The following is a 72,089-nucleotide window of genomic DNA, read 5'->3' as shown; positions in this document are numbered from 1 at the left end:
CCCCTAATATTGGACAAATCAACTCTGGGGAAAAGGATTCTCACTGTCAACTCTATCTCAATTGAACAGACTTCTATCAAGCGTCCCCTCCTCTCCCACTGCACCGCAGTGGAAGCCTGTCCTTCAGCTTATATCCTCTAATCCAGGCAGCATCCTGGTCGCCCTCTTCTGCACCCTTTCCAAAGCCTCCTCATTCTTCTCACGTGGCAACCAGAATTGAACACAATACTCTAACAGAGAAACAACACTATCTACTCGCCAGGCCTTGGGACCTCTCCTGTGGCAAAGGAGACTGCCAAGACCATGATCAAGACCCCGGAAATCTCTTGTCTCACTGAATAACCTGAGGTAGATATCATCAGGACCTGGGGATTTATTCTCCTTTACGCTCTTCAGGTGACCCAGCACTACTTCTTTCTTGATCTCTAAATGCTGCAGCATATTATCATGCTCAACACAATTCTCACTATTCCCCACACCCTTCTTCTGGGTGAATACTGATACAAAATACTCATTTAGGATCTCACCCACATCCTCTGCCTCCAAGCACACGTTGCCTCCTTTATCCTTTCGTTGTCATTGGTTACATCTTCTCCCAAGTTATCCTCTTATTTTTAATGTATGTATAGAATGCCTTGGGATTTTCCTAACTCTAATTGCCAAGGTCATTTCATTGCCCTTTCTTGCTCTCCTAATTTCCTGTTTGAGTTTTTGTCCTCTTTTCTTTATATTCCTCACAGACCCTGTTCAATTTTAGCTTCTTAAACATTATATATGCTTTTGTTTTCCCTTTTGACGAAATTCACAATCTCCCTGACATGCACAGCCCCCCTTACCTTGGCATCCTTATCATTCCTCTTTTCTGGAACATGCTGGCCTCAATATAGAACTTCTGGGAATTTCACTCCAAACATTGCTCCAATTGGAAAAACATCCATTGGCCATTGGTTTCTCTTTCCAAACACTCAAGTCAATTATGTCTCCAAGTTGCTACTGCTGCTTGTACTATGACCTGTAACCTTTCTCATTAATCTTATGGAAACGCATGTGTATCACATCAGTAACGCTGCCCACGTCTACTTTTTCCGTTAATTAATAAACTTGCAGCAAGTTATCAGTGCACAATTTCCCATTGACTTTTCCTAATCACCTCATCTTTTCCACGTGACCACGATCTTTATCGTAAATAAAGGTTCGCAAGACCTCTCCCATCACCAGAGTTTACCTGACAGGGATGTAACTGCCAGGAATGACTTTACATCCCTCTTTAAAACAAGCCTACAAAGTCAATCCTTCAGTCTCTGAAAACTCCTACCAGTCCCAGGAAGACGGCAATGTCAAACCTCCAGTCTCTGACACCTCCTCCCAGTCCAGCGAGACTGTAATGTCAATCCTCCAGTCTCTGACACCTCCTCCCAGTCCAGCGAGACTGTAATGTCAATCCTCCAGTCTTCTGACACCTCCTCCCAGTCCAGGGGAGACTGTTATATCAATCCTCCAGTATCCCAACATCACCTCCAAGTCTAAGGCATATTGTAATGTCAATCCTCCAGTCTCCCAACACCTCCTCTCAGTCCAGGGGAGAGTGAAATGTCAATCCTCCTGTCCTCTGACACCTCTTCCCATCCGGGTGAGACTGTACTGTCAATTCTCAAGTCTCCTGACACCTCCTCCCAGTCTTGGCAGGACTGTAATGTTAATTTTCCAGTCTCCTGATACCTCCTCCCAGTCCAGGGTAAACTGTTATGTCAATCCTCCATTTTCCCGACACCACCTTCCAGTTCAAGGGAGATTATAATGCCAATTCTTCAGTCTCCTGACACCTCCTCTCAGTCCGGGTGAGACTGTAATGTCAATCCTCCAGTCTATGACACCTCCTCCCAGTCCGGGTGAGACTGTAATGCCAATCCTCCAGCATCCTGACACCTCCTCCCAGTCTGGGTGAGACTGTAATATCAATCTTCCAGTCCACTGACAGCTCCTCCCAGTCCGGGTGAGACTGTAATGTCAATCCTCCAGTCTCTTGATACCTCCTCCCAGTACAGGGGAGACTGTAATGTCAATCCTCCAGACTCTTACACATTCTTGCAATCCAGGGGAGACTGTAATGCCAATCCTCCAGTCTCTGACACCTTATCCCAGTCCAAGGGGAGACTGTAATGTTTGGGCCGGTGGCCCCACAGTTTCTCCTCTCACCTCACTCGGAATCCTCGAATGTGTCTCATTCTGTATTGGTTTCCTGCTAACGCCAGGTGCCATACCGTTTGTATGGGGACATTCACAGACAAGGTTTGGAGGGATATAGGCCAAACACCGCCAAATGGTCCTGGTTCAGTTTCGGAAATCCGGTCAGTCCGAATGGGGTCAGGTCAAAGACCCTGTTTCCATGCTGAGTGATTCATCTCTTATTCTGTTTGATTCCACTCACTCCGTCCTTCCCCGGATCAAAGATATGTGACTTCCTCCTCAGTATACCTGCACGTTAACAGTTTGTTGAATCACACAGAAACTGTTTTCTCAGCCTGCCTGGAAGGATTTTAATAGACCCTCTCTCTGTGTCCCAGCAGAAATTTCCACAGATATAGCACCATGGCCCCGACTCACGGTGACTGATTTAAGCGATGATACAATTACGACCGTCCTGCCCCCTCCTGCGCGAGCTCACTCTGAGGCGATTAAATGGCCGCGTCTCGAGGCTCCACGTTAGCACTCAAGGAGGGCCTCAGCTCTACACCCAGCCCCCGATTGGAAAAGAAAAATAAAAGGAAAAGATGAGCCTACCATGGGGATTTTTATCAAATGTTGGCTAAAATCCATAAACATCATATTCACTGGTCAATCGTTATCAAAGTGTTTTGTCATACCCTCAAAATTCCATAAGTGTCGAATTGTAGGATTGCTAAGAAGGTGTTGGTGTTTTGGCTTTCATTTGCAAAGGCATTGAGTTTAAGAGCTGCGAGGTTATGCTGCAGCTCTGTATAGTCCCGGTTAGACCACTCTTGGAATACTGTATTCAGTTTTGGTTGTGACATTATCGAAAGTTTTGGAAGCTTCATAGAGGGTGTACAGGAGATTTACCAGAATGGTCCCTGGACTGGAGTGCATGGCTTATGAAGGAAGGTTGTGGGAGCTTTTCTCATTGGCGAAAAAGTGTGAAAGTCCCTTGATAGAAGTGTACAATTTAAGAGGCAAATTCAGTGAGTAGTCAGACATTTTGCAGGGCAAAAATGGTTATCAGGAGAGGGTATAATTTTTAAGGTGATTGGAAAAAGGTTGGGGGTGGTGTCACAGGGCTGTTCTTTACACAGAAAGTGGGTGCTGGAATGTACTGTCAGTGGTGGTAGTAGAGTTAGACACATTAGGGACATTTAAGTAACTTGTGAATAGCCACATGGATGATAGGTGTGAAGAATGAAGTGTATAGGTTAGTTTGATCTTGGAATCGATTAAAAGATTGTCGCAACAGTGATGGTTGAAGGGCTGTACTATGCTGTACTGTTGCATGTTCTGTCTCTGTTTTCTGAAAGAAATAGGGTGGTTGTGGTAGGGGATGTCAACTTTTGAAATGTAGACTGGGACTGCAATGATGTTAAAGGTTTAGACGGAGATGAATTTGTTAAGGATGTGCAAGATCTTTTAAAAAATTCAGCTGTATGTGGATGCACTTACTACAGCAGGTCAGGTTTTGCACCGTCTCTTGGGAAAGAAGGCATGGCAAGTGACAGATGTGTCAGTGGGTGAGCATTTTGGTTCCAGTAACCATGATTCTACTCCTATTAAGATAGTGATGGGAATGGATAGATTGGATTTAAAAGTTCCAGTTTCAAATTGTCGGAAGGCCCATTATGATAGTATTCGGCAAGAATAAGCAAAGTTTGATTTGGGGGAGATGTTTGCATGTGAAAGGATGGCGAGAAAATGGGAAGCCTTCCAAAATGAGATAATGAGTGCAGAGGCAATATGTTCATGTTAGGGTGAAAGGCAAGTCTGGTAGGTGGAGGGAATGCTGAATAACTAGAGAAATTGCGGTTTTTGTTCAGAAGAAAGAAGCATTTGTCATGTGCAGACAACAGAGATTGAGTGAATCCTGAGAAGAGTATACTTAAGAAGAAAATAAGGAGGGTTAAAAGGGATCAGGAGATAGCTTGGACAGATAGTGTTGAGGGGAATCCCAAGGTATTTATAAATACATTAAGGACAAAAAAAATAACTCGGGAGAGAAAGGGTTGCTTTTCTGATCTGTGAGGGGAAGTATGTGTGGAATTGCAGGAGATGAGTGGGATACGAAATGAATATTTGTATCAGTGTTTACTGTGGAGATGGACATGGAGGATGTAGAACTTTGGGAAATAGATAGTGACATCTTGAATAACCTCCATATTACAGCGGAGGAGGTGCTGGATATCTTTACACACATGAAGGTGGATAAACCCCCTGCACCTGATCAACTGTTCATCCTGGAAGTCTTTGGGAAGCTAGGAAAGTGACTGGTGGCGCCCTTGCTAAGACAGTTGGATCATCAACAGTCACAGATGAGGTAATGGAAGACTGGAGGTTGACTATCGTGCTGCGCCATGTAAGGAAAAACAAGGAAAATACAGATCAGTGAGCCTGACATCAGTGGTGCATAAGTTGCTGGAGGAGATCTGGGGAACTAGACTTACATGTGTTTGCAAAGGCAAGGACTGATTAGGGGTAGTCAACGTGGCTTTGAGCATGGGAAATCATATCTCCTGAACTTGACTGAGTTTTCTTTGAAGAATTCCTGAAGAGCATTGAGGGTGGAGCATTAGACGTGATCTATATGGACATCAGTAAGACATTTGATAAAGTTCCTCATGGAAGACTGGTTAGCACATTTCAATCACCTAGAGTACAGAGAAAACGAGTCATTTGGATAACAAAACTGGCTTGAATGTAGAAGATAGAACGAGGGAGTGTAGGGTTGGTATTCAGTCAGGAGGCCTACGACCAGTGGCGTTCCATAAGGATCAGTGCTGAGTCCACTGCTTTACGTTATTTATACAAACGATATAGTTAGTTTGCAGATGTCTTGAAAAATGGAGACGTAGTGGATAGAAAAGAACGTTCCATCTGAGTACAATGGGACCTTGATCAAAATGCCCAATGAGCTGAGGAATTGCAGATGGATTTTATTTTAGATCAATGTGCATTGCTGCATTTTGAAAATGACAAAGAAAATGACCAGGAAAGGCGAGAGAGCGAGAGATCTTTGTGGCATTTGGTCAAATATACCTGAGTCAACGCCTGGGACAGAAGTCAATGGGAATCAACGAATACATTCTCCACTGGTTAGAGTTATCTATACCATAAAGGGAACTGTTTCTAGTGATCACAACTCTCTCATCTCAGTAGTACGAGTTTTCCATGGGGGTTCCTCACATCATCTCCAACATCTCACCACGACCAATACTCGGTTTGGTCAATCATCTTCTATTTGCTATGAGACCTGAAGTGTGGGTGTACCCAATCGGTTGCTTCACATGCAACATCGCTTTCAGCAAATCAGACACCGGAGTAATCCATGACAACATTCAAAGAAGATCAGGCTGGAGATGAAAAGTGGCAAGGTGTATAAAAGATATAACCCTGCCTGACAGTGAGCATCCCCAGTAAGGAAGAATCCAAAATGATCCCACTTGCTATTCAGATACATTCCCGTTAATCCACTGCTATTAATTTCAAAGAAGCAAGACTTGACCAAAAACGGAATTGGACAACTTTCATTACTACTATGAGGAGTAGAGCTTGTGAGGAAGTTCTTTGATTTATCTTGCATTTTAGACTTTGCATTCTGATTGCATATATAATATTAAACTATTTATTTTAACAATGTGCTGTCTGTACCATAACAACAACATATTTCTGATGAGCCTGATGCCAGTGATAAGTACGTTATTGGAGGGTATGTTGAGGATCAGGATTTACCTGCACTTTGAAAAGCAAGGACTGATTAGGGATAGTTAACATGGCTTTTCGTGTGGGAAATCATCTCAAATTAACCTGATTGAGGTTTCTGAAGAGGTGACAATGAGGATTGATGAAGGCAGAACAGCAGACGTTGTCTACATGTACATCAGCAAGGTGGGAGACAATGTTCCATATGGGGTGTTGGAGTTTGAGGGGTGCACTGAGAAACGTTTATAAAATCACGATGGACATTTTCCCCCAGGGTAGGGGAGTACAAAAGAAGAGGCCACAAGTTTAATTTGAGAGAGGATAGATTTAAAAGGGACCTGAGGGGCAACTTTTTTTCATGCAGAGGATGGTGTGTGAATGGAATAAGTTGCCAGAGGAGGTGGTGGAGTAGGTTACAATTACAACATTTGAAAAACATCTGGATGGGTATATGAATAGGAAGGATTCAGAGGGATAAGGGCCAAATGCTGGCAAGTGGGACTCGGTTTATCGAAGTTATCTGATGGATGCCAGCCACTTAAACAAAGAGTCTATTTCTGTGCTGTACAACTCCATGACTCTGTGAATCTTGGTTTGCAATTCTAAGGTAGCAAATTGCAATATGAATATTTGGAGACAAAGCCAAATCATTTGTGGCTGATTCACTTGATCGAACTTCAGGTCCACCATGGTTCTGTCCATTTCAATTGGCGGGGTTGGCAGAGTCGAATGGTTTTGGAGATCAGAGTTCACAGAATACAAGACTGATGGATTTGGCTAAGGAATTCCTTTCAGAAAAGTCACCTAACATTTCAAGACAGTGATAGTACTCGATCAGAATTAGAACCCGTTTCAATTGGTTGTGGTGATTTGCCTTGTGGAGAGGCAGGAATTGTTAGCATTATTAACAGTGCAGTTTGTTTAGACAGAGAATGGAACAGCACAAACTCCAGGCAATTGCATATACCAAGGGATTTCATGGAGGGTGGACGGGGGTAGGGGTTAATTGGTTTTAACGAAGTGTCACATTTCATCAAGGTATGTAGGCAATCCCTACCATCTTCATTGAATGCCTACTACAAGGAACAATAGAACAGTGAGCCTGACTTTGGTGGTGGGGAAGTTGTTGGAGGGAATCCTGAGGGACAGAGTGTACATGTATATGCAAAGGCAAGGACTGATTAGGGATAGTCAACATGGCTTTGTGCGTGGGAAATCATGTCTCAGAAACTTGGTTGAGTTTTTTTGAAGAAGTAACAAAGAAGATTGATGAGGACAGAGCAGTAGATGTGATTTATATGGACTTCAGTAAGGGGTTCGACAAGATTCCCCATGGGAGACTGATTACAAAGGTTAAGTCTCATGGAATACAGGAAGAAGTCGCCATTTGGATACAGAACTAGCTCAAAGGTAGAAGACAGACGGTGGTGGTGGAGGTTTGGTTTTCAGACTGGAGGCCTGTGAACAGTGGGGTGACACAGGGATCGGTGCTGGGCCCTGTACTTTTTGTCATTTACATAAATGATTTGGATGCGAGCATAAGAGGTACAGTTAGTAAGTTTGCCGATGACACCAACATGGAGGTGTTGTGGACAGCGAAGAGGGTTACCTCGGATTGCGACAGATCTGGACCAGATGGACCAATGGGCTGAGAAGTGGCAGATGGAGTTTAATTCAGATAAATGAGAGGTGCTGCATTATGGGAAAGCAAATATTAGCAGGACTTGTACACTTCATGGTAACGTCCTAGGAAGTGTTGCTGAACAAAGAGACCTTGGAGTGCATGTTCATAGCTCCTTGAAAGTGGAGTCGCAGGTAGATAGGATAGTAAAGAAGGCGTTTGGTATGCTTTCATTTATTGGTCAGAAATTGAGTACAGGAGTGTGGAGGTCATGTTGCGGCTGTACAGGACAATGATTAGTCCACTGTTGGAATATTGCGTGCAATTCGGATCTCCTTCCTATCAGAAAGATGTTGTGAAACTTGAAAGGGTTCAGAAAAGATTCACAAGGATGTTGCTGGAGTTGGAAGTTCTGATTGTTGTGGTTCTGTTCGCCGAGCTGGGAGTTTTTGTTGCAAACGTTTCGTCTCCTTTCTAGGTGCTATCCTCAGTGCTTAGGAGCCTCCTGTGAAGCGCTTCTGTGCTGATTCCTCCGGCATTTATAGCGGTTTGAATCTGCCGCTTGCGGTTTTCAGTTGCTGTCCGCTGCAGTGACCGGTATATAGGGTCTAGGTCGATGTGTCTCACAGATCTTCTCACAAACTTTGGAGGATCTGAGCTACAGGGAGAGGCTGAAAAGTCTGGGGCTATTTTCCCTAGAGTGTAGCAGGCTGAGGGGTGACCTTATAGAGGTTTACAAAATTATGAGGGGCATGGATAGGATAAATATACAAAGTCTTTTCCCTCGAGTCGGGAGTCCAGAACTCGAGGGCATAGGTTTAGGGTGAGAGGGAAAATGTATAAAAAAGACCTAAGGGGCAAATTTTTCATGCAGAGGGTGGTACGTGTAGTGAATGAGCTGCCAGAGAATGTGGTGGAGGCTGGTATAATTGCAACATTTAAGACGCATTTGGATGGGTATATGAATAGGAAGGGTTTCGAGGGTGCTTGCAGGTGGGACTAGGTGGGTTGGGATGTCTGGTCTGCATGGACGGGTTGGATAGAAGGGTCTGTTTCCATGCTGTACACCTCTATGACTATTGGCTTTGCACTGCCTGAGGGGAATTGGAGCCAGATTCAATCATGGCTTTCAGGAGAGAGTCGAATCTGCAGAGATTTGCAGGGCATGCATTGGCAAAAGCATGGCAAGAGGGACTAGAGAAGTAGCCTGTGCTGACATACAGTTGATGCAGACAAAAAGATGCTGCACTGCGTCCCTCTGTGCTGCACCATTCTCTGTGCACACGTCTGTCCCAGTGGGTTGCTGCAATCTCATTCACACTCTGTCAGAGACACGACCGGCTTGTTAGTGGCGTACACTCAGCCCCAGCGCATCTGATTGGTATATTACTGGTCATCGACATTCAATATCAAACATGGTCACAAAAAAAAAGTCATGAAGCCACCTGGATAAACGGATCGTTTACTCTGGTTACAAAATCTGGAAACGAATAGGCAGCAATGTAACTGTCAGCGGTGAGCTATAAGTCTTTGGTCACAGTCAGGCTGATAGGAAATATAGGAATTGGAATGGGTGCTGAGGTAGTCTTGAAAAATGTGTTGCTTGAATTGCGCAGCAGATCAGGTAGCATCCAAGCAGCAGGAGAATCGACGTTTCGGGCATAATCCCTTCTTCAGGGCGCGAAATGTCGATTCTCCTGCTCCTTGGATGCTGCATGACCTGTTGCACTTTTCCAGCAAGACATTTTTCAGCTGTGATCTCCAGCATCTGCAGTCCTTGGAAGCTGCATGACCTGTTGCGCTTTTACAGCAACAAATTTTTCTTCTGAGGTTTTAGCGCAGGAGACAAGTATCACTTCTTGGCTTTTTGACTGATGTAATGGAGAAGAAAGGGGCTCGGAGCCCAGGCCCAGGCATACGCAACACAGTCAAGGGTGACTATGAAGAAGGTGGAGGAGCATACGCCAGTCGATCGGACGTTAAGAAGATCTTGCTGGAGTACTGTGGGTTTAATCAGCGGAAGTTTGCTTTCTGCAGGACTTTCTTGCAGCATGCTATTTCAACATGACTTTCAGGAGCGTGAAGAATTGCGAGCAGCTCCGGAAGGTCTTCAAAGAGAAGGAAGGGGAAGCTGTGTTCTCCATGTTCTCGGCAGTCCCGATGTGTGTACTTCCTGCGCAGAGGAGTCCGTTCGTTACAATCCATATGTACCACCCCTACGTCCTAGCAGCGGATGTCCTGACTTCCTGAGAAGACACGTCAACGTCATGGGACAAAGTACCGATGTAGTCGATGCTTTCGGGATCTGGACCAGCAAACGACAGGTCAGGGAAACGCTGAGGGTCGATGCCAGTGGAAACATTCTCCACCCACCCTCCAGCTTTGCCATCGGTGGTAGCAGAGGTTACCTGAAATAGGCAGGACAGCCGAAAGTGTGCCAAACCTGCAGGAGGTCAGGCCACGTGGTGGCGGATTGTAAGGTGACCATTTGTCGAAACTGCAAGCAGGAAGGCCACCCGACCAAGAAATGTAAAGAATCCAAGAACTGTAATCTGTACGGAGAGGTGGGCCACATGTACAAAGCCTGCCAAAGTCGAGAGGCAGCCATCTATGCACAGGTGGCTGGAGGGATCAAAGGAGGCAGAGGATTGGATTACTGTCAAAAGCAGGAAGAGGAAATCTGGCCAGGCCCCCAAAGCCACCCAGCAAAGGAGTCAAACCACACCTACACGACGAGGATACAGGCAGCTCTTCCAATGGTGAGGACAGGCGTAAGGAGGGTCTTCACCAGTGGAAGAGACAGAGTGTCGCTGGGAAAAAAGGAGGGCAGCATCGCCTAAACAGGAAAAGACTAGCCATCTGAGGGGACTGTTTAAGATCTCCTGTCACCCAGTGAGAACCACGAGGTACCCACCGCCCCACAGCTCCAGGTGCCTGGGAGCAGCGGTCCTGTGACAGCCCCGCTGTCGGGCAGAGATCTGGACTGTCCGGAACCTGGGCCCGACCCGAAGACACCAGAGCGAGGAAATGGCCCCAGCGTGGAGCTGGACAGCTACCTCAGGCCTGGGAGGGTTACGCAGTTTGCCATCACCACGAGAATGCATTCAGATACCCCAGAGAGGCAAGACCAGCAGCAAATGGATACTGTTAACCTCGTAAACTTTTAAAATGGGGATAAGAATTGCCAGCATCAATGTGTTTAGCATCAAATCGACTATGCAATGTGTTTCTACGATGGCCTACATGGCCAACGTTAAAGCTTATGTCCTGTTTCTGCAGGAGTGTGGCATACCACACCTCAGCAGCTACAGGAGATGGTCGAACCTATGGGCTAATGGGTCGTCAGTTTGGTCGGGGTGGGCAACGATAGCCCCGCCTCCGGCCTGGGTATCCTGTTGCGAGGAGGCAACTTCACCATCTCCGAGGTTAAGGAGCTGCTGCGCGGGCGCCTCCTCGTCACCGACGTCATGTACAGAAATGCTCCCCTAAGATTGATTATGTGTACGCCCCAGTGGGTAAGAGTGAAAGGTTGGCCATCCTGCAGCGGCTTACACTGTTGCTGGCTACGTCCAGCCCGGTCAATCTGGCCGGTGTCATCAAATGTATCATTGAGGCAGAAGGACAATCCCGCTGGGGTGACAGTAAACTGGACGCCACATCATGAGCCCTGATTGACCCGGTAAAAGATGCCAAGCTGCGCGACATCTTCAGCAGCCCTGCAGACCGAGCGCAGTGGAGTTACACCTAGTCACGGGCTGACGGATCTATCCGCTCAAGGATAGTTTACCTGTTTGTGTCCTGAACACTATTGGTCAGGTCCACCGACGTCAAGCCGGTGTTCTTCTCTGACCACTGCCTCCTGTGGCCGACTGTCACCTACAGGGCGAGCAGCGGGCGGGTAATGGAACGTGGAAGCTGAACACAAAGCTGTTGAATCCGGGAAACGTTGAGGAGCTCAAGGGGGACTACGCAGGTTGGAGAACCGTGAAGCCTCTCTTTGAGTCCCCAGGAGACTGGTGGAAAAGAGTAAAAGGGATCATCGAGAGGTTCTTCATCCGCAAAGTTGTTCAGGAGGCGAGAGAGAGGCGGGGAAACCTGTCCCAGCTCCAGCAAAGTATGCAGAACCTGCTCCTGCTGCAGATGATGAGGGTCGTCGGGTGGTTTAGTCTATCCTTCTAACCCGGACATACCCTCTCTGAACAGAGAAGCAGATTTATAATTTCAAGGTCAACTGACTGTTAGTTACTTTGAACTCAAAATTTTAATCCAATGTGTGTGTCTTCAGATGCCACACCACTCCTTGCAGCATCTACAATATTTTATCTTCCTTTGTGATTTGGAGTCGAGTCCTATTGCTCCCGTTCAATTACTTTTTATATTTACTGCCATCTTATCTCACTTCAAAAATACATTGATGCAATTTCGTTGAGCTGTTGGCTCAGTGGTTAGGACTGCAGCCTTCACAGCACCAGGAACCCGGGTTCGATTCCAGCCTCTGGTAACTGTCTGTGTGGAGTTTGCACATTCTCCCCGTATCTGCGTGGGTTTCCTGTCACACTCCATACATGTGCAGGTCCAGTGAATTGGCCATGCTAAATTGCCTGTAGAGTTATGTGCATTAGTTAGGTGGAATGGGTCACTCTTCATAGGGTCGGTGTGAAGTAGTAGGGCGGAAGAGCCTGTTTCCACACTGTAGGGAGTTTAATCTAATCTAAAGTGCTTGCTGTGTATATCCCCACCTGCCTGATCTGTTGAGTATTCTCAACCATGTCCTTCCGAGAATTGAACCTTTATGTATCGGCAATGTCTCACAACGTCAGTCTATGGGAAGATTTTCAGAGTCAGCTGAAGATTTCTCCAGTATCAACCAGTAATCTGTGGAAAGGTGATGTGCTCTCTGAATTGAATCCTCTGGTCTAAGTTCATTGGGAGAGATTTCACATAAATTCTGGTGGATCAATGCTAGTATTGATTCAATTCAGATTCTGTCATTGATCAGTGTTTTTTTTACGCATGACCTCCATCAATGTATCAGGATCTCAGCATTATTGGTGTTTGTGGGTCAGCATTGAGTCCAAGGTCATGAGCATTCGCTGCATAAAATTTCTTCCTCGCATTCTCCCTGTGGAACATCGCCAAACAAATCTAACTCTCCTCTATTCATTTCATGCTCAGCTAATGGAAACAGCTTCACTTTATTTAACTTGTGTTCAGCAATCATAAACTACTGCTCCCACTCTGTCATATCCCGCCTCAATACCAATTTCTACACAGTAACCTCATGACTGAACTCTATCATTCTCCAAACCATCCTGGTCAATCTCCTGGGTCCCCTGTTATGAACCCTGCCATCTTTCCCAGTGTGTGTGGCGGATTTCTAGATTTCACAGACCCAGATCCTCTGTGTTCCTGTGGGTGATGTAATCACAAAGTGACAATGACACGGTTACATCACGCCATCCTGGGCATTCCCTCAGATTTAAGGGTTTTCTCAGGCACCAGAGTTCGGATAGCTTTCCAGTTGCAGCTTCCATCTGAAACGTCTCAGAATTTGTTTAAAAGATGAAATTATTTCACAAGATTTTGAGCTTTAATCTCCAAGGGCTCTTTTTGTGCTGTAATCTATTCCAAATGTAATGTTCCATGTCTCTGGGACGGCGGTGGCTCCTTACTATTGATTTGAATCTATGTTCATCCATTGCTCTGCCTCCCCACTACAGTTCCTCATCACCACATTGGCATTGCCTCCCTTCCGCTGTCTTTAATAGCGAGAGTATTTTAACTTCTGTTTATGCCAACGGTGTTCCTCTCCCTCTTGTGTTTAAAGTGATACATGCCGCCCTCTGCTGGATAACACCCTCGAATTCACAAGCAGAAGATTTTAGAGCGGAAAAAAACAAAGCATGTGAATCTCTCACATTGCACATTGGTTTCATTCTTCAAAGAATGCCGTTGGAAACACAGAGTAGTTTTGGCTGATGCTTTGCGAAGTTGTCCCAAGATATGAGAAGGACGAGATTGACATGCCCAGTGCTGATCTCTTCAACTTTCAATCCTTCCTCATTTGGAATTTGTGAAAGTACATCAGGAAACATTGTAAGCTGCAAAATTTACCCTCTCTCCTCGTGAAATGATTCACTCACAAGTGCCTGGATACGACTGCAGTGCAAACATTCAATTTTATATGTATAATATTAGGAATGCTGCTCAAAGACAAATAATCTCCTCATTGAAGATGGAGTACAATATTTCTCCACATGAGGGTGTTCCACGCTGAAGAATCTCATTCCATTTGCCATCCCACTTACACCAGCCTTGTGAGTGTGCGCGTCTGTGTGTGTATTATAGGGATGTCAGTTTCGATATTGCTCTAAGCTGCTGTCCTCTCTCTCAGTCTCTGATTGAGTCCTTAAGAGCTTTCACCCTCTGACAACCCCTCCTTAATGGCATCGTGTGGCCAGCAGAGTGTGGCATTGTAACACTTTTCACAGTAGGGATTTTTGTTTCCGTTTTTTGTCTCTTCACTCCAAGAAATGATATTTCTATTTTGCGAATGTATTGGAGGAACAGTCCATTGGAATTAGGAAGGTTAATGCTGGAAAATAGCAAGCCCTTCCATTTGTTGCAAACTATATTTATTTGTGACACAAGGAAATCAAACAACTAGGTATTTTAGGGTCTTCCTGAACTTCGTTCTGAATCCAGGCAATGTTGTTGCAGAAATGAATGTTTCGTGGCTGAGTTCTGATAATATCATGTCATTACCTGTCACAATTTCTCACATTGTAACAGTTCAAAGTTAGCTGTTTATGCCATTGGTATGGCATTTGTTGAATTGTACTGAGTAGTGAGACCATGTATTTAATAGTGGAACATTTTCTGATTAGCTATTCTGTTCAGTTTCATCGGAACCCTCTGAACGATTTGATTTCTATGGAGACTTACAGTGAGTTCCAATCTGATAGGAATTACCGGGTAGGGAATTCCATTTCCCTTGACAATTCCTTTGAATTGTGCTATAATAGGGAATCTGCAATTTCCCTCCTCCGTGTACTGGGACAGAATCTCTCTGCCAGGTTTGTGAGGGAAAATGCCCCACTTGCCTGGATGGGGGCAGCTCCAAAAACACTCAAGAAGCTCAAAAACATCCAGGACAAAGTGGCCACTTGATTGGCACCACATCTCCAAATACTCACTGCTCCCCCATCTTCATTCAGTAGCAGCAGCGTGTGCTATTTACAAGATGCGCTGCATAAATTCAGCAAAGATTCTCAGATCGCACCTTCCAAACCCACGGCCATTTCCATTCAGAAAGACAAGGGCAACTGATTCTTGGAACACCACAATCTGCTAACTTCCCTTCAAAGACTCTCACCATCCTGACATGTAAATATATCACAATTCCTTTTGTGTCACTGGTCAAAATCCTGGAATTCCCTCCCTCAGGGCATTGTGAGTCTGCAGTGGTTCAAGAAGGCAGCTCAAACCACCTGCTCAAGGGACAACTAGGGTCGGGCAATAAATGCTGACACAGCAAGTGATGGCCCACATCCCACGAGCGAATGAAAACAACATCATGGTCTGGAAACAACACGACTATCCGTACCGGTTTTCCTTGAGGAGTTTTATTTTCTCATAACACAAGGAATCCATGTAACCAAGTACTTTAAAAGACGCGAGTAATTGTTGGGGTGGATTCCTTGAATCACATAATATAAAGAAACTGACAACATTGATTAATCACATGATGATGAAGCTCCCAGAGACGGTGAATAGCAAAGTCACGGATATTCTTATGCTCTCCATGTCTGGGTCTCTGTGATTCTCTCCTTTGTTCTCACCCTTCAACCTCTTCCGGACTCGACTTGTCACTAAAATGTGTCTGATTGTCAGAGCATTGAGAGACAGAATCAAAGGAAATGGCAGTAAAGGGGTCAAAACTGTATCAAGCCAATCTAATGCCACCCAACGAGCCTCAATAAAGTAGCTTGACTTTGTTACACAGTAGAACGGCAATTGTTGATTATCCTTTGAGTTTCAAATTGAAAACAGAAGGGAATATTTTTCAAACAGAGCAGGGTGCAGGTTGTTGCTAGAACCACAGTCGCAGTTTTCTCAATGCAATATTGAGTTTCAGTTTCTGACAACAAATGGTCACAAATCAGTGAAAGGAGAAAGTGACGGTGAACCAGACAGAGCAGTCCCTGGATGTAGGATGCCAGGACCCCAAGAACATTACACACAGCAGTGTTATCTAGCTAACTCTGTGGGAAATAATAACGGCGAAATCTACTCAGCATAATATCAGTGATAATAACCATCAGATCAGCAGTTGCCAAAACCACCAGGTAACGAGTAGTGCAAGGGGAAACACCACACTTTCCCTGGGAAAGGGTATGAATTGCAGCAGATTTAAACACGTTCAACAGTCCTAAAGCCTTTCCAGGAATGCCAATAAGTGCAAGGATGGCGTAGAACACCTTCAAGTGTTGAATTGATCGATACATTTTTCTGTGCAAAATGATGTGTCCCTTCAGGCAGCGGACAAGCTCCTTGTTTGAAATTCTGAGCTAATGCATACCCAGAGACGCTGCCTTATACTATGTGGAAGCTCCTTGTGGAGATCGAGGTGACTGCATTTCTCAGCTTTGTTGCTGTTTTTCAAATTTCTGTCAATGAAAAAAAAAATTACAATAAGAGGTTTGATCTCAATAATGAAGAATGTTGCTGCTCAGTACATCGTTACACAGTGACAAAAGCAGAATCTGGAATTTGCCAGTAATAACACTCTCCACTCAAACACCATGGGCCCCATCATCACAGATTATTTAGTTTAGTGTTGTATGAGGACAATTTATTCCAGGGTGAAAATATGTCTCAGATCTGTCCGTCTGCCCTCTTGGGTAGGTGTCCCCATCTTGCAACATGCTGATTAAAATGTGAACCTTCTCACACACTGAATGTGTGCATTGCTGCATTCATTCCCTGTCCCCAATTATCCATGATCCGGAGTCACATGAACAACAAAGTCATATAGTCATAGAGATATACAGTACGGAAACAGAGTCTTCTGTTCAACTCATCCATGCCAACCAGATATCCTGAATTAATCTCATCCCATTGCCAGGTTGTGAACATTACAGCGCAGTACAGGCCCTTCGGCCCTCGATGTTGCGCCGACCTGTCATACGAATCTGAAGGCCATCTAACCTACAATGTTCCAAGTACGTCAATATGCTTGTCCAGTGACGACTTAAATGTACTTAAAGTTGGCGAATTTACTACCGTTTCAGGCAAATCATCATTCTCTGAGTAAGGAAATTACGTCTGACATCTGTCCTCTATCACCCCTCAATTTAAAGCTATGCCCCCTCGTGTTCGCCGTCACCATTCTTGGATAAATGCTCTCCCTGTCAACCCTATCTAACACTCTAATTATCTTATATGTCTCCAGTAAGTCACCTCTCAACATTCTTCTCCACCGAAAACAGCCTCAAGTTCCTCAGCCTTTTGTATATCTCTCTAAATCCTTCCTATTCATATATCCATCCAAATGCCTTTTAAATGTTGTAATTGTACTAACCTCTATCACTTCCGCTGGCAGCTCATTCCATGTACGCACCACCCTCTGCATGCAAATGTTGCCCCTTAGGTGTCTTTATATATTCTTGTCTCACCCTAAACCTATGCTCTCTAGTTTTGGTCTCCCGATTCAAGGGAAGTCTTTGTCTACTAACCATCTGCGTGCCCCTCAGGATTTTATAAATTCTATAAGGTCACCCTTTAGCCTCTGATGCTCTAGGGAAAGCAGCCCCAGCCTGTTCAACCAATTCCTATTTCTCAAATCTTCCAAACCTGACAACATGCTTGTAATTCATTTCTGAACCCTTTCAAATGTCTAAATATCCTTCCTGTAGCAGGGAGATCTGTACAGAATACAGTATTTCAAAAGTGGACGAACCAAAGTCCTGTACAACCACAATATTACATCTCATTCCTATACTCAGTCCTCTGACCAATAGAGGAAAACAAATGTTCCTTCATATCCTATCTACCTGTGACTCCACTCTGAATGAGCTATGATCCTGCACGCGAAGGGTGGAGACCATCCTACCTTCCCTGAGGAAATGGGACACAGTGAACAAGATGAGCGTACGGATGGAGGTTCGCTTGCTGAGGTAGAAGGTTCATTTTCAGTCATTTAGTAACCGTACAAGGTAATGTCTTCTGTGAGCCTCCGGACAAAGCACTGCTGATGATTCCAGCTTTTTATTTATGTTTGGATTTCTTTCGGTTGGTGATGTCATTTCCTTTGGTGATGTAATTGCCTATGGTGATGTCATTTCCTGTACTTTTTCTCAGTGTTGGTGGATCAGGACCAAGTCAATGTGTTCGGTTGGAATGCCATGTTTCCATGAATTGTCAAATGTGTCTCTGTTTGGCTTGTCCTAGGATGGATGTGTTATCCCAGTCGAAGAGGTGCCTTTCCTTATTTGTATGTAAGAATACTACTGAGAGGATCATGTCATTTTGTGGCTTGTTGATGTTCTTGTAACCTGGTGGTTAGTTTTCTGCCTGTTTGTCCAATGTAGTTTTTGTTACAGTCGTTGCACGGTATTTTGTAAATGACATTAGTTTCACTTGTTGTCTGTATAGGATCTTTAAATTTCATGAGCTAGTGTTTTAGTGTGTTGGTGGGTTTGTGGGCTACCATAAAAATGACATCACCAACCCAAAGAAACTCAAACATATAAATACGAAGCAGGAATCATCAGCAGTGCTTCATCTGGAAGCTCATGGAAGACATTACCTAGTATGGGGACAAGATGACTGAAAATAAGCCTTCTAGCTAAGCGAGCAAACTTACATCCAGAACGTCAACCTGAGCCAAATCTTCCCAAAACTCGCTAATATGGGCTTATGGAGACATGGATGAGCATTTCAATTCTAAATAGGAATGGAATATATCTTTCCGTACGTGCCACGGTGGAATTGAACCCACACCTACAGAACATTAATATCGAGATCACAGTGATAATACTACTTTGCCACTGTCTGTACAGCTTACAACTGTGTAATGTAACAATAAACCAGTTCATCGTCTCGCACTACTTCACCACCATAAACAGATTCACTGCATTTAATCAAAGTCAAGTTCATGCCATCATTTAAATGATTAAAGACACATCGCATGATGTAAATTCTCAAACTAATGCAGTTAATGGGAAGGACAGATCTATTTTACAAACATACCCTTACACTCATCCCAACAATAAAAATCATAACCTTCCTATCAGACTAACGCGCATCCATCATCAAAACAGTACCTTCACATAAAGCAGATTCTCCATACAATGTAGACACTCGAACTATCATTGTTCATCCCGATATATCATAGACCTCCTTATTATTCTCACTGTCCATCTAGAATGACCACTGCACTTGGGAATAGTCCTTCTGAAAATGTTTATCAATGAGCTTTCAGTTGTAATCGTACATTAACATATTAATCATAAAAGATCGTTGAAGAATAGAGTTGGGACCACAACGAAAAAGCCGGTGAGCTGCTCACTGAAGCTGAGGATACGGCAGAGGCATTGAATGAATGTTCACTTCTGTCATTGCTGAGTTAGTGTTGACTTCTGAGCAGTACAGTGAACAGTAATGAAGAGGTGCTTGAATGGGAGGCAGTACTCCAGGTGGAGAAATCTCTGAGTCCCGATGTGACCCACCCACCCCCTTGCTGAGGGAGGTAAGGGAGACATTTGCAGACAGTTGATGTCAGACACTTTCCAGGTTTCTCTGAACACAGGATTCATCCTGGGGTCTGGAAGATTGCAAATGTGAAACTATTGTTCAAGAAAGGGGAAATGGATAACCTAATAAACTTCAGACCTTTTGGATTGACATCAATAGAACTCAGATTTCTCCAGTTTCCTCATTACCCCTCCCCCCACCTTGTCTCAGTCGATTCCCTTGAACTCAGCACCGCCCTCCTAACCTGCAATCCTCTTCCTGATATCTCCACCCCCACCCCACTCCGGCCTATCACCCTCATCTTGACCTCCTTCCATCTATCACATCTCCATCGCCCCTCCCCCAAGTCCCTCCTCCCTACCTTTTATCTTAGCCTGCCTGGCACCCTCTCCTCATTCCTGATGAAGGGCTCTGGCCCGAAACGTGGAATTTCCTGTTCCTTGGATGCTGCCTAACCTGCTGTGCTTTAACCAGCAACACATTTTCAGTTCTGATCTCCAGCATCTGCAGACCTCACTTTTTAATCAATAGTAAGAAATCTGGTGGAGACCATAATACAAGATGAGTTAATTATGCAACTTGGAAAAAAACCCCGAAAATACTAGACAGTAAAATTTGCTGATGTAGGGCTTATGCCCGAAATGTCGACTCTCCTGCTTCTCGGATGGCGCTTTTTCAGTGCCACACTTTTCGATTCTGACTCTCCAACATCTGCAGTCCTCAATTTCTACAAGGACAGGTTATGTTTGACAATTTTAATTGTGCTGTTTGACGTGGTGGGACACATGCCGTGGATGGGAGTTTCTGTTTCCTTCATTCATTAACGGGATAAATTCCAAATTTAGTATTCAAAACAAAGGCGATGATCATTTTGTGCAAATCTGTATAAAGCCATAGGATTTAGTTGCCATTACAGAAACGTGGTTGCAGTTTGCTGATGACTGGGAATTAATATCCATGTCTAGCAGATAATTCAGAAACATAGGCAGAAAGGTGTATGAATGTGGGGGTCATGCTGTTAATTAAGGGTTATGTTAGGGTGATCAGGAAAGATCTAAGAAGCAAAATGTTGAATCCATTTTGGTGGAGACCAAGAATAGTAATTAGACTCTTAATTTTGGACGACACAAATTTCATTTTAAAGAGAAACTAATCTTTATTTCTGGATAGCCAGGGAGAGATTCTGGGTGACACCAAAGGTGTCTCATAGCCTTCTTGTAGTGGCATCCTCTCGATGAATCTCTGAAGATTCCAAGCAAGCAGTACACTTTCTATCTCATTTGCGTGGGACTGATACATATTTCTTACCATCACATGATTAATCACTATTACATTATCAAACCTGGAATTTCTCCAGCTTCCAGTGACTCGGGATTGCTATCTTCCTGTGAAAACGAGTGAATTGTTCACATGAGCCTGTGACTGGATTATTCACGTTATCTTGTGTTAATAGGAAAGCAAGTAAGTAATAGGATCCTGAATTGTCGTCATTGTTGGTATTTACATTCTCTTGTTAATCGGTAAAGAAGTGTATTGATAGGATAGGAGGCAGTCAATAAGGTCGACTGTCGGGGCAGACAGTCTTATACAAAGAAACAAATAGCTTCGCCCGTGGCCTGGGAGCAAATCACATGTATGGCTCCAGACAATTCTTACAATTCTAATATAACCAGACATCCACTGTCAAAGGAAAGGGACAGAGACATCCATTCGGGTAATCCACTACAGTCGGGAGATTTTAACTGCTGAGTTCCCAATACTCTAAAACATGATGTTAAGCCATTATCATAGGAGTTTTGGACTGTTGAATTCTCAAAACTTTGTTATTCAGGGGAAGAAGTGACTGGTGGGAGGAGTCTCCAGGCCACACAATAATAATGCCGCCATGGCACAGGGGATCAATCAAGGAATATCTGACGCATGCCAGAATGAAAGTGCAGTGAGGACATTGATTGGCTAGATCAAGGCAGGAGGGGCAGACTTGAAGAGGAGTTCACAGAATTAATTCATGATAAGTTGCTTGAACAGCATGCTACCGAAACTACAAGGAAGATTGTAATCTTAGATGTGTTCCTGTGTAAGGAGACAGATCAAGTTAACGCAGTTAAAGATCCTCTCAGAAAGAGTGATCACGCTATGATCGAATATCGGATACAAATGGAGAGTGGTGTAGTATCATCTAAAACCAGGGTGTTATGCTTAAACAAGGGAGTCTATAATGGGTTGCAGAAAGAGTTGACTAAATTAGACAAGGAACAGTTGAGGAACAGTGGGGGACCTTCAAAGAGATTTTTCACATTGCTCATTGAAATTGCATTCCTGTCAAAAACAACGAGAGCAAGGGTAGGAAGAGTCAGCCTTGGATAACCAAGGAAATAAAGGAAGGCATCCAAATAGAAGCTCAGGCTTACAAAGTATCCACGGGCAGTGGGAATAAGAAGATTGGGTAAACATTGAAAAGCAACAAAGAAACACAAAGTATGCAATAAAGAAAGGAATGATTGATTATGAACTGAAACTAGTACAGAATATAAAAACATTTAAGACAAGTTTTTATAAATATCTAACACGGAAAAAGGTGGCTAAAGTGCCCATAGTTGTCTTGCAGAATGAGAAAGAGGAATTAATATTAGGTCGTGATGAAACAGCCGAGGCCTTGCAATTTATTTTGTGTCAGTCGTCACACTGGAAGATGTGTCTGACATTGCAAAGAATGATGTTAAGGATGTGATGGGAAGTGAGGAGCTCAATTCAATTATTATCACTAAAGGGGTAGTGTTGAACTATGGTGAGGATCTAAAGTAGATAACTGCCCTGGTCGTGTTGGAATGCATCCTAGGGAGCATAGACAAATGGTGCAAGTGATAGTAGATGTGTAATTTACCAAATTCTATGGACTCCGGGCATAGAATATCACACCACTGTTTAATAGTGCAGGCAATTGACCAGTTAGTTTAACATCTGCCATCAGGAAAATGCTGGAGGCGATCATTAAAAATGGGAACAGTGTGATTCCATCAGGCAGGTGCAACATTTATTCAGGAAGGTAAGGTCGTGTTTAACAGATCTACTGGAGTTCTTTGGTGATGTATCTTGCGTGGTGGATCGAGGGGAACATGTGGATACTGTATACGTGGATTTACAGAAGACTGTCAATAAGCAGCCGCATAAAAGAGTCTTCCAAGCGATAAGAATTGCACGGATTTGTGGGGAATACGGTCGTATGGACTGGTTAACCAATAGGCAGCAGTAAGTTGGGATGAATGGGTGTTTCTGTGTTTGGAGATCACTGGTGGGTGGGATGGCACAGGGCTCTGTGTTGGGACTACAACTGTTCGTGATGTATATAAATGATTTGGAAGAGGAGACCGAGGGTAACATATCTATGTTGCTGATGACAGTAAATTGAGTGGAAAAGAAAACTGGAAGATGTGGAGGGTCCGCAGAGAGAGATTTCAATCGGTTAAGTGAGTGAGCAAGAATCTGTCAGATGGAGTACAATGTTGGTAAATGTGAGGTTATCCACTTTGAAAGTGAAGTTGGTAGGTCAGAATATTATTTAAATATTTAAAGTTTGCAGCATTTTGTTGTGTAGAGGAACTTAGGAATGTTTGTACATGAATTGCTAAAACTTGATCTGCAGGTACCACAGGCAATCAGGAAGGCATATGGAATATTGGATTTCATTGGTGGTGGGACTGAAATTAAGAGCAGGGAGATTCTGCTGCAATTGTCCAAAGTGTTGGTGAGACCACACCTGGAGTATTGTGTGCAGTTCTAGTCCCTTGCTAGAGGAAAAATATCCTGGCTTTGGATACGGTGCTGCGGAGGTTTGCCTTGTTTACTCTGAAGATGAGGGGGTTACCCTATGAAGAGAGGTGGAGCCGTCTGGGACTGTACTCACTAGAATTTAGAAGATTGAGGGGGGTCTAATAGAAATGTGACATTATGAAAAGGATAGATACGATGGAGGCAGGCAAGCTGTTTCCACTGGTGGGTGAGACTAGGACGAGGGGTCAGAGACTCAGGATTACAGGAGGGCGAGTTATATACATTTAGGACAGAGATAATTAGGAATTGCTTTTCCCAGAGAGGAGTAAATCTATGGAATTCTCTGCCCATGGAAGCGGTAGAAGTAGCTTCATTAAATCTATTCAAGACACAGCTGCATAAGGTTTTGCCCGGTCAGGGAATTAAGGGTTATAGGGATAATACAGGTAAGAGGAGCTAAGACAATGGATAGATCAGCCATAATCTTAATGCGCTTCACAGGAGACTCCAAAGCACTGAAGATGTCACTCAGACAAGGGACGATATGTCTGGAAGTCAACTTCCCCGCTCAGTGAACATACCCACAACCAGGGTAGTTCAGACTTAACCACATTGCTGTGGGTCTGAGTTACACGGCCAGAGCAGGTAAGGATGGCAGCTTAATTCCCTAAAGGACATTGGTGAAAATGTTTTCTCTACCTCATCAAACCTCTTTCACAATATGAGGAGACAGTGATTAGATTAGATTCCCTCCAGTATGGAAACTGGCTCTTCGGCTCAACAAGTCCACACTGACCCACCGAAGACTAACCCACCCAGACCCTATATTTACCCCTGACTAATGCATCATACACTATGGGCAATTTGGCATGACCGATTCACTTAACCTGCACAACTGTTGGATAGTGGGAGAAAACGGGAGCACCCAGAGGAAATCCATGCAGACGCAGCGAGAATGTGCAAACTCCATACAGACAGTCGCCTGAGGCTGCAATCGATCCTGCGTCCGTTGTGCTGTGAGACAGCAGTACCAACCACTGAGCCACCGTGCCGCCTATGATGGAAAATGGCAGTTACATTAATTTTACATCAGTCTTTATTGTGGTTATTTCCCCTAGCAATTAATTCATGGTCATTATTAGTTTCTAAATTTCAAACATTTTATTGAATTCAATTCCACTGTCTACCATGGCAGGATTCAAACCTAGGTCCTCAAAACATTCTCTAGGTCTCCAGATTAACCGTCCAGTGATAATACCATTATGCTATTGCCTCTTCTGGCGTACAGCTGTGGGTGTTGTATTTTTCACAATAAAGACTGATGGGAAATAACTAAATAACTGCCATTTTCCATCACTGTCTCCACAGATCGTGCAAAAAGTTTGACAAGGTAGAAGTAATGCTTTCCTTAGAGGGACAATCTGGAATGAGAGGTTAGATTTCTAGGATGAGTGGGTGGCAGATTTAAACAAAAGATGAGGAGTAATTACTTCCCAATGGATCATAAATCTGTGTAATTCACTTCTCCAGAGTGTGCAGGATGTCGGGACACTGAATAAATTCAATCATAGACTCACCGAAGTCTCCAGCACAGAAACAGACCCTATGGTCCATCTTGTTCATACTTACCAGATATCTTACATAAATCTAGTCCCATTTGACAGCATGTGATCCATAGCCCTCTATACCTTTCCTTTTGATGTATACTTCCAGATGCATTTTAATTGGTGTAATGATATCATTCTCTACCACATCATCTGGCAACTCATTCCATACATGCATCACCCTCTGCGTCCCTCTGGACCCCGCAAGTCCTTTTTTATATCTTTCTCCTCTCACCTTAAACCCATGCCCCCTAAGTTTGGACTCCCTCACCCCAGAGAAAATGCCTTGCTAATTAGACTATCCATTTCCCCGTTCCTGGGAAAATTTAAATTTTCATAATATCTTTGCTGTAGAAGACCTGACTCTTTTTCTCTTCCACCCTCCAGCCAGGTTGAATATTCTGGTGCATCTTTTTAGCCTCCACTGGGCCCTCTTTTACCAATTTAGCAAAGTCTTCCCAGCAACACTGTGACTTCATATTGCTATTTTATTGCAGTGAAAACACTGGATCTTTTAAACTTCTCTTTCCCTTTCATGGGTTTCCTTGTTTACCTTGCAGTAAGCTATCTTTATTATGTTCACTAAGATCGTCTTTTCCCTTCCCATCTGAAGATTTCTCTTTTCCCCAATTTCTTTTCATCGTGAATTGAAATCATGTTGGAAGTCACACTTTGATTTATGAACCAACTCATAATCATCAGCCATTGATGCTAACCTTACCGTTTTAAGTCTCTGCTCTTCCACATGTGCTCTCACTATGTCGTAGTGAATTTTTGAATTCATCCAAACAATCAACTCTCTATTAGTGTTATATATTAGATCTATCTTTAATACCCATCTCCATCTATCAAAATGACTTTGGTTGAACCTTTCAAGTTCAATGCATACTTGACCAGGGTTCCTCCTGAGATTCCTGAAACATCGTCCGGCAGCTTCTTTGAGAGAGTGAGGACTGCAGATGTTGGAGATCAGAGCAGAGAATGTGGTGCTGAAAACGCAAAGTAGGTCAGGCAGCATCCAAGGAGCAGGAGAATCAATGTTTCAGGCATAAGCCCTTCATCAGAATTGAGGCTCTTAGGCCTGGGGGGCTGGGAGATAATTCGCAGGAGAATGGGGCTGGGGAGAAGGCAGCTGAGAACGTGGTAGGTAAATGAACGTGGAAGTGGAACTGATAAGATGGAGGTGGGTCTGGAACAGATAGTTGAGAAGAAACATGGACACAGTTAGGACCTGTCAAGGGGCTGGTGCTGAGTTGGAGGCATGGGACTGGGATAGGGTGTGAGAGGGAAAGTGAGAAAACTGGTCAAATCTACATAAATCCCCGTGGTTGTTGGCTCCCAAGGTGGAAGATGAGGTTTTCTTCCTCCAGGCGTTTGGTGATACGGGTTTGGCAATGCAGAAGTCCCAGAACCTGCATGTCCTTGGTAGAATGGGAGGAGGGGCTTGGTTCATATGCATGCCCCAGAGAAGTTCTCTGAAACAATCCACAAGTTTGCCAGAGGTGTTCTCTGAAACGATCTGCAAGTTTGTCAGAGATGTACTTTTACACACATCATCTACTCTATATCCACACCCACCATGAACAGTATCCATTGCACCCCTGATGTGGTCTCCTCTACATCGGAGAGACAGAATGCCAACTTGTCGATTGTTTCAGAGAACTTGGAGCAAAAGACACGAACACCTGCCACTCACTGCCTTTGAATGCAACAAGCCTAAACACCAACTAGAAATATCCAATGATCTCGACAAGAGGTACCAATCTGTTATGGATCAGACCAAACCCCCTGCAAATAACTGAAGAAGGTAGCCTAGACCTTAACGTTTTTCTCATATTTAAGTCAGTTGTGAAGTGGGTGTTCCCGGTCTGATACAGCTGGTCAAACCACCCGGCTTTAAGCAAAACACAATATATTTAAACCCTACAGTTGAAACTTGAACAAAGGAAAGCAGAATTTAGAATAACTTAACTATTGAAAAAGGTAACTAACCTGATCCATAACAGATTAACTATTCCAATCCATTAACATCCCATAAATACACTGCTTGCCAAAAAAGGGTAATTCAAACACAGATACTTACAGGCAGGAGGGAATAACATCCAGACAGAGATTTCAGAGAGAATCAGTCAGGAAGCGTTTACCGAAGCTTGCAAACTTTCTGGTACTCAGACCATCCTCTAACTGCTGCAGTTATAAAAGACGGGAACCCCTGACTGAGAGAATTAGCTACTCCGGTTCCATTGTTCAACTGATTTAGCTTTTACCACCCTCAACTCTTCAGCACATCTGCCTTTACAACTTCTCTTAACAAAGACCCAGCAGGAAATAACCTTTTCAATGTGACAGCATGTGTGGAGAAAGTGAGAACAGAAGATGCTGGGGATCAGAATCAAAGAGTATGGTGCTGGAAAAGCACAGTTGGTCAAGCAGGAATTTACTAGCAATAGCACTGTCCTGGGTGCAAGAGATTCCTTGTTTTGGGCAAAAGCCCCTCATGAGGAATATGGTGACGAAGAGCTTATGCTTGAAATGTCGACTCTTCTGCTCCTCGAGTGCTGCCTGACTGGCTGTTCTTTACCAGCACCACCCCCTTTGACTCGTGTGTGTGTGTGTGTATATGTGTGTGTGTGTGTGTGTGTATATGTGTGTGTGTGTGTGTGTGTGTGTGTGTGTGTGTGTGTGTGTGTGTGTGTGTGTGTGTGTGTGTGTGTGTGTGTGAGAGAGAGAGAGAGAGAGAGAGAGAAAGAGAGATATTAGGGTCAAGTACTTGTTTACTCCAATGCATATTAAATATTTCATATATTTTTCTGGATCCTTGTACACTTATCACGGAAAAGTGACGGTATGACCAAGTTTGAAAAAAAAGCTTTTAACAAATCTTCCCTCACCTGTGCTGACAGAATTCCAGATCCATAACTGAAGCTTTCTTTGTTTGTGCCCCCAGGTTAACATTGTAGCATGTAGTCTGCATTGTCCCTCCTCAGTCTATCCTTGTTTCCTATCACACTGTATCTCATCTGCAGAAGGCTGTGATGTGATCACGTACAAACTGCGAGGTGCAAAGCTGGGACAATAGAATCTGAAGGTGTCAGTCAGTCAGCCATTGCAGGTTTGTACACAGCAGTCGTTTTATGATCGCACAGCACTGACATAGACTTCATAAACAGGAAAAGGCAAGAAAGAGTGGGGATATATAGTGGCAATAAGATCAGAGAGATCAGCCATGTATAGGGTTGTACAGTGTCAGTAAGAGTGAGGTCAGTGATGTCTCCATTGTTGGAAACCCATCTTATTCAATGTGTCCCCTTCACTCAGGAGAGGCAGTACGTTCTTCTCCCTTGGTCCTTCACGTGACCCCGGATCTTAGGAATTGGGAAATCGGAAATCACTGCTGACCTCAGCAGCAATACTCATATACAGTGTGAGAGAAGAATCACATTTCAATCAGGGAGTGAAATGTCCTTGTCCAAAGAGGGTATCTGGCAGCCTAGAGTGCAGAAGGAAAGCTCTGGGACATATTTTCATATTCAGAGTAAATTGCCTTAATGCTGCATCGGTTGGAATAATTTGTGATCTCAGAATGGGGGTCATGGCTCTTGAGTGGACAGTGCTATTGCTAGTAAATTCCAGAATATTCTTTTGTTATTGTGTTACATGGTATGAGTAGCAGCACTCTTTCATAATCAGGATTAAACGTCTTATTTTAATTACTTTGTTAATTGACAGAAATTTGAAAAGTAGCAACAAAGCTGAGCAATGCTGTCACCTCGATTTCCCCAATGAGCTTTCACACATATAAGGCAGCGTCTCTAGGAATGCGTCAACTCAGAGTCTCAAACGAGGAGATCGTCAGCTGCCTGAAGGGATAGATCAACTCGCATGGAAAAATGCATCGACCAATTCAACACGTGGAGAAGGCGTTCTACACCATCCTTGCTTTGATTGGCATTCCTGGTATGGCAATATGAGCATTAAACTTGTTTTAATCTGCTGCAGATATGCTGTCTGGTTTTATCTTTTGAACAATAATGTCTACAGCTCACTGACTGGTCAGCCTTATCCAGGCACTGGAAGAGTGATCGTAATTCACCAAGCAGCATTCTCGGTACAATTCTCCACTGACAGAGACTCCCAAACTTACCGCTCCTGCAGTATTCCTTGATCTCAGTGTTCAGTCATCTGTTCTGCTTTCATACGGTGTGAGGGTATGAAGAGAGATCAGGCTAGTTAGTTCAGAAGGAGAATCACTGGGCTTGACATACTGATCCTGCTTTCTCTCGCACAGATGTTGCCAGTCCGGCTGAGCGACTGCTGTTTTTGGTGTGCAAGTGAATTCTGATGTGGTGAGAGATTTCAACGTTAAGGGATGATCTGAGTGAAGTCCGACAAGATATTAACAGGAAAAAAGAAACTATTTCCGTTGGTTGGTTATTCAAGAATGAGGGAGCATAACCTGAGGATTAGTGCTAGAGTATTCAGCAGAGATGCTTAGAAGCATTTCTACATGCAAAGGGTAGGTGATTTTTGGAAATTTCTTATACAAATTGCAGTGGGTATTGGATCAGTTTCTCGGTTTAAATGAAATAGTTTTTTTGTTAAGCAAAGTATTTGAAGAAAATGGGCCCTGTTTTGATTTCTAAAACTTCATCTAACCACCAACCCTTCTGCAAACTCTCTTCTTCTCATCGTCTCTGTTCAGGCAATTTAAATCTTGACAGCTTGCTCGCCCAACCCCATCCCTGTATGTCAGGACGTTTGTCATGTACACACGTCCAACTTTCCAGTGCAAATATCACAGCGGACCTAACATTCACACGTTGTCACGACTGAGATGTTGCATGCTCTGTTCTGCTGCACTTGTGTAAGACACATGGAGTAATCTTGTTTGAAATCTTACTCAGGTTCTGATTACTTTTTTTCTGGTCCTGTTGTGGCTCTGATGCTTAGAACAGGGGATGACCAAATCCAAAGAGGAGAGGAGAGGTTGATTTATTGACAGTACAATCAGCAGTCCTATGACTGAGTTGGGAGTGAGTTTTTTTTAAATGGAACACTATGGCCTGCCAGAGTTGGAGCTGAGAACATTAATAATCTATTGCAGTCACTCAAGTAATTACATTGCAACAACAAAAAAAGTCACAGATTCCTCCTGATCTCCTAGAGAGATGGTAAGCTCAGTCCCTGTCCAAACTCCATACTCTCTGGAATGATTAGGCTAGAGGAAAATCTGTGGTGGATGTGAAAGTCTCAGAATTTATGATCAGTAATTCACTGCGTCTTTTCCAATTTGTTCCCCACAGTTAATTTTCTGGCGATCGGAATTCTTTCATGTGGGAAATGTGGTGTGACACCTTGCACTACTCGCTACCTGGTGGTTATGGCAGCTGCTGATCTTATGGTGATTATCACTGATGTTATACTGAGAAGGTTTCCATATTATTATTATCCATTGTGTTTCCTGGACACCACTCCTGTGTGCAGTGTTATTGGAGTCCTTTATCGTGCAGCCACTGACTGTTCTGTCTGGTTCACCGTCACTTTCTCCTTTGACCGGTTTATGACCATTTGTTGTCAAAAGCTGAGAACAAAATATTGCACTGAGAAAACTGCGACTGTGGTCCTAGCAACAACCTGCACCCTGTTCTGTTTGAAAACCATCCCTTTCTATTTTCAATATGAACCTCGGAGGATAATCAACAATGTGCCATTCTACTGTAAAACAAAATCAAGCTACTTTACTGAGACTTGGTGGGTGGTATTAGATTGGCTTGATACAGTTTTGACCCCTTTACTGCCATTCGTTTTGATTCTGCTGCTCAATGCTCTGACAGTCAGACACATTTTAGTGACCAGTCGAGTCCGGAAGAGGCTGAAGGGTGAGAGCAAAGGAGAGAATCACAGAGACCCAGAGATGGAGAGCAGAAGGAACGCTGTGATTTTACTCATCACCATCTCTGGGAGCTTCATCCTCTTGTGGTTAATCAATATTATAAATTTCTTTTATTATGTGATTCAAACAATAGATCCTAATGATTTCCCGCCTTTTCTGTACAACTTCAGAAGAGTTGGTTTCATGTTGCGGAACCTAAGTTGTTGCACAAACACATTTATTTATGCAGCAACATTGTCCCGGTTCCGTGCAAGGATCAGTTATGCAATAAAATACCTGGTGACATATTTGTTTTGCTTTATGAATAAATGAAACTCCTCAGAGGAGGCCAGGGGACATATAAATTTATTAGGGATATCTTGACTGTGAGGTTTCGACATCAAGCCAAATCAACTCCAAATCCACTCGTACCCAATCTCCAACATATGCAAACAAGGTGTTTATTTCAGATCTCTTCAAGTCCGGAAGGTCAACCTCTCTTTCACCCTGCAAGAGCTGCAATTTGGTAAATAGGGGGCGCCGGCGGCACATAAAGGACCATAGCCAACCATTGAGCCACGGTAACACTCGTTTGGGAAGCAACGACAGGAACATTCTCCTTGGGTACAGCAGGCGAGGAAGAACATTCATTTTAATCAGGGCAATTCGGCCGAACCATGATATCTGTAAACCCTCCCACCGCTAATTATCCTGCTTTATCCTCTCCAATAGTTGTACATGGTTAGCTTCATACAGCTGGTGGAAGGTGGGGGTAATAAAGATTACCAAATACCAAAAACATTTTGATGACGATCTAAACGGGAACTGCATTCCATCCTTCAGATCAGGAACCTTCACTAATCACCCCGCCCGCATGGCTTCTGATTTTGTAAAGTTGATCCTGTACTCTGGAAAACTGCCAAATAAATTAATTGTTTGAATTAATCGAGGAACGGACTACTCTGGATTGGCCATGAAAAAATGGATATCATCAGCATGTAGAGTGATCTTATGGTCCCCTGTTCCTACCCCTGGAGCCACTACTTCAGAATCGCAGTGAAAGAGCTCTCCCAATAAGAAAGTTATCTGGCTGAGTGCCATTTGAAATGGCTGCTGCCTTAAGATCGTTATACAATACTGCCATCCATCTGACAAAACATCACCCCAGATCAAAGCACTCCCGGACCCCAATCAGTTACGGCCATTCTATCCAGTTATATCCGTTTTCGGCACCCAAGGAGACCATCAAACCCGGGATCAATCTTTGCTAGCATACCTGAACTATATTCAATACCCTCCTGCTGTTGTTGGAGGAGTTTCATCCCTTGATAAACCCCTGTTCTTCTTCTATAATATGGGACAGGACCTTTTCCAATCTCCGGATCCATCTTGGATGAAATTTTAAAAATCTACATTCCACATTGAAATGGGTCTGTATGAAGCACATTCTTTGGGCTCTTTCACTTTCTTTAAAATGAGGGAGATATTAGCCTCCCTAAGAGAGGACGGCAGATAATCCTGTGTATAAGAATAGCATTCCACTCCCAGAAGTGTCTCCACAAACACATTTGTGAATTCCTTATAGAATTCACTTGGGAATCTATCTGGTCCCTGTGCTTTGCCTCCCAAACTATTGCCGGATTACTGACCGTACCCGAATTGATGTCCCTGATGCGTTATTGCTTCCTGCATTTCCTGTACTGTCATAGGCGCATTCAACAAGGAAACCTGTTCTGCGTTTATACTGGGGATGTTCATCGTCTCAAAAGCGGACTGCATTCTCTCTGCAACGCGTTCACCTACCTCCGACCAATATACCTCTGTGAAGTATTCCCTAAATCTAACATTGACCTTCAACTCACGGGTAACCGTGCCAGCCTTCTCTCTAACAGAAATAATGCATTCGGAAGCATTTGTCTTGTTAGCCAGATATCCCAGATATCTACCTTGATTATCTCCAATTTCAAGCAGTCTACGTTTCGTGAAGGAAATCTCCTATTTTTGCCACCTGTGTGTACAATGAGTCACGAGCAGGCCAGAGGCCTGTGACCTGCTGCAGTTTGACCAAAGAATGCCTATTAAAATATACCTCCTCAGCTATCTGCAGCTGGGTCTCCAGCATCTGCTGCTGCTCCTCCCCCTCCCTCCTTCTAGTCGTTGAATATGAAATGATGAGACCCTGTAAGTATGCCTAAGTGGCCTCCCATAGTATTGCGGATTACTGACCACACCTGAGTCGCTATCTCCCAGCTATAACTCTTGCCCTGATGATAATGTCTATTCCTAAAGTAAATGTAATTGAATTGTGGTCACTATTACCAATGAGCTCACGTACCTCCAAATCTAACAGCTGGCCTGGTTGATTACCTGATACCAAATCCAGTGTGGCCTCACCCTTTGTTGGCCTAGCTACATATTGTGCCAGGAAACCGTCCTGCACCCATTGGACAATAACTGAACCATCTAAAGTACTAGAAGTATAGCGTTTCCAGTAAATATTAGGAATGTAAAATCCCCATAGCAACTACACTGTTGCTTTCAGTGATTTTGGGAACCATATTTGCGGTCCTTTGATCTACATCTCTGGAACATTTTGGAAACCTAGTGGAAACTCCCAACAGGTTAACATCTCGTTTCCTGTTTCTAACCTCAACCCATACTACCTCAAAGGACCAATCCTCATCAAACGTCCTTTCTGCCATTATAAGACTGTCCTTGATCAACAATGCCACACATTAACCTCTTTCACCACCTTCCCTGATCTTACTGAAACACCTTAACCCCAGAATCTGCAACATCCATTCCTGTCGCTGTTATATCCATGTCTCCAAAATGGCCACAACATCACAGTCCCAGGTACGAACCCATGCTGCAAATTCACCCACCTTATTTCAGAAGCATTCAAATCGGAACAATTCAAACAACCTTCCTCCTGCTGGTACACTCCTGTGACCCTGAAACCTTATTCATGACTTCACTACCCTCAATCTCCTGCACAATGGAGCTACAATTCCAGTTGCCATTCCCCTGTGGAATTAGTTTAAGTCCTCCCAGACTGCATTACCAAACCTCACCAACACCCCACCCACCCACCTCGCCAGGATATTGGTAACCTTCTAGTTCAGGTGTAGACAAACCTGTTTGTGGAGGTGCCACCTTCCCAGAATTAGCCCCAATTATCCTGTTATCCGAAACTCTACCTCCTGCACCATCCCTGTAGCCACGTATTCAACTGCTCACTCTCCCTCTTCCGTTCGTCTGTAGCACATGGCACAGCTAACAAACTCCGATTGTTCTCGCTTTAAGCTTCTACCCTAGTTCCCTGAGTTTCGGCCCAAAATTCACATCCCTTTTCCTACCTATGTCGTTGGTGCCTATGTGGACCACGATTTGGGGCTGCTCCCGCTCCCCCTTCAGGATCCCGACAACACGATCCGAGACATCACAGACCCTGGCACATGGGAGGCAACTCACCAATCATGAATCTCTTTCATTCCCACATAACCTCCTGTCTGTCCCCATAACTTTGGAGTCCCCAATGACTAATCTCTTCTCCTATTTCCCTTTCCATTCTGTGCAACAGGGACAGATGCTGTGCAGAGACCTGCACCCCATTGATTACCCCTGGTAATTTGACCCCCCCCAACAGTACTGAAAATGATGTAGTCGTATACGGGGAAAGTCCACAGGTGGATCCCTGCATTATCTGCCTATTCCCTGTCCGTCCCCAGACTGAAAAGGATCTACCTTCTTCCTGTGCCTGGTATGTGTGACTACCTTCCGGTAACTCCTCTCAAGTACTTCCTCAGCCACGCAAACGAACTGAACTTCATCTAGCTCCAGCTCCAGTTCCCTAATGCAGTTTCTGAGAGCTGGAGTTGAGTGGACTTCCCGCAGATGAAGTCAGCAGGGACACCAGTCAATACTATTACCTCCCGAATCTACAGGTGGAGCATGCAACTGCCCGAACGACCATTCCCACTATTCTAAATTACCAAAGAGACTATTGAAAAGTAAAGTAGTAACCTAATCAAATCGGCACTCAGAATCCTTTGCTTTTGGTTAAAGGAAGAGGATGTGTGGGAGACACTACTTAAGTGATACTTTGAGTAAAGCAAACACCCAAATACATTACTTCACTTACTGAGCAGTCCCACATCCACCCCTGCTCAGCGTGTGCTCTCACCGCTCCTGCTGCACAAAATGGAGGCTGCAGGCGCACAAGGTTAATGATAATGGAACCGATGGATATGGACCATGTGGAGACAGGTTTTTAGTTTGGAAAGATGCCATTTTTCAGCACGGTTTTGGTGGGTTAAAGGGACTGTTCCTGGGGAGTGTTCAACCTGAAAGACATTTGCAGGGAAATGATGTTTTACTGACTGGAGATCTGTGTTCACTGATTATCTGCCAAGGTCAGTGCTGGCATCTTCATTGTTTCGAAGTAAAAGAAATGATTTTGAAGAGAAAGCAAGTGGACTGTGTTACTACCCAGGGTAAACCTACATTCCGCCCCCACCCCGCCTTTCCCCCCTAACTTAAAGCAGAAACACAGAAAAGGTTTACCCCGTGTGGTAATCTGTGAAAATTTGAGAGACCAAGAACTAGTTAAAGTAAAAAGTAACAACCTTATGCCTTAAACTATAACAGAGAATAATTAATTAAGAATTATTTACAATTCCTTCCTCTAACCTATCTTTTACTTTCCCTTCTATAATACTCGTCCAATAAAAATCGCGATTTACATCGACCAAAAATTCAAATTTCAAAACCAGGCAGTTGTCGAGTCTTCTCTTTGTATCTTTCTCTGGAGATTTTCATTCTTTCGCAGGTCATTGATAGATAAATGTACCATTAAGTGAGCTGTGTTTCACGCAGTCTGTAAGTGCTGGCAGCTTGGCAGTTCTACCACAACTATTCTACCCCGGCCTTCTACCATCAAAGCATCGGATTGTCATTGGCATTTAATATTATCAATATACTAAATTCAACTTGATTGGAGTTTGTTTTTTTTTCGGGGGTATAGTTTAAACTGGTTGGCCTAATTCCAATTTGTTTTTGTCTCCAGACAACCATCTACACTAGCTACAGGATCAAAACGTTACATTGTATCTTGTTGAGGTCACTTGGTGCTGTTAGGAATTTCAGCTAGCTTTTATCTTTCTTAAAAGTACAGTGCTTCATAACATCTGGTTCGTAATTTGGCAGATGACACACAGATTGGGGGAACTGTGGATAGCGAGGAGGATTGCCAGAAAATGCAGCAGGATGTAGAACGACTGAAGACTTGGGCAGTGAAATGGCATTTGGAATTTAACCTGCACATACACAAGGTGAATCATTTTGGAAGATCTAATGAACGATGGAGGCATACAGTAAAACTCAAAACTTTTAGAAGCATTGACATACAGAGGGATCCAAGTTTGGAGGACCACAGTTCCATGAAAGTCGTAATGTAAGCAGATAAGTTGGTCATGAAGCGTGTGACCATGTGGGAGTGACCCCGTGGGGCATTTCTCTGAAAAAAAACCACTGGTTTCATTCATTCAGACAGTGGTTGATGATTTTTCGTCCTGGCCTCCAGAGGGAGCCTCACCTCACGGCCCTGGCCCGAGTCACCTCTTGCATCCTCTCACTTCCTCCTTGTCAGTCCTTCTCCATGGGTGTGGAGATGCTTGTCTATCTCATATGCTGCATGCAAGGATGCTCTGAGGCCTGGTACATTGTCGAGACCTAACAGAGGCCATGGCAACGGATGAATGGACACTGCAGAATAATCGATAGACAGGAGTGTTCCCTCCCAGACATTCGACCTCGGACCTTTAGGTGACCGTCCTCCAAGGCAACAACGCCATGTGGATGAGCAGAGGCTGATGGCCAACTTCACTACCCATGAGAATGGCCCCAACTGGGATCTTGTGTACATGTCACACGACAGATGATCTCACTGAATAGCACACATATATACATACACACTCCTACAGACTCATACACTCACACAGACCCTCTCTCATACACAAGCTCTCTCTCATACGTTCACAAATGCACATCCACACACACCCACACCCTCTCACAGACTTATACCGCTTTACATTTGCACTCACACGCAAACACATATAGACATCCTCTCACAGACACTCTTACTCCCTCTCACGCACACACCTTCACATATAAGGTTGTGAGGTTAATTGTACGTGAAGAACTGTTATTCTATTTTGCTGAGAAACTGGATGAATCCATGTAACATTCTGCAAAGCCCTTTTTTAGATTAGAATCAGTAAGAACGTTGGGGCACAGACAGCCTCACACCTTCAATTCGTTATTTGTGCCAACATGGCACCTATTCTTAAATTTCACTTGAGAATGTAACTTTTTAAACAGTTTTGATAGTTGCATATGAAAGAACTGAAACAAACATCGTCATTCGAAAAGATGAGAGACTTAACAAATAATCCATGTCTTTTTCAATATACGATTTCTGTTACAGCACAGTGTTAACTTTTGCTGTAAATTCTGTGTGTTGCAATCTTTATAGTCCACAACCACCTAATGAAGGAGTAGTGCTCCGAAAGCTAGTGCTGTTGGAAACCAGATCACCCGGAGGATACTCACACAGACACGGGGAGAACGTGCAAACTCCACACAGACTGTCCCCCAGGGCTGAAATTGAACCCGGGTCCCTTGTGCTGTTATTAGCAACGCTAACTACTGAGCCACTGAGACACCATGTCATCCCAGACACATGGACACACACTTCCAGACATGAAGAGATACGTACAGAAACAAACGCATGCAGCTATAAATATACCGACACAGACATTGTCAAGGACAGCAAAAGTGAAGGCTCGAATAGAACTTCTTCTTCCTGAAACTAAATCAGAAATTTGTAAATTGTTTAGAAATGTCAAAGCTTACTGGAAATTTATGCATAATTTTTACAGGTTTTTGTGCCTTTAACAAATTTATGAAGGAAACAACGAAACGAGTGCTGCATTTGAAAGAATGAAGTGTGAAGAAACTGTTCCTTTAACAAGGTTATGCTATCCTTGGCTATTCTTTCAGAGAGATTGTAAAATCAGCCATTTCAAACATTTAGGTTTGAAGGGTTTTAAGGCGAATTTGATTAGAGATTACAGATACTGCTTCATGAATAAAAGACTGCCAAGATTAAAAAAACCACTTGAACAATTAAAGGGGAATGGAAAGTTCTCCCAGCTCAGCTTTTCTTTGGTTTTGTTTGGCTTGTTTTTTTACTTAGCATTCTGGCTGTTCACTGAATGCAAGCAGTCAGTTTGAAGCTGCTGGATAAAGAAAAAGTTGCATGGAAGAATGAGTTCCATGCTGAATCCCTCTATCATCTCCCTATCTCCTCTATGATCCTGTATTTTGATGACAAGGGATGGTGGGGGTTTGTTACAGGAACTTGGAATAGGATCAATAAATTCGGATAGTCTGTTGTGTTTTCAGAAAGGCTACGTGATTCTATGTTCTATTATCTTTTGATTGTGTATCATTTGGTAATGTTGCAAATGAATTCTATTTTGCTTAACCAGCTGCGTCCCTTCTGGAATATCCATTCTACACCTCCTTTAATCAACGGGCAAAGTTAAGTTCTGGGCTACTTCCTTGAAGTGTTTGGATGCGGTCTGGCTTGGCCGATAATAGAAGGCAATTTGAATCAATGAACCGGTGTTGAACATCCCTGAGTTTTCCTGACATTTCAAAATAATGTTTGAAGCTGTTGACTTGGGGCTGCATGCTGTCTTCTCCCAGGATGATGAATCGGGAATGGAGAAACCTATTGGATAATTCTCTTTGAAACATCAGTCATAGGAACAAAATTCTATCCCAGAGAAAAAAAAAGGCTTTGAGTTTGTTCCTGGCTGTTCAACACATTGCAGACAAAGGACACCGGCTTTCATTGAAATGTTTCAGATGAAGATTGGAAGCCAATCCAAACGGAGTCTTCTGTTGCAACTTTTCATGTAAAGTTTTTACATATTACTGAAAAATTTAATGCATTGCTGATGTAATTCCCAAAATGTCAAATGGCTGGATAAATGAACATTTTAGGGAATACGAAGATTGGAGAAGGGTGCAAGGGGTGGGAAGGAATAAGTGGATTGCAATCAGGTGAAGGTGCAGTGCTGTGAAAGTTTGTGATTTGAAATAAACCCGTTAGGTTATAACCTGGTCTCATGTAGCTTTTGGCCTTGTCCATCCAAGTCCAACGCAGACAATTCCACATCACAACAAAGCAAAGACATCTCTTACGCAAACATTTGAGGTGCTTGGAGGATCTGACAACTGGAAGGACTCCCATTACGTTCGGCAGTAAGACCTTCGATCGTCCCTCAGTACTTGGTCCTGGACCTTGGACTGCATCAGTTTGAAACACTCGATGGAAGTCAACTCCTTGTTGTGGAAAACTAACATGTTTTGGGCAGACTAATAGCATCTTTTACTGAGTTGATGATCTTCCAAGTGCAGGGAGTGCATGTCAGGTGAACAGCCCTTAGAGCAGAGTCCTGTGCTTGTGGCAAATGTTGGCAAAACATCTTTCTGCAGACTCCCTTTTCAAAGGCACATTCCAGCAGGAGATGTGTGACAGTGTCTACACCCCACAACTGAGTGGAGGTTAGTGTGTTTCGAGGAAACTCTAATGTCTGTTTTCTTCTTTTCATATGCCATTGCACAAAATCGAAATAATGAAGCAACGATATATGTTTTTAGGAATGAAACGTATTTTTGAAAAAGAACAACACTGTTCCTTAGATACGGGACTTTTTTCTTACCTACCGCAGCTGCTCCCACTTAGAAAGTAGCAGCGTCGGAGGGAGAGCGGACTGTGTCGGAAAAGTCTCGTTACTGATGGTAATGATGGTTGTTATTGGGGGTGAAGGGAATGATCGTGGTTATTCGCGTTGAAGGGAATGATGATTGTTATGGTGGGGTGGAGAGGAGGGAGAGTGGACTGTGTTGGCAAAGTCCAGTTCCCGAAGTTACTGATGGGTGATTATTGAGAGTTGCAAGTTATGACGGTGGTTATTTGTAGGTGAAGGGAAAGATGGTGGTTATTGGGGAATGTAGGGCAAGAGGAGAGATTCCATTTGGTCCCACCCCACTCTCCCTCCCCTCAGTGGGTCCACTTGCTGATAAGTGAGGCCGGGGACCATAACCGATTTAACTTTACATTTCCACCCTCTTTCTCTCAGACCCCTGTGTTATAATTTAATCTGGACGGCAATCTTAAAGAATGTATTCTGACTCTCCGGGACGAAATGAAAAATCGCAACACGCCATGGACAAGTTTTCAGAGTTAGCTAGCTGCCTGACCAAAAGCAAATACTTCTAAATGACCCTTTTGGACGATAACCTGGTGTTTTGTGATTTTAATTTTGACCACCCAAGTCCAACACAGGCACCTTCACATCATCTCATAGACGAATCAGTTATTGTCCATATGCTCTCAAATCCCTTTGCCTACTCATGGAAATGTAATAACAGTTGGTTTCAGCACCAATTTTTTCCATATCTATTGCTCTCTTTTCCTAGCTCTTTCTCTCTCCCTCACACTGTCCGACACAAGGGCGATAATTATTTTCCCTCACTCCCTCACGCCGTCCAACACGAGGGCGATAATTATTCTTTCTCCCTCCGTCACACTGTGCAACACGAGGGCGATAAATATTATTTCTCCCACCCTCACACTGTCTGACACAAGGGCGATAATTATTCTCCCTCACTCCCTCACGCCGTCCAACACGAGGGCAATAATTATTCTTTCTCCCTCCATCAGACTGTCCAACATAAGGGTAGTAATGACTGTCTCTCCCTCCCTCACACTGGTTAACACAAGGGCGGTAATGATCGTCTCTCCTTCGCTCACACTGTCCAACACGAGGGCGATAACTATTGTCTCTCCCTCCCTCACACTGTGCAACACGAGGGCGATAATTAGTGTCTCTCCCTCCCTCACACTTTCAAACACGAGGGCGATAATTATTGTCTCTCCCTCCCTCACACTGTCCAACACAAGGGCGGTAATGACTGTCTCTCCTCCCTCACACTGGCTAACACAAGGGCGGTAGTGATTGTTTCCCTTCCCTCACACTGTCCAACACGAGGGCGGTAATGATCTTCTGCTGTCTCCATCTTTCTGATCCTGGAACTTCACTGTTCCACGGGCAAGTGTCCACTATTGGCCGCAAGTGGTAACTGCAGCCACCCTGCAGAAATGCTCAGAATCTGTCAGGGTCAAATGAATCAGCTCATGTGAACTTATAGATTCTGTTTGCACGCTGAGTACTCTCTTTGTAATATATTCAGATTGAGAAATAAAACAACAGGTTTTACATAATACTAAAGAATATGGTTTAGATATTTTTGAGCTTGTCCAGTTACATGTCATTCAAAATTAAGCAACATTTTGCAAAAACTGAAAATACGTCTGAAAGAATTGAAATAGAGAAAGCATGAATTTCATGAAAACGTAAAGTTCAGGACCTTTGATTGTTTTGAGGCTGGAGTTTATTTCAACCCTGTGTAGATCTGGCACAATAAACCCCTTTCCCCATCTCTATAGACACTGTTCAGTAACAGAGATACAGTGGAGTCAGTCTCCTCTCCCGATTCTCCTGTGGGCGGGGCTGATGATGCCTTTCCTCAGGGTTTCAGGCAATCTGCCAGGCAGGGCCATGTTCTCGAGTACAATGAGCTGGTCTAGTCCCATCGAGACAAATGCATATCATTGGGTCATTGCTTCTGAGTTTTCTTCTTCAGAAATGATTCTACAGGTTTCGCGATTCGTTCAGACCGTCCAATATAGTATTGTCTATGTGCATGATGTAGATTGCGTGTAGATGAGAGGCTGTACAGTTTGTGGACTTCGCACCACACAGTCCAGCATTAAACAATTATCTGCACTTCAAAGATGTCAGACTGTGAGGAAGCTAGGAAGGAGATTGCTCAGCTCCTTACTGAGATATTCGTGTCATCGCCGGCCATGGGTGTGGTTCCAGATGTCTGGAGGGAGCCTGATGTGGTCCTGTTATTTAAGAAAGATGGTAAGGAAAAGACAGGGAACTATAGACCTATTAGCCTGACATCATTGGTGGGTAAGTTTTGACAAAAATAATTATGTTTTAAAAAATGTAAAAAGGAGATATCTTTCATTGAAAGAGCTTGTGCAGAGGCTGACACACGGATAACTCTGGAGAGAGTTTAATTTAATCCAGAGATTGAAAGCTGAACGTTGGATTATTCGAGGAGGAGTCAATTATTTTGTTTGTTAAATGCGTTTGATTTCTTTTCAACATTTATATGTTGCTTTTTTTTCTTTTTTGCGTGTGTCATATTAGATCTGTGGGAAAGGAATGGAAATTTATTTTCATATTTAATGTGCTATTGACCGCTCTTCTTCTTAGGCTTAATCTCAGTGAGGGCATACTCGACAAACTGAGTGTGAAGACGGGTAGGTTTAGAGAAATGATTACACAGCAGCATCAGAGCGAGATGGTTGACTGTCCGAAAAGGAAGAGGGAAATTTAGAACTCTCCTGCTGCTATTCTTCTCTCAAACACATATATTATTTTGTGTACTATTGAAAAAGATAATCTCTCAGAGGAACATAGAAGTGGTCATCAGATCTTGGGCACTAATAATGAATCCTGTCTTCAATGGTTTTGTCAATATTTAAAAGAATAATTTCTCATGGGGACTTTCCTGACAGACACACAGGGAGATTCTGTGGCAGTTTGCATGAACCTCAGATAGTATGTGTTGTCAGGGTTAAGGACGTGTCAAAACGTGTGAACCATATTTTCAAATGGGAGAGTGAGGAGCTGGAAGTTCTTCTCTTCATTGGGAGAAATTATATCGTCAAGGAAAGAGTTAAGACTTTGCAGAGTCAGTATAAAATGTTGGGTATACGTTTAAAATTCAGAACATAAAACATAGTGATCTCTGGTTTCCTTCCGGCCCCTAGTTCAAATGACGGAAGCATAAAGCAGATCAATCAATGGCTGAAGAAAAGGGTCGACATGTAGGGATTCCATTTCTTGGATCATTGGGATATCTTGTTGTGGAGAAAAAAAGATGGGCTTCACCTGAACTGGAAAAGGACCAATATCCTGGCATGGAGATTCGCTCACTCTATTTCCAGAGCCTATAAAAAATTAGACATGGGGGTGGGAGTTTCCGAAGTAAATGTGAAAATAGACAGAAAGTGAGCATGGTTCTGAATCAGACAAAAAAACCCGAAAGTAATTCGAAATGGCAGTCAACAGTCAGTCAGAGAACAAAGTCACTGCATTTATTTCAATGTAAGAGATCTTACAGATAAGGTTGATGAGCTCTGGATATTGATGGGAACATGGGGCTGGGATATCAAAGCTGTTACAGAAACTTGGCTGAGGGAAGGACGGGACGGCTTTGGATGTTATATGAAGGATAGGAAGAGCGGAGAGGCGAGTGGCTTTTTGTGATTAAGGATAACATCACGAGTATAATTAGATTAGATATTTCTGAGAGACTATTTAGTGAAAATATATGCTTTGAAGTGTTGTAATTGAGGCTGAGGAGTGACTTCATAGAGGTTTATAAAATTATATGGGGCACGGAAAGGATAAATAGACAAGTTCTTTTGCCTGGGGTGGGGGAGTCCAGAACTGGAGGGCATAGGTTTAGGGTGGGAGGGGTAAGAAATAAAAGGGACCTAATGGGCAACGTGGTGCGTGTATCGAATAAGCTGCTAGAGAAAGTGGGTGAAGGCTATTCTAATTACAATATTTAAAAGGCATCTGGATGGCGATATGAATCAGAAAGGTTTAGAGTGATAGAGTCAAATTGGACTAGATTAGTTTAAGATATCGACTCAGCATGGATGAGTTGCACCGAAGGGTCTGTTCTGTGTTGTGCATCTCTATGACTCTATAACTGTAACTGGACTTATCCCTTTCTCTGGCAGTTCTTTGCAATTGTCAGAAGGGCTTCACTGATACATTACGCCTGATTCCCTTTTCAATTCACTTCAAGATAACAAGTGCCAAATCCATTGTTCGTGTATTTTTCATGTTTACTCCAATAGTCGAAGGAATTGAGAACCAAACATGTCGAGATCTCAACTGTATGCCAGAACAATAAGGTTATAATAATAGGGGATTTTAAATTTCTAAACACCGACTGGGACTGCTATAATATTAAAGATTTAGATGGTGAAGGATTTATTAAATACTTTCAAGAGAATATCTTCTATCTATACATAAATTTTCCAACTACGGATGGAGCAAAATTTGAACTTCATATAATCCCTACAATGGGAACCAGGTCATTCAAACCAACAAGACTACACCAACCCTTGGAAGAGGATCCCATCCCCATATCCAATATTTCCATGTCGAACACATCTAACCTGCATATACCTGCACACCATCAACAATTTAGCATGGCCAGTTCGCCTAACCTGCACAAATCCTGGGGTGTGGGAGGAAACGGGAAGGAACCCACACAAACATGAAGAGATGTGCAGACTCTGTCACCCAAGAGTGGAATGAAACCCAGGACCCTTTCTGTTTTGCATTTTTCTTGCAGGTGGGGATTTCACCAAGTTTGAAGAATTCTGTCCACGATTCCCTCCTTACTTACACGTGTATGTGGTGAACATAATCAACTTGAATAGGCAGAAGTGGATCGGGCAAACTTGTCTGTCCTACTGGCAAAACCCAAAGCTTATTGTAACTATTACATAACAAACACGGTTCATCATAAGTGCATCCCCCGATGGGTCTGCATTTGTTCTAGGTCAGGCTTGGTCAAGGTGTCAGAAGTGGAAAAGGAGAGACTCCCTTTCGTTTCCTATTAATCATTCGATGAACCTTTTTTTTGCAGAAGAGTTGCTTTCTTAGCAGCTGCATCAGCGGCATTGTTGCCTTCAATGACAACTGAAGTATCAGAGGAGTTAGCAACACTTTTAATAATTACCAATTGAGAGGGAAGTTGAATGGCTCTGAGGAGATTAGTAACACAGGCAGCATTGTGGATCGGGGTTCCTGATGAGATAAGGAAGCCACGTTGCTGCCAGACTTGACAAAAATCATGGGCACAACCAAAAGCATCGTGGGAATCAGTATTGATAACAATCATGGGGACGATCAGGCAGTTTAAGAGGTTCTTCCTGCACAATGTAGCGGGATTAATGTTATTTAAAGGAGAGAAGCCGTTTCTGAAGCAAGGAAATCTCATAGCGACTCAGACGAACTGAAGTGAGGTGTTAAGTACGTTTAGAGGTAAGCAAGGATATCGCAGAACGGGAGGTACAGACTTCTACATTTTCATGTGAAGTTATATTACAGGAAGGCACTACCGTAGTATGATGATGGGAAGAATCTGGGTGCAGTTTCAAAATAGTCTTGGTCGCCACGTGTAGTTTCATCTTGAATTAATTAAATGTGGTCCCAATATAATGTCACAGCCTGTGAATACTAATTAGGCAGAGTTGAAATTGTCAGCCTGTACAGTGGCCTAATCCTTCTAATTGGAATTTTACATTGTATTCGTTTGAATTTAACTTGCATTTCTGATTGTTCTGAAGTCGAACTGAAATACTATTCTTTTGAAAAGCTAGCAATGTCTTGATTCTTTCAGCCATGCATCATTTCCGTTCACCGTCTGGTTAAAGTATACAAACTGGTTATAAAAGCAGCAGTTAGATTTGATCAAAATCAATTGCCTAAAGTTCACTTACCTGTGCAATTGCAACACTCTTAATATACAGGAACAAACGTTTCACTGGGGGAAGAGCATCGAAATTGGCACGTTTGTCCTCAGAGTACAGAGGAGGGTTTCAGGCGATGTTTTGTTTAATGAAGTGTGTTCGCCTTGGCTATTACTGTGAATGAGCATTAAGGACCTCCACGGCGAGGAACTGGGGGAGATTGGCTGGCCGGACGGGAGGGATAAACTATTTCCTCCTCCGAAACAGAGTCTCATTCGTTATCCGCAGATGGATCTGAATTCTTTAGCATTGGTTCTTTTGTTGCGGGTGGGGAGGGGTGGGGGATGGTGATTGGTGTATAAGGAACACGTCTTGCACGGTTGCAGCCTGTTGGTTATTCGTCGGTTTCCCTTTTCTTTGGGTCCCCTGACGTTTCAGCTTCGGCTGTAAATCTTGACTTTCCTTTTTTTCTATTTTCTCCCTAGCCAACTCCAATTTTGCTTCGAAATTATGTGCTTCACATCTGCGTTTTAGTTCTGTCCAATCTAGTTCAGATCCTTCCTCAGTTAATGGACTAATTCCCTGTTTTGTATCTATGATTGTTGCATGGATTTATCCAATTTTTCCCGAGCTATCCTTTTCCACGCTGATATGACTTTTTCTGCTTACTTTCCTTTTTATTTTCCCAAATCCCTTGTACAATTTCAATGAGTAGACTTAAATTATGTGTACCTCCTAGAGGTCAGTCCAGCATCAGAGGAGTGAGCTGAATACTTGATAATTGCCAATAGGAAGGGAAGTTGAAAAGCACTGAGAAGATTAAGCAACACAGGCAGCATTGAGGATAGACGCTCCTGATGAGGTAAGGAAGCTGCCTCTTATGAGGAGCTGCATCCAATATTCTCCTCAATAGGTTTTCATAATTAGGATACAGACTTACTAAATCTGTTAGGGGAAATTTGTCTTTCCACTTATCTAAGGTCGCATCCATATTTATCCTACCTACTTTAAATCTTCACAAAATAATGGTCTACAGGGGACTCGAACCTCAATTAATTCAAGAGTCTCTTGCCCCACTAAACACAGGGACTTCTAACCCAATCACAAAAGGGGGCTCTAACCCCAATTACTATAGGTATCTCGAACCACACAAAGCATACCAACCGTTATCCACTCAAAACATAAGGGCCTCTAACCCAAATTACTACAAGGCACTCTAACCCCAATTACTACAGGACACTTTAATCCAATTACTACAGGGTTTCGAAACCAAATTACGACAGGGGCCTCTAACCCCACAAATCACAGGGGCCTCTAACTCAAATTAATGCATGGGCACCGAACTCCAATTAATACCGGGGCGTCTAACACCAATAAATTTAGGGACCTCTAACCTCAACTAAGACGGGGCTATAACACCAATAGTTACAGGGACCTCTAACTCCACAAAGCATAACAGCCATTACACCCTCAAATCACAGAGGCCTCTAACCCCAATTAGTGGAGGGCACTCTAACCTCAATTACTTCAGCGCCCTCCAACCCCAATCACTACAGGGGCCTCCGACCCCAATTACTGCAGGGGCCAGTAACCCCACAAAACACAGGGGCCTCTTACCACACAAAACACAGCAGTCTCTAACTCCAATTACTACAGGGGACTCTAAACCCAATTACTACAGGGGCATCAAATTTTTTTTATGGAACCACGTTTAATACTCTCTCTGCCAGAGAGTGGTAGTAATTGAGGTTTAATCCTGTCAGACAGGAAGAGCGTTTAATACCTTTGCTATCTGTAGTGATTGTAATGGGGTCATAGAAAGTGAGTTATCTGACTGAGGCTGTAAATCTGGTCCAATCAGGCAGCCCCGGCTGACAGAGAAGAGCACTGCTCGTCACAGGCCACTCGGGTGTTCCCTTTCTTCCTGGTGGTGGAAACTGAATAAAGATTCGTGCATATGCTGTTTGTTCACTGTGTCTCACACCTGCACACACATATGGGCGCTAGGGAAAAATAAGCACCACCGCAGTTAGGCTGTAGTGTGGGGGTAAAATAGAAAAAAAAGGAGTATGAAAGGTTCTGCTTGCTCTGAGCAAAATCAGAGCATTAGCGTCTGGATGCGGTGGAATCCCGTCTGCGCTCACCCCTGCCTGGACGGAATTTCACATTAATTCCAAGGTCCCATACTTTCCGCGGAAGCCTGTGCCCCACAACCTGAGTTGCCTCCGGAATTTTAGTTTTGTCCCTTTTAGGGACGTAAAGCACACAAACTCACCAACACTCTCAAAGAAAAACTAACAAACTTAATAGGCCCAGTACAACCCATGGACAATACCAACGTTACCTACAAAATTCCATACAAGGACTGCCACAAACCCTACGTAGGATAAACAGGAAGAAAGTTAGCTACCAGGATACACGAACACTACCTGACCACAATAAGAAACTACCCTTACTTCCTCGTAGCCGTACACACGGATAAAAAAAAACACTATTTCGACTGTGACCACACATCTTTCCTGGGACAGGCTAAGCAAAGGCATTCGACGTCGAATCTCCTGTTCCTTGGATGCTGCCTGATCTGCTGCGCTTTTCCAGCAACACATTTTCAGCTCTGACCTCCAGCATCTGCAGACCTCACTTTCTCCTCGAAGCAAAGACATGCCAGAGAATTTCTAGAGGCCTGGCCCTCCAACCACAACGCCATAAACAAACACATAGACCTAGATGCAATCTATCAACCCCTCAGAAAACGAACAGGAAATGACATCACCACAAACCCCAGGAACCCCATCGAGGAGAAAGATATAAATAGAAAGCAGGAGACAACAACTTCGCTGCACTTGGAGGTCGCCACTGATGATGTTACCTAGCCAGGTAATGAAACGTCTGGATATCAAACCTACAACTCAGCGAGAAAACCTACACTCTAAACCTCAACCTCAGCTACAAAACATCATAAATCTTGCTCCCCTTCACTGTTTGATCACACAGTATTGCCCTTTGAAGTGAAGGGCACTGCTTGTCACTGGCCACTCGGGTGTTTCTGTTCTTCCTGTTGGTAAAAACAAAGAGCATTGGTGTCACACGTCCTATTCATCTGGAGAACTGGCGCTGACGGAGTTATTTCAGTGCTGATGAGAGGAAAGCATCATCCTGAAAAAACTCTCTCCCAACAATACTTTTTGTGTTGGGGTCAGCATTTCTGGCATCATGCTGTTTTTTGAGAAATTTGACTTGCTCAATCCTGCCTCTGAAGATTGAGCCCAGCATGTGGAAAAAACGTGTTGTCTTTTTCTGTGTAACTGACGTTGGAGTGGATGTAAAACAATCAGTAATTCTCCTGACAGCTTGTGGACCCACAGAATGCTTGGTCATTCAGAGCCTGACTTTGCCAAAGGCACCAAATGCTAACACCATCAGGAGTTCACGGATTTGGTTAAGGAGAATTGGAACCTCAAGCCTCCTCTAATTCTGAGACCGCTCATTAGACTAGATTAGATTATTGATGATGCCAAAACAGGTCATACGACCAGAAAACTTACTCTAATCATCTGAAGAGTAAACCACCCAGACCCATTTCACTATGCGTAATGCACCTAACACAAGAGGAAATCTAGCATGGCAAATTCACCTAATCTGCACATATATTGGATTGTGGGAGTAAACCGGAGCAAACAAAGCAGACACAGGGAGAATAGGCAAACTTCACATAGACATTCACCCCAGGCAGGATTTAAACCAGGTCAGTGCCGCTGTGAGGCAGTAGTGTGAACCACTGAGTCACCATGCTGAGACGCTACCTATTTAATTTGCATGTTGAGAACTATGGGAATCCAGGTTGGGTTTTTTGACTAGTTTAAGATGACTGGCCAAGGCATATGATTTTGACTTCGGTTTACCCATTCATGAAACTCTGAGGGACTCTGTGGTTTGTGGGATTAATGACGTGAATATGCATATCACCCACCAGCTGAAGCCCAACAAGACTTCAAATAGGTACTACACCTGGCTTTCTGATTGGAAAACGTGGCAAGTGGAGCAGATGAATTCCAAGATGTTCTGATGAAGAGATAACCCTTGCCAATTCAACTGAGCTTGGGGAACACCATTTGAGAGAAGACAATTACAGAGTCTTTCTCAGGACATAGAGTCTCTAGGTCAGCCCACAGCAAAACTCCAAAACAAAACCTAGCCTTATCCCAACCATGAATATTTTCTCAAGGATCCATGCCAGCAACCCATTGTAATTGCTATTGGTTTGCAGACTCAAGATGGCAAGAGTCTCACGAGATCTAAATTGAATAAGTAAACTCACTGGCCTCAACCCAGGAGATTGCACGTTCTGGAAAGTCCATCTACGTCTAGTTGGGAACAGTTAAATTGTGTAGAAACATTTAAATCTGAACGAATCGAAATAAACGTCTGGTTGAATCGTCACCTGGTTCTAATGGAGGTCAATAACAGCGTGACAGTTTCAGCGATGACAGAACTAGACTTCTGCAAAATTTGCTCTGGACTCCAAGGCTTAAGTTTGTGCAAGACCTTGGCGAGACTGAGAACCTCTACCGGGGGAACCTTTACAGATTAAGGTAATGTTCCAATCTTTTATGAGCAGCAACTGCTTCAGGTACAACCGATTGCAGTAAAAGGTTTGATGTTGCGATATTGATTGGGAAAGATTCACCTTGATTCACTCAACACTTGTTGATTAAAAAAATGACTGCCTGAGTGAATTCCTCATTAAATAACAGGGTGTTTTTCAGGAAGGTCTAGGGACGACCAAAGATACTAAGGCCACCCTGCATGTTAACTAGGAACGAATTCCACAATTCTAAAAGGCCCACCCAGTGCCATTTGCCGTATTGTTAAAAGTAGAGGCAGAAATCAGAAAGCTGGAAAGTGAAGGAATCAACATGCCAGTTCAGTTTGTGGAATGTGAAGCACCTGTCTCCCCAATTCTTAACTCCGTTAAATCGGTTTGTGGCGACTTTAAACAAACGGTAAACCGGTTTTTTTTTGCAGCAGGATAAACACCCAGTCCCTCACACGGAGGGCAGAAACACAAAGCCATCTGGGCGGCTGTTTTTCACAAAACTGGAAATGAGCCATGTGCACTTGCAATTGAGGTTATATGAGGATTCCCAGAGTATGCTGCATTTGATAATCAGAAGGATTCCTTCCAGTACGTCAGGCTGACAATTGCAGAAATGTCAGCCTTTGCTATATTTCAGCAGATTATGGAAAATATTTTACAATGTCTGTCCCAAATTGCCTATTATCTGGATGATATGCTAATAACAAGGAAGAACAATACGTAGCAGAGGAAGAGCTTGGACATTGTACTTAGATTTTTCTCCCAGGTGGGTGGACTCCATAGAAGTCACCCCAAATGCTTGGGCTACAGAGTAGACAGGACTGGATTGCAACCATTGGAGGGTAAAGTGAGGGTGGTCTTATGTTTCCTGCCTCCCATATCTGTATTGGTGTTTATTGTAACAGAGAGTTCATACATAACCTTTGCATCAACTCTTCAAAAAGGGTCAGCTTTAGAAATGGTCACAACACCAAGCCATAGCTTTCAGAGAAGTGAAGAAACAGCGATCGTTTTGAACCCCTCTTTCCAATCTCCTAGGAACTTCAATCCTCGAAGCAGAATCAGTCCAATTTCGTAAATCTCACCATGGTGCTTTGGGTCTGGAATGAACTTCCGGATGAAGTGGTGGATGAGGACACAGTTACAATATTTAAAAGACACTTCTGTGTGCACATGAATAGGAAAGGTTTGGGAGAGAAGGGATGTGTCCTTGCATCCAAACACAAAACATATGTAGGGAATTCAAAATGAACCGCATTTCCTTCTTTACTGCCTGCTGCACATCAATGCTTACCTTCAGCAACTGGTGCACAAGGACACCCAAGTCCCGCTGAACATTCCCCTCACCCAATTTTCACCCTTTCCGTTTCTTGTTTTTGCTTCCAAAGTGAATAAACTTCTCATTTCTCAACATTATGCTCCATCTGCCATTGGTTTGCCCACTCACTCACGCTGCCAAAGCATGTTGGAAGATCTTGGCATCCTCATCACAGCTCACCCTGCCAATCATCTGCAAACTTTGAGACGTTGCACTTGGTTCCCTCAGCCAAATACACAAGAACATTAGACAGGAAGATGTGTGCTTCACTCCATAGTTGACCATTTCAGGTGAGGGGTAGCCATGGCGCTCACTGACCTTCCTCATGCCGTGGAAAAAGGGTGGTGACAGGATATCAAATCGGGAAAGTCAATGGATTGGTTTGGCGCCTTTTTGATGAAAGGCTGGTTTGCTCAAACAGGGAAGAAGGTAAGGGGCAGGATGACTTGTTGGGAATCCTGGAATGAGGGAGGATTGCCTCCGAATTAGAACCAGATTGGCCTGGAGAGATAAACTCCTTATGTTTAATGGTATACGTTGGCACCCTCTGGTGTTCTGCACAAGCCCCATGCAGAGATGTATTTCTTGGAGCACTTGCTGATGTTCATTTTATTTTTTTCTGAATTGTACGCATTCCAAATAAATCCAAAGAAAATGGAAATAGAGATGTGTATATAAGTATGCAGGCACATAAATGTGTGTGCATGCTGTCGATTGTTTCATCTCTCTGAGTCTATGTAAGAAAATTAACAATTTTGTTTAAACTATAAAATAAAAGTTTGGTCTATTTTCTAAGGCACTGCAGCTCATCTGTAATACAGAGAAAGCTAATCCCTAAGCTAATAGCCATATTGTTGTTAAGGTCAGACCCTGAACTGTAACACTGACCAGTGAGGGAAGGGAGTCAGGGGAACCCTGGGATTATTATGGCATTGCTATAGGGCTATGAAGTTGCTCAATGCAGAATGTTCATCATTTGCTTGGTTTCTGTGGTCATTTTGGGTATTAGGATAGTTCTGATAATATTCCCAAGTTGCACTCATGATTTGATGTTGACAGAGACAGAGTGCCGTGCTGTTTGATGTCGTAAGATGGTCAGCTGTTCTTCCTGTGACTGAATTCTGATGCATTTTCCTTTTGACTTGCCCGCTCCAGTCGAGCTATCCTTCCAGTCCCTCTGTGTAATCCTTTCAATGTCAAAGTGTAAAAACATTTTGTTTAATAGTAGAAGATGTATCCTCATTCAGATAAAATACAAAATCAGCAAGCTTTCACACTACACAGGTTCATTGTAGTTTCATTACTCTGTGTAAAAATCCTGTGTTAATCTGTGGAATAAATTTGTGTTAATTTGGGCAAAGAACGTTGCATTAATTTGCACAAAAAATGTGTTACCTTGTACAAACATTTTGTATAAATATGTGCAATAAACTTGCAAACAGTTCTGTCAATCTGTACAAAACTCTTGGCTTAATTTGGGAGACATGCCTGTTCTCACCCGGGCAAACAATTGTATCAATTTGTGCAATTAATCTGTGTTAGTTGTGCAAACGTCATGCATCAGTTTGTGAAATGAACTGGTGTTAGTTTCTGTTGTGAGTGTGTCTCTGGGGCTGTGCAGGGTTTGAACTTGCACCTGTATGTCTATCTGCGGGTGTGTGTGTGTGTGTGTTTTGTGTTTGTGTGTATGTATGTGTGTGTGTGTGTATGTGCGTGTGTGTGTGTGTGTGTGTAGAGTTGAGTGTTTCCGTTCCCAGGCTCTACCCCAGTGGGATGTTTTAAAGGAAGGACTGTGTCAGACTGGGATAGCCCTTGTCTCAACCATTGTCCTGCTGCATTCTCTCAGACTTCTTCATAGTCCTACAAAGTACATGGATGGTTTGTTCCCATACCTGTGGGAGTTGTATGTCAGGTATTGAGAGCCAGGAGCTGACTGGATGAGCTGGGACTTGGAAGGAGATGGGGTTTGACTCACAGTCCAAGGGTATTTAAACCTGGCTCAGGCAGCCATCAGCCTCTTGACATGTGGAGTGACAAAGGTTAAGTATTTGTGAGTCACTATCTCTCTTGCTCTGTCTATCTGTGTGTGAGTGGGAGTGTGTTCTGTTTGAATCGGCATCCTTCAAGCTTCTCCAAAGCAGGCTGTGTCCCTCATGGGACACACACACACACACACACACACACAGTGTGAGAGAGGGAGAGAGAACATGTGGAGAGGGAGCTTGGACGAGCTCGAATCGTGAGTTTCATCTCGATACTCTCTCTATGTCCCTCCTTCTCTCACCTTTGACTTTGACTCACGTTTCCCCCTTCCCTTTCTCTTTCCCTCTCTGTGTCTGTCTGTGTTTCTTTCTCGCTGAGCCTGTCTTTCCTGTATCAGTTTGTCTGCTTCTCTCCATCAACCGTTCTGCCTGTGTTTTTCTCTCTCTCTGTCTCTTTCCGTCTCTCTCTCTCTCTCTCTCTGTCTTCCTTTCTGTCTCTGTCTCTGTCTTTCGCGTTCTGTCAGTCTCTGTCTCTCTCTCTCTTTCTTTCTCCCTGTTTTCCTCTCTCTCTATCTGTCTTTCTCTTTTTCTCATTGTGTCTTTCTGCAATACCCCCTGATTTTGCGTCAGCCCAAGCTCGTTGAAGTGGATGGCCTCCTGTTGTTCACTGTCTGTGACCCCTCCCCAAACCCTGCTGGATGTTATACTCAGATCGATGCGAATGTACTGATGGGATCCTGAGTGTGATGCTGGAAAAACGCAGCAGGTCAGGCGGCATCCGTGGAGCAGGACATTCGGCCTTCCGGGCATCAGCCCTCAATTTCTGATGAAGAGCTTTGTTCGAAACATTGATTCTCCTGCTCTTTGGATACTGGCTGACCTGCTGTGCTTTTCCAGCACGACACTCTCAACTCTGACCTACAGCATCTGCAGTCCATCCTTTGTCCTGATGGTATTCTCGCCAGACATACTTAACTCCTGGGAATGCTGCGACCACATTTGGACCTACCAGTTGTTTTGCTGACATCCTGAAGTGAAGAATTTACTTGACCAGTTGTTGCACCGCATTCTTCACCTTCTCTCTGAACTTAGACATAGTCACTGCATAAAATAATGTGTTTGTGCTGCAGCTGAAATCCTTGAGCATATCCCCGACATACGGTAAAATACTTCCCTCCCCAAAATAGTCTTTTGTTCCATTAAAGCCTTGGGATAAGAAGGTTATAACATACACTAACCACAGAAGTATAAAACTGATGGATATGGTGAAAAGGGAAATTATTGACTTTCTTCGGCTGTCCATCTCTGTGTCTCTCTGATTCTCTCTCGTGCCAAGACTCCTCAGAGTCTTGCAGAGTCGTTTGGCCACCAAAACACGCCTCACCGTCAAAGTGTTCATCAAAAGAATTAACACGAATGGGATGAAAGGAGTTAAAACGTTATCAAACCACTTAAATCCCAGCCACTTGGGGTCTCTATAATAGTTTGATGGTATTCGGCACAACCGTGGAATGTTGTTAATTATCTTCTTAGGTTTAAACACAAAATAAAAAGGAATACATTTTGAACAGAGCAGAATGCCAATTGTCGTTAGAGCCACAGCCAAGGCTTTCTCTGTCCAAAATTTTCTCTTCATTTTCAGACAGCAAATGGCCACAAAACGATCAAAGGAGAAAAGGACAGTGAACCAGACGGAACAGTCTGTGGCTGCACGAGCCAGGACAAAGATAATACTGCACACAGGGGTGATGCCCAGGAGAGACGTTTTGAAGTAATACATATTAAATCTCCTTAGTATGATGTTTATGAAAATGAACAGTAGATCCGACATTGTCATAGCCAATAGGCAGCGCGTTGTACACTTAGAGAGTCCACATTTCCCTCGCGTGAGAATCAAAACCACTAGGAAATTAACTGTAGGAGACAGAAGTTAAGACTGGAATTGGAAATTACTGATAAAACATTATATGAGTCTGCCGACAGAGCAATAGATGTTCTCAACAAATGAATGCGTCAATTGGGAAGTTTTCAATGGTAGATCTCAAAAGTATATCTGCAACCCGAAATCATTTCTGGTGTGTGCACTCTTTTCTGTTTTATTCGATCTGGGCAGAGAAGTCAAGGGAGCATGTTTTTCAAATAAAAGACAGAGGGGATTTGCGGAAAAGGCTTTCACCCAGAGAGGGTTGGGGATTTGGAATGCACTGTATGGGGTGGTAGCTGAGGCAATATATCTCCCAACCTTTAAGGACTATTTGGATGAGGAGTCGAAGTGTCATGACATTCGAGGCGATTAACCTGGTTACGGAAACTAGGACTATAGCTTCAGTGTAGTTTTGATAGCATAAGCCTGATGGAACGGATTACCTCTTCTGTGTGGCCAGCTTCTAAGATTCCAGGAAGTGCTTCTGTGAGGCTTGTTAGGACTTTGAACATTGCAATCCTAAATCTAATAGCTGTTTATCCTGGAAAAGTGGAACAGATGCAAAAATAGTTTGAGAAACTCAACGAGTATGGCAGCATCGGTGAAGAGAAAAATAGAGTTAATGTTTGGTGACTTAAATCACTCTGCACAGAGAAATGTTCTTCTGAAGAAGGGTTACTCGACTCAAATGTTTAATTCTGTTTTTTTTCCGCAGACAAGAACTGATAATTGCAAACAAAGGATAGGTGCTGCATTTTATTCTTGATAAAGGGCTTTTGCCTGAAACGTCGATTTTCCTGCTCCTTGGATGCTGCCTCACCTGCTGCGCTTTTCCTGCACCAATCTAATCTGGACTCTGGTTTTCAGCATTTGCAGTTCTTGATTTTACCTCCGAGGATATTGAACTAGCTCCCTATTCTCATTCCAATGTCCAATACCTGGTCCACAGTCTTCTTGGTTTATACACTTCAATGCAAGTTCCTGGTTGTATTTAAATACATTGAGAATTGACACGTCACGACTCCAAATTGGGAAATGAGGTCCAGTCACATCACGACTGTTTGGATGGCAGGGTTAGCCTTCATGAACTGTATGATCCTTCAGGAGTTAGCCTCAATGTGTGCCCCGTGATAAATGCTCCATCCACTAGTGGTAACAGGTCTGAATCAAAACCCTCCTGAGCTTGTCCGCCTTAATTAGATCAACGGTCATTCTCCTCTGCTCTCCAGAAAACAAGTCTAGCCCTATCCAATATTTCCTCAATGCTGCTCTAATTTCCAAATGTTGGTAATTTGGTTGTAAGTCTACTCTGTGTTCATCCCAGTGAAATTCTGCTCTTCCTGTTAAGTGGTGACCACAACTGTGCACAACATTGCAACTGTAATGTACCCACTGTTTTACGTGATAGCAGAGTTACAGGTTTTGCAGGAATGGGGGCGGTTTTTTCAGGTTGGATTACATGCAGGGTAAGGGAGGAGTCGGTTGGGAAATAGTAAATATGGAATTGGTACCCGGAGAAGGTGTCTGGTCAAAGGCTGGGCGATGTACTGTACCTGGACGGCTGGAGGGTGGTGTGTCATCAGTTAATCAGTTACTCAGAAGTTAGAGTATGAGTTTAACAACATTTCTTCTGTCTGATATGAGCTGAATTAACTGCAGTACGAGCCAGAAACGGGACCTGAATAGAACGTGATGGATCTGAACGGTATTTGTTTTGGTTTGGAACAACATGATTTCTTGATAATTCATAAAACACACAATGCTGCAAATTTTAGTTCAACACCAACACAGCCGTTCAGTACCAAACAAATGATGAGAAAACAGAACAATGCAAACTGTGCACTCATAACAGAGATTCAAACACATTGAGCACACAGTAAATCTATAACCTCATTAATTTGCAAACACCCGATAAATTGGGGAGAAAACATATAATGCATGCAGATCGCCACCACTGATGCAGTTAAAAAAAAACACCTCTCGTTAAACACTGACACCAAAAAATCTGGATTTTACGCTTGGTTATGTCAGTTGCGATTTCCACTCTTAGAGTGGAACTGCAGTAGTTTCTTCGGGAATCTAACATACAGCTGAGAATCAATCGACTCAGCTTTTAGTAAACTCTTCAGGACTTTCTTTATACCAACAGGATGAACAGGAACTTTTCAAATCATGGTAGTCGAATTGACTAATTCTCTGGGTCACTTCTCATGAGCACAAACCTTACATGCACCCAGTTCCAGGGTGTTCCAAGAGATAAAAGAAATTAATCACAGTTAAAAGTGTAGTAAAAAAAGTTTCTCAATATATGGTGTGTTCCTTAAACTCATATTCCAGATTGCTAGGTTGCATCAATCAGAAAATAACATCAAACGTTTATTGTGCACAAAACCATTCAGCCTCGAGCCAGTATATAAACACGATTTTTAAAGAGAAAAACATGTGTGGTGCCAGAAATGCCTATAAGTTAACTATTACCTTCAGATAAATAGAGAAACCTAACGGTTGTTCACACGAGAAAACGAAAGTGAGTATCTTACTTAATTTCATCGAAACTCTCTGCAGTCTCCGATGAATTGCATATTTCTAGAACGTCGCGTGACAAACTGAATTACAAAATGGAAATGTGGCCCCAAAATGCACATGTATCGCTTTCAATTGCAACGTGAAACCATAGGGAATCCTCAAGACTGATTTGCACATATTCAAAGACACAATGCACTCACCAGGAATTGTTGGAATTGGAAGGACTGTGTAAAATATTTGCTGCGCCTTCTGAACTGGAAGATGCATTTTCTCGAGAATATTTTTGTTCAAGCAATCTCTCTCCGTATTAATAAATGATGCAATATTTCCCAAAGTTTTTATAGCTACTGGCATTCCCCAGAGGATTGTCACAGAGCACTCCAATTGTTTTTCAAGAATATGAATAAATGGATGACGACAGTAATTTAAACCCCAGTTGTGACTGATCAGACTTTTTTTTTAAAGTTTATTGGAATATGTGAATCACATTCGGTTAATAACAAACACAGCAAAATGGGTATTATTGATACCCATCCTATCCATACTACGATATCATGTTAGAGTTGTCATAATATTGATTATGACCATTTGGTAACGATATTCTGGTTGTTAAATGTGTCTTTGAGAACTGTTCTCCAGAACACAGGGATGTTACTTCCCTGTTTAACAGTGTTAAAAATCACACAAGACCATATTATATTGCAAAGGGTTTATTTGGAATTACTAGCTTACAGAGTGTGACTGGTGGGGCATTCTCTACACTTACCAGCCTTGTCTTAAAACACAAACAGGAACATACTGTCTCTGGACTCTCGTTATCTCATTTTTGAAGTTTTCGCATTTTCCAGCCATCACCTTACATACAAATATCCGCCCCAATCATTTCTTGAAAGTTATCTTTCCCCATTAAAATCGTCTTTCCTCTAAGTTAGAACTTCAACTTTTACATCCAGTCAATGCTTTTCCATTATTATTTTGAATCTAATAGAATTATGATCGCTGACGCAGAAATGCTCCCCCACTGACACCTCCGTCACCTGCCCTGCCTTATTTCCAAAACATAAGTATGCTGTTGCACAATGTAGGTGTATTGACACACTGAATCAGGAACTTTTATTGTTCACAATGAATAAATTCCTCTCCATTCACGCCCTTGACACAATAACAGTCACAGTCTATGTTTGGAAAGTTAAAATCTCCTACCATTGCCATTCTGTTAGTCTCACTGATAGCTAAGACTTCCTGAACCCTTTGAGACTCAATTTCCTGCTGACTCTGAGGGGTCCATAATATAATCCTAATAAGGTGATTATCTTTTTCTTCTTTCTCAGTTCCAGTTCAAATAACTTTCCTAGGCACACTCCTAGGAATACCTTCTCTTTGCACATTGGTAATGTTATTCCCAATTAAAAATGACACACACACACCCCAACTTTTTTGCCTCCCTTTCTATACTTCCCGAGCATTTGTATCCTGAAACATGAAGTTGCCTTTCCTGTCAATTCCTGAGCCATCTCTGTAATTGCTATTATATCCCAGTCACATGTTCCTAACCCATGCCCTGGATTAATCTCAAATACCTGTTAAGCGTCTTGCATTGAAGTAAATTAAGTTTAATTTATCAGTCCAATCTAATTCTCTGCGTTGTTCCTGCCTTCACTGACTGTTTGACCTGCTCCTTTTTCCAATTGCACCAGTCTCAAACTGATCTCTTTCTTTATTAACTCGCTGGGTTTCATCCAAAGCCCTTACTAGTTTAAATCTTCCCTAGCAGCTCGAGCAAATCTCCCTGCAATATATTGGATCCCTTCTACTTCAGGTGCAACCTGTACTTCCGAAAGCGAAGAGAGATAGAGGGCTTGGTAATGTGGTGCAATGACAATAGCCTCTCTATCAATGTCGACAAAACTAAAGAACTGATCATAGACTTCAGAAAGAATGGAGAAGAAAATGTTCCGATCTACATCCCTGGAACTGAGATTGAGAGATTGGAGAGAGTGAAGATTTTGGGAGTGACAACGATCTGTCCTGGACTCCCATGTGAATCCGACGATTAAAAGAGCACAGACCCACCATTCCTCGGGAGGGTCAGGGAACCTGGCATGTCCATAAGGATACCTACCAACATCTACAGATATACCATTGAATGTCTGATGTCCAAGTGCATCAAGGCCCGGTATGGTAACTTCTCTGGCCAGGAGTAAAACAAACTACAGAAGTAGGTGTACATAGCAGAAGCTACCTTTCCAATCATGGACTCGGTTTACATGGCTTGCTGCCATGGAAAGGTTGCCAACATCATCAAAGACCCATTGCACCGCGGTAATGAACTGCTACAATCGGTTCCATCAGACAGAAGATCCATAAGCCTGAACACACACATGAGAGGATTCAGGGACAGCTTCTTCCGGTGATTATTAGATTTATGAATGGACGCTCTATCCTCAAACGATGCTGACCTTGCAAATGCTGATCTCATCTAATGTGCGCCCTGTGCAATGCAACCTTTGAGACTTTGTCTGAGTTGTCATCATGGAGACAGGACACCTTCTTGTGGAACGTTTCGAGAACATCTCTGTGACAACAGCACCCACCAACCCCACCGCCCCGTGGGTGAACATTTCAACTCCCCTTCCCACTTCGTCAAGGACATGCAGGTTCTGGGCCTCCTCCACCGCCAGGCCATTACCACACGCCACCTAGAGGAGGAGCACCTCATAGTCTGCCTTGAGACCCTGCAACCACACTGGATAAATGTGGACTTCAATCGGTTCCTCATTTCCCCTGTCCCCACATTATCCTAGTGCCTAAACTCCAACTCAGTACTGCCCTCTGGACATGACCACCACTACCCTCTCTGATCTATAATCTTCTCCCTCACCTTCATCCACCTGTGTTCCCAGCTACTTCCCCCCATTCCACCTTCCATTTACTTCTCAGCCCTGACACACATGCCTCATTCCTGATGAAGACCTTATGCCCGAAATATCAATTCTACTACTCCTCGGATGCTACCTGGCCTGCTGAGCATTTCCAGCACCATCCTCTCGACCGTGATCTCTAACATCTGCAGTCCTCATTTTCTTCATTGTCTAAATTTGTTGATCTGTACATCCTTTGTTACTATGGTCTACTTGTAATTTTCGTAAACAAAGCTTTTCACTGCACCTTGGTACATGTGACAATCAATTAATCAATTATACAGGACACGTTTACCCCAGTGATATATCAGTAGGCCGAAAACGTGAATTCTTCTCCCCTATACCTGCTCCTCAGCCATACATTCATCTGCACTATCCTGCACTGTGAGTAATCCAGGTATTGCCACCCTGGCGAATCTACGTTTTGAATTCCTGCCTAATTTCCGATATTCTTTCCTCATAACCTTGTCCTTTTCTTGCCATTTGTTGTTTGTTCTAATGTATACAATGACCTGCTGCTGGTCTCTTTCCAATTTGTGACTGTTCTGAATCCTCTCCAAGATAGTCAAAGGATATCTATTGTGACAAAGCTGCTCCGTTTACAAGGTGATGCAGTCCTTGGTGCTTTTTCTCAGAGAGGTCGGAAATGACACAGCCTCCGAAATGTCTGAGGTTGAGGGGTATTAGGACCAGTTTGATTGTAGCTAACAGATACTCCCTCAGGCAACAGGCTTTCAGGTTTTCTAAAATAAAACCCTCGTCCAATGAAGGGTTTGGCCAGTTCCCGCAGCTCATCTTCACGTTAGTTTGGTTTAGGTTTTAGCAGTAGTGGTTTGAATCTGCTGGACCCACAGAAGTAGGTCAGGGCTGGTCCTCTCTCGCTGACTTCTCTCCTGTAAGACCATGCGTTTGATTTTCCCTTTTGTACCAAGGGTTGTTTATGGGGGTTCATGCAATTATTGAAAACAGCATCATTAATTTGGAATGATCTGTTGAGTTTTCAGAGAGGTTAAGTTATTTGATATTGTGTTATCTCTTGTTTGTGTTTCATTCAGCAATCTTGTAAATAAAGTCAGTTTTGTTAAAAACTAAGTTGTTCGTCTGGCACCATTTCTCCTGGCATATTCATTTTGCACCTACTTAAAGCAGCTTGCCTACCTTCCTGAAATGTTTGGTGGGCTCTGTGCTGGTGGCCACATTATTAGAAGAGTGTAGATACTTTGGTCAGGGTGCAGAGGGGGTTCACCAGGATTTCGCCTGGTATGTTGTCCATTTCTTGCTCTATGTTGTTTGTTCTAATGTATACAATGACCTGCTGCTGGTCTCTTTCCCTTTGTGGGTGGCACGGTGGCACAGTATTTGCACTGCTGCCTCACAGCGCCAGAGACCTTGGTTCAATTTCCACTTCAGGCAACTGTCTGTGTGGAGTTTGCATATTCACTCCGTGTCTGTGTGGGTTTCCTCCGGGTGCTCCGGTTTCCTCCGACAGTCCAAAAATGTGCAGGCTAGGTGAATTGGCCATGTTAAATTGCGCGTAGTGTTAGGTGACGGCATAAATGTAGGGGAATGGGTCTGGGTGGGTTGATCTGCAGAGGTTCGGTGTGGACTGCTGGGCCGAAGGACATATTCCACACTGTAAGTAAATCTAAGTATGCAGGGCACGAGCTGTGAGGTGAGGTTGAGTAGATTCGGATTATTTTCATTGGAAAGACGGAGATTAAGGGGAGACTCGATTCAGGTCAACAAAATCATGAGAGGTTATAAACAGGTTGGATAGAATAAGCTTTCTCCAGAGTGGGAGACTCAAATTGTTGGGGAACATGAGTTAAACGTGAGAGGGAAAGGGTAAAGGAAGCTATGCTTGGAAAACTATGCAAGGGGTGGTGGATGCAAAGGAGGTGGTAGAGGAGGGCACAATAGTGTTACTTAAGAGGTATTGAGACAGATGCATGAATGGGCAGGGAGCAGACGGATACAGATCCTGAGAAAATAGGCGACATGTTTAGATACAGGAGTGGATTAGCGCAGGCTTGGAGGGCTGAAGGGCTTGTTCCTGTGATTTTCTATGTTCTTAACACGATGAAATGGCTGTATAACTGCCTGGATCCATTTTGGAAGCTCTCTGAACAGAATTAAGAGTCCATAAATGAATCACACTTTCTTCGTGGGATATTGAGATGCAACAGTAGAATATTTGAACTCAGGCCTTTCCAAAGCCATTTGCAATGTGTTGGTACTGCAATGTGCTGTGAACATGAATCAGGTCTTTCCTGCGGTTATTTAACTGAACAATAATCAGCTGGTTGCTACAGTTACTAAACTGAGCAGGGTAATTAAGTGTGTACTCTGATTATTGAAGTGAATAACAATTAAATAATCTTCAATTGACAAAAAAGGGCTTGCTTTGATTTTAAGATTCAAAAAAATAAAGTGGTGTGATCTCTTTACTTTATCAAACTTAAAACTGGCACAGATAAAACAGTATAAATTGGAGGAAGATCACAACAACAGCACTTCATCAGGAAGCTACACACCACTGAAGATGGCACCCTGGATGTAGACTAGACATTTGCAAGAAAACCAACAGCACAGCAAATTAATCAACAACTTGGTCAGATTGGGATGTCTGGATAGCATGGATGAGTTGAATCGAAGAGTCTGTTTCTGTGCTGTATGACTCTCTGACTCTATATCTCCCATTCCACCATTACCATCAAGCAATGGATTCAACCCTAATTCAATGAAGAATACAAAAGAACATGCAAATAGCAGGACTGAATACAGTATATGAGGTGATAACATAGCGAAGCTAGAAAACAGGATCTATATGGCTGTAAAATAATGTCCAACCCACCAATACACTACAACAGCAGCTAATTAGCTTGAAAGACCCCATATAGACAAAAAACAAATCTATTGTTATTTACAAAGTACCGTGCACGAACTGAAACAAACACTACATTGGAAAAAGAGGAAGAAAACTAGCCACCAGGATACATGAACATCAACTAGCCACAAAACGACATTACCCTCTCTCACTAGTATCCTTACATATAGATGAGGAAGGATACTACTTCGTTTGAGACAACACATCCATCCGAGGACAAGACAAACAGAGACACGAACGAGACTTCCTCGAAGAATGGCATTTCAAACAGAATCTATCAACAAACACATCGAACACCCAGTCAGAAAAAGGGCAGGAAATGAGAACACCACAGGAAATGACATCACCACCCGAAATGACATCACCGACACAAATAACCCAAACATATAAATAGAAGGAAAGAATTATCAACATTACCTAGTCGGTGGCGAAATATCTGGAAATGATCCTTACAGCTCAGCGTGTAAACCTACATTCAGAACCTCAACCTGAGCTACACATCTTCTCAGAACGTACTAATCATGCCTTGTACATTCCCATCCAGATCTTTGATGTAAATTCGAATCCAAAATGTCCAAGCACTAAACCCTATGGCTCACCATTAGCCGCAGGCAACAGTCCAAGTAATGACCTTCAACAATTACCCTCTGCTTGCTATCATTGAATCAATTCTGAATGTAATTAGCTCGCTCTCCCTGTATGCCATGTGACCTAACAGTCATGACTAGCCTGCCATGCGGCACCTGCCTAAAGGCCTTACTAAAGTCCATATAGATAACACCCACTGGCCGTTCCTCTGCTCTCTCTTGGAGGTGAATTTAAAATTGGAACCTTGCAATGGCCAGGAATCAACCCCGGATCGATTGCTTGGAATTAGCTATTCTCAAAACAGTATACTAACATTGCTCATTGAAAGACCTCTGACTGTTCATTGATGAAGCAGGTGAAGTTGGTTAGACCTAGGATATTTCCTGAATAGTTCTTGCATGGATGTCCTGAAGGTGAAATTGCTGACATGAACAATAACAACTGACTTCCTTCTTGCTACAACCAGCAGAGAGTTTCGCGCTGGATTCTCAATGACTGTGATTTTTCCTCGGTCTCCTAATGTCACACTCGGACAAATGGTGCCTTGGTTTTAAGGGGAGTTCCTCTCCCTTCTCCTCTGGAGTTCCAAGTCTTTGAAACAATGCTATAATAAGTGGCCCTTGGGGCATCCAAACCGGCCATCAGTAAGCAGGTTATTGGTGACCAGGCATTGATTGATAGCACTGTTACTGACACTTTCCTTCTAATTTCCTTGTTCGAGAATGGACAAATGAGGCAACATCAGAGTTGCAAAAGTTTTCTGTTTAAAATGTGCCTGGGTAATTTTTCACATTCTCTGTCCATGCCAGTGTTGTTGCTGCATGAGAACACTTTGGCTTGGCAGGCGACAAGTTTTTGGTACGTATGTTGTCAGGATCCACAACCATTTTAGAATTCAGTTCCTCCTGTGAATTGAACTGGCTGGAGAGTGGGATCTGTAAACACGGGGACGTCAAGAGGAGGCTGAAATGGAACAACATCTTGGTATTTTTTTGAAGGTTGTTCCAAATGCTTCATCTTTATCTTTTGGATTGATGTCCTGGACGCCCCATAACTGAGGGTTCAGTTGTTGGAGAGCAGCCTTTTCACCCAGTGGTTTAATTATCAACCATCTTTTATGTCTAAATGTGCCAGAATTTAAATCTGCAGAATTTAAATGTAATGCAAAAATAGAAATTACTAGTGGAACACAGCAGGTCTGGCAGCATCAGTGGGGAGAAAGCAGAGTCTCATTGGTTGTGTGATCACTAAGCTCTGTCCGTCACTGGTTACATATAAAAGTCGTTCTGTTTTATATTCCCACCAGGTGGGAACCTCTAATGCTAGTTTTCTGTGCTGTTGTTTGTATGTGCTGTTGTAACCATCATTGAACCAGTCTGGAAACTTCCTATTCATATCCTCACCCAGATGCCTTTTCAATGCTGGAATTGTACCAACTTCCACCATCGAGTCATAGGGTCAAAGAGCATGGAAACAGACCATTTGATGCAAACAGTCCAAGCTGAACATACTCCCAAATTAAACTGGGCCCACCCGCTTCCTCCTTACCCATATCCCTCCAAACCCTTCCTATTCATGTATCCATCCAAATGACTTTGCTCCACACATACATCACCCTCTGCATGAAGGAATTGCCCCTCAAGTCGCTTTTAAACTTTTCCCCTCTCAGTTTAAACCTATGCCCTCTAGTTTTAGACTCTGTTAACCTGTGGAAAACTTTGGCTGTTCACCCTATCCATCCATGACCCTCATGATTTTATGAACCTGTATAAACTTTACCCTCAGACTCTAATGCTCCCGAGTAAACAAAAATGAGCCTATCCAATCTCTCCCCGTAACTCAAACTCCAGTCAGATTTGTCGGACAGATAGTCTATGACTGTCTGTGCAAGGTATAATTCTGATGCTGCAGATGGCCCACTGAACTTCATGGACACCTCGTCATGAGCTGGTCGATCTGATTGAAGTCTGTCCCATTTCACACAGAGACAGTGCCACACTCCATGATGTAGTGTCTATAAAATTTGTGGCAGGCAGATTGATGACAATGCGTTTGGAATGTCCCAGCTCAGTCAGCAGGTCGTGCTGCTGAGACTGTCTTGGTGATCGACACTGAAGCTTCCTACATGGAGTACATTCTCTCTGTTTTCCACCTTCAATGTTGAGTTCAAACAGGGAAATTCGAGGGATAAGGTAATTGATAACCAACCAAATGTTTCTGTGTCTGTGTTTAACATGATGCCATGAGGATCAAGGGGACAGGCATCAATGCTGTGTACTTACTGGGTACCCTCACCCCCATTGACTGGATCCCACGGGTCTGCTCCCTCTGCTGGCTCTGTCCTGCTAGTGGGACCGGACCAACCCTGAGATGATCATCGTGTTGTCTGGGACATTGGCTGGAGAGTAGGATTCTGTGAGTGTGACTATGTTCGATTGTTGCTGGATTAGTCTGTGAGAAACATACAGCAGGTCAGTTTTAAGTTTTATACAACAAAGAGTTAACCTCTCTTTATTTCTTTGGATCTTAAAGTCAAACCAACATAAATGTTTTTTTTTTCAGTTGAAGATTATTCACTTCAATGATTAGCATGCAACCTAATTATTGCTAAATTTAGTAACTGTAGTAACCAGCTGATTATTGCTCAGTTCAATAACCGCAGTGAACAGCAGATTCATGTTCAGATGAGTAAATACATGATCTTTGCAATGCCATGTACATCACAGATACAATTGAAAAGGCCTGAATATAAATATAGGTTTGATGGACAACACTGGCACCTCCACTAAAGAGTGACTAGCTCCTAACTGTCTCCAGCTAGCTCGCAAACTGGATCGGGACAGTTATTCAAATGTTTCCTCACAACTCACAATTTAGACTCGTCCTTGTACAAGGGGAAAGTGCATGGGACAGATTGGCCAATTGGACTAGCACAAGACTCGGTGCAATTTTCGCCATTTATACAAATGAGATGCCAATGGCCATGTCTTGTAAGTTCGTCCATGTTGATGACATTTAGTGTGACACATAAGATTCATAATCCTCCTCTTTGAATCAGATCCTTATTCAAGGAGTTAGAAAAGTGATGGATTACATGGAATCTTGCATTGAATCCCTCATCAACAATATCCAGTGTATGTCAGCTCCACAATCCCAGTGACCAAACGCAATTCTGTTTGGTCACTGGGATTGTGGAGCTGACATACACTGGATATTGTTGATGAGAGATTCAATGCAAGATTCCATGTAATCCATCACTTTTCTAACACCTTGAATAAGGATCTGCTGCAAAGAGGAGGATTATGAATCTTCCGTGGATATCGCTTCCAGGTTCAAATTATTATTTAGCCCAAGCACTTTGAAAATATCCAATTTTTTTCCTTGAATGCGAATATTTCACACTGAATTGTTTCCATTGCAAAAATTTTGTTATGTTTTGAAATATTCCAGCTACAATAACATATTAAATTGATTCTATCTATCTCACTGCGATATGAATCTCAATGCTGGATGCTACATACATAGGCCATGCCTCTGAAAGACTGACAGATTCCCCCAAACAGCATATCACTTCAGCTCTGCACAACAAGCTAGGGATTGCCTGCACCCAAACAGCTTAGACTCACAAAACCTCAAACCCAGTTTGCACCATGAGTCATGATTGGACAACATGTTTAATGAATTCTAACCCATTCATGGGCATCGCTGCCTGGGCCAGCATTTATTGCTCATCTCTAGTGGCTGTTGACAATGTGTTGGTGATTTGCTTTCTTCAAATGTCGTTGTCTATGTGCTGTACATAGATTTACAATCCTATTATGAAGGGCTGTCAAATAGATTGGCAGGAGGGTTGAAGATTAGAGTGGTGCTGCAAAAGCTCAGCAGGTCAGGCAGCATCTGAGGAGCAGGAAAATAGACGTTTGGGTCAGAAGCCCTTCATCAGAAACACCAGGATTTCCTGATGAAGGGCTCGTTCCTGAAACGTCGATGTTCCTGCTCCTTGGATATTGCCTGGCTTGCTGTGCTTTTCCAGCACCACGCCAATCTTGACTGGAATCTGCAGCATCTGCAGTCCTCACTTTTGGCGAGGAAGTTGGAAGAACACAGCAATCCAGGCAGCATCAGGAAGTGGAGAAGTCGATGGTTCAGGTGCAACACTTCTTCAGGAGCAACACTTCTTCAGGACTGGGCTAACAGGTGGTGTCGATGTCAATGATTTGTTTGTCTCTTATGAAGGTCTGTGAAGCAGAGATAACTACGGAATGGTGATATATTTCTAAATCAGGATGATGATGGACTTGGAAGGGAATTTATAGTGCATAGTGATCCCATGTATCTGATACTCGTGTCCTTCAAAATGATTGTGGGTTTGGAAGGTTTTGCTTGAGGAACATTGGTAAGTTTCAGCAATGCATCTGGTAGTTGTTACATATTGATGGTACTGAGAGTCAGTGTTGGAAGGAAAATGGTTGTGGTGACCATCAAGCGTACTGTTTTATCCAGGATAGTGTCAAGCTTCTTGAGTGATGTTGCTGCCTCTCTCATCTCGGCAAAAAGGGAGTGTTCCATCACACTCCTGACTTCGACCCTGCAGATGGTGGACAGATGGAAGTCAGGAATGAGTTATTCCCTGCAGTATTCCTTGCTTCTACCCTGTCTTATCACTGCTGCATTTAAATGGATAGTCCACTTCAGTTTCTGGTCGATGGTCATCTCATGAACATGATAGTTGTGGAATCAGCAATGGTAACACCAGTGACTGTCAAAGGAGGATTGTTTGATTCTCAGTTGTTCGGGTTAACCATTGTCTGGCATTTATGTGTCATGTATGTTATTTGTCACTTTTCACCCCTAGTCTGCATAATTTCCAGGTCTCACTGCATTTGGATAAGGAGTGCTTCAGTACCTGAGTAGTCGCAAAAGCTGCTGTACACATCATAATCATTTGTTAACATCCCCATGTCTGACCATATGACGGAGGGAAGCCCATTGATGAAAATACTGAAAATGGTCAGACCTAAGGCACTCCTTTGAGTAACTTCTTCAGCGATTCCCTGCAGCTGTAATGACTGATCTCAAAGATACACAACTTCATTCTTTGTTTCCAGGGATGACTCCACCCAGTGGAGAGTTTCCCCCGATTTCCATTGCCACCCGTTTTGCTCAGGCTCCTTGAAGCCACACCAGGCCAAAAACAGCCTTGATGTGAAGTACAGTCATCCTCACCTCACCTCTGCAATTCAGCTCTTTCTCTCAATGTTTGGACTAAGGCTGGAATGAGGTCAGGAGCTGAGTGGAGTCACTGAGTAGATTGTTGGCATTTGGTGCTCCTTTATAGCACTGTTGATGAAGTTTTCATTCACATTTTCATGATCAATATCGTATTGATGGGTTGGGAATTCACCGAGTCAGATTTGCCCTGTGTTTTAACAACAGCTCATAACTGGGCACATTTCTACTCTCTCAGGTAGATGCTAGTTCTGTAGCTCAGCAAGAAGTGCTTTCCCAGGGTTACAGCGTGTTCTAGAGCATATGCTATCTGCCCTATTACTGGAATGTTGTCAAGGCCCCAGCCTTTACCCATTAGAGGAGGCCAGGATGGATCAATCCATCAGCAATTCTGTCTGAAGATTAACTGTAGAAATATATATTATAGGATGTTGGTGAGGTCGCATGTGGAGTATTGTGGCCAGTTTTGATCAGCTTGCGATGGGAATAATGTTATTAAACTAGTAAGAGTGAAAAAAGAAATTTACAAGAATGTTACCAGGACACAATGGTCTGAGTTATATAGTGATATTGGACAAGTTAGGACTATTTTTTTCTTTATAGCATAGGAGGCTGAGGGGGAATCATATAGATGTTTAGAAGATCGAGAGAGACATGGATAGGGTGAATGCACTCATTTTTCCCCCCAGGGTTGGGGAATCATGGACTTCAGGGCATCAGTTTAAGGTTAGAAGGGAAAGAATAAAAGGGAACCTGAGGGGAAACTTTTTCGCACCGAGGGTGGTACAGATATTGAATGAGCTGCCAAGAGGAATGGTTGAGGTGGGGATATTTGGACAAATACATAGATCGGAAAAGATTCAAATTATATGGGCCAATGGAGTTGAAATGGGTTTAGCATGGTGGACATTTCGTTCGGTATGGACCAGTTTGGGGCAAACGACCAGTCTCCGTGTTGTAGCACTCTAAGACTCCATGAATGTCCCCAGTGGCCCTTTGAGGGCTGGGTGAATCAGTGCTGCTGAGAAGGGGAGTGGGGGTCTGAGGTTGTTGTGGATTGCAGGTAGCAATATAGAGAATTAAGTAATTGTGATTCAATCAGGGAAGCATTTTGTTTTGACAAAGAGACTTGTAAAATACCAGCAAGTTATTGTAACGAGGCAATAGCACACCCAGAAATAATTGCAGAGATAGCGGTCATGGCAAATAGATCTGAAAAGCTGGAAACCAGTCAGAGGACCGATGCTACAGATGTGTCAATGAGAACCAGGCAAAAGGGGAGTTGGGGCTTAGAACATGGGCAGTAACTTAATAGAAACCTACATAAGTCAAAGGGTAACGGCCAAAGGGCAGCAGCTGAGCTTTGAAGTCGAGTCTGTGGTTGTTTGTAAGGGTTTTGTTACACTATACCTTCTGCCACCAGGAGATGGAATACCCATCATGGATCTTCCACTTGATCATTTGGAGCCTCTGGATATGAAGAAAGTTACAAAACCAGTCCTGATAAAAATAAATTATTTCAGATGGTGGAAATTCGGTGTGAAATTCTGTTCCATTACTATTCTTGTGGATATTCTGTATGAAACATTATTCATTCCGTCTGCCCAATTTAAATCGTACAATCGCTACAGTTATGAAGGAGACCATTGAGTCGACCTTCACCCTCCAAATGGCATCCCATCTAAACCCAGCCACCCAAGCCCATCACTACAGCCTCGCATCTACCATGATAGAGATTGCATCATGCTGTAGAACCACTGTAATTGGCTCAGAGAAAACCAATTGACAGGGCATTTACCTTTCAGCTGTTTTATCAACTGATGCTTCACGGACCCTCACTGCTCTCATTTTACACATATGTCTTCAGTCCTTTGCTTCTTCTCTTCTGAATGTCAGCTAATGAACCCTTATCTTCTGTTTCTATGCTATGTTGTACTCTGACTCAAACTACTGTATCACTGCAGCTGCCAATCAGTGGAGTGTCATATCACAGTGAGGGGAAAAGACACAGGGAGTAATGTGAGTTGTTTACGCTAACCCTAAACATAACGCTAATCCTGACTCTAACCCTAACCTTAAGCCCCACCTGAATCCGATTCCTAACACTACCCCAACCCTAACCTTATTCCTGACTCTAACCCTAACCTTAACCCCAACCTTAATCCGACCCCTAACCCACCCTAAGCCTAATCCTGATCCTAACAGTAACCCTGAGCCTAACCAGAACCCTACGCCTAATCCTAACCCTAAACCTGACCCTAACCTGCACCCTAACTCTAGCCCTATCCTGACCCTAACTTGAACCCTAACAGTGATGCTAATCCGACCCATAACTGTAACACTAATCCTAACTCTAACCTGAACCCAAACCCAAACACTAATGTCTTTTTGCCTGTTCCTTTTTGTCACATGTTCTCTGCCTCCCTGCAACTCTTTGTCTCAGTAACAGATTTTATCCCTCCGTGTTCCTTTCCCATTTCCCCTCTCTCTCACACGAACACACATGCACGTACACACATAGCCGTATACACAAACACACTCATTCTCTCTCACACACACACATGCACGTGCACACATAGCCATACACACAAACACACTCACTCTCTCAAACACACACATTCAGACACACACATATGTACATGCACAGACACACATGCACGCACTCACACGTGCACACACAAATGCACGCGCGCACTCACACTCAAACACAGGCGTACAAACACTCAAACACACACGTGCATATATACACACACACTGTCTTTCGATCAGTCTCGCTATGTTTCTCTTCCTGTCTCTCTCCCAGTGTCCCTGTGTCTGTGCTTCTCTTGTCTACCCCTTTCTTCTCTTTTTCTCTCTCTCT

The sequence above is a fragment of the Hemiscyllium ocellatum genome, chromosome 40, assembly GCF_020745735.1.
Source record: "Hemiscyllium ocellatum isolate sHemOce1 chromosome 40, sHemOce1.pat.X.cur, whole genome shotgun sequence".
In the NCBI taxonomy this organism is placed as follows: domain Eukaryota; kingdom Metazoa; phylum Chordata; class Chondrichthyes; order Orectolobiformes; family Hemiscylliidae; genus Hemiscyllium; species Hemiscyllium ocellatum.
The sequence above is the reverse complement of the archived record's forward strand: the minus strand, read 5'-3'. Positions refer to the sequence as shown.